The sequence below is a fragment of the Bubalus bubalis genome, chromosome 3, assembly GCF_019923935.1.
Source record: "Bubalus bubalis isolate 160015118507 breed Murrah chromosome 3, NDDB_SH_1, whole genome shotgun sequence".
Taxonomy (NCBI): Eukaryota; Metazoa; Chordata; class Mammalia; order Artiodactyla; family Bovidae; genus Bubalus; species Bubalus bubalis.
In genome coordinates this window covers 138,820,207-138,891,513 of record NC_059159.1, presented here as the reverse complement: position 1 = coordinate 138,891,513, position 71,307 = coordinate 138,820,207, and the positions used below count along the sequence as shown (strand labels likewise).

At 38.7% G+C, this 71,307-nt stretch overlaps 3 protein-coding genes and 1 pseudogene across 16 annotated transcripts; 3 read left to right on the top strand and 1 right to left on the bottom strand.

Annotated features, from left to right (window-relative positions):
- Nucleotides 1-13,118: 13,118 nt before the first annotated feature.
- Nucleotides 13,119-28,540, bottom strand: RMI1 (RecQ mediated genome instability 1). 6 transcript variants are annotated; one of them, XM_044940242.2, is made up of 5 exons: nt 28,399-28,540; nt 27,517-27,685; nt 23,046-23,106; nt 15,861-15,956; nt 13,119-15,208 (listed from the first exon to the last, which is right to left on the bottom strand). In XM_044940242.2, exon 5 carries the CDS (start codon nt 15,170-15,172, stop codon nt 13,298-13,300), a length of 1,875 nt encoding a protein of 624 aa, XP_044796177.1. In that variant the 5' UTR covers nt 15,173-15,208; nt 15,861-15,956; nt 23,046-23,106; nt 27,517-27,685; nt 28,399-28,540; the 3' UTR covers nt 13,119-13,297. The 6 variants fall into 6 exon arrangements, with proteins under 6 accessions (XP_044796177.1, XP_006059167.1, XP_006059165.1 ...); XM_006059105.4 differs by having other exon boundaries at nt 27,517-27,693; nt 28,399-28,533; XM_006059103.4 differs by having other exon boundaries at nt 27,517-27,693; nt 28,291-28,508.
- A 98-nt stretch (nt 28,541-28,638) lies between these two features.
- On the top strand, nt 28,639-40,700 carry HNRNPK (heterogeneous nuclear ribonucleoprotein K). 8 transcript variants are annotated; one of them, XM_025281953.3, is made up of 17 exons: nt 28,642-28,776; nt 30,673-30,751; nt 30,860-30,944; nt 31,348-31,445; nt 32,086-32,142; nt 33,571-33,614; nt 34,490-34,562; nt 35,092-35,163; nt 35,660-35,773; nt 36,105-36,233; nt 36,732-37,039; nt 37,165-37,219; nt 37,522-37,605; nt 37,883-37,898; nt 37,990-38,057; nt 38,461-38,630; nt 39,345-40,700. In XM_025281953.3, the coding sequence occupies exons 3-17, from the start codon at nt 30,887-30,889 to the stop codon at nt 39,376-39,378; spliced, it is 1,380 nt and encodes a 459-aa protein (XP_025137738.1). In that variant the 5' UTR covers nt 28,642-28,776; nt 30,673-30,751; nt 30,860-30,886; the 3' UTR covers nt 39,379-40,700. The 8 variants fall into 8 exon arrangements, with proteins under 8 accessions (XP_006059159.1, XP_025137738.1, XP_025137739.1 ...); XM_006059099.4 differs by having other exon boundaries at nt 28,644-28,776; nt 37,975-38,057; nt 39,405-40,700; XM_006059095.4 differs by having other exon boundaries at nt 28,644-28,776; nt 37,975-38,057.
- A 325-nt stretch (nt 40,701-41,025) lies between these two features.
- LOC102391437 lies at nt 41,026-47,280 on the top strand (annotated as a pseudogene).
- Nucleotides 47,281-56,898: 9,618 nt separating this feature from the next.
- Nucleotides 56,899-69,069, top strand: C3H9orf64 (chromosome 3 C9orf64 homolog). Of its 2 annotated transcripts, none has more exons than XM_044940240.1 (4): nt 56,899-57,431; nt 57,985-58,208; nt 65,879-66,074; nt 68,228-69,069. In XM_044940240.1, the coding sequence occupies exons 1-4, from the start codon at nt 57,095-57,097 to the stop codon at nt 68,458-68,460; spliced, it is 990 nt and encodes a 329-aa protein (XP_044796175.1). In that variant the 5' UTR covers nt 56,899-57,094; the 3' UTR covers nt 68,461-69,069. The 2 variants fall into 2 exon arrangements, with proteins under 2 accessions (XP_044796175.1, XP_006059169.1); XM_006059107.3 differs by having other exon boundaries at nt 57,949-58,208.
- Nucleotides 69,070-71,307: the final 2,238 nt, after the last annotated feature.

Sequence of the window (71,307 nt, the reverse complement as noted above, 5' to 3'; positions counted from 1 at the left end):
TCAAACCCACGTCTCCCGCATTGCAGGCAGATTCTTTACCAGACGAGCCACTGAGCAACAAAAAAGGAATGAAATACTGATATGCCTATATACACACCATGGATAAACCCTAAATTCATTATGCTGAGTAAAAGAAGCCAGACACAAAAGAGCACACATTATATGATGATATTTACATAAAAAGCACAAGAATGCAAACTAGTTTACAGTAACCAAAAAAAAAAAAACAAAAACAGAAACAGATCAGTGATTGCCTGAGGCCAGGAGCAGGAGGGATAGACCTCACAGACACAAGAGGAAGATCTGCAGGGAGGATGATGATGAAAATGTTCTATATTTTGATTATGGTAGTTTTTTTAAAGGTATATATAAAATTCATCAAACTGTGTACCCTTTAAAAGCATGCAGCTTATTGTACATACATTATACTTCAATAAAGTTAAGTTTTTAAAAAGCTTATAGAAGCTTAATTCTTCAAAATATATATATGTAATTTTTTTTCCTATACTCTGTATACAGGAATTTCAGGTCACCAAATTGATTTTAAACTTAATAATAACAACAATAGTTATAGCTAACATTTATAGTATTTCAGAAACTATCCTACCAAAATCCTAATTGTATTTTCACAAAAAGAAAGAAATCTATCCTAAAACTCACATGGAATTTCAAGGGACCCCCAAATAGCCAAAACAACCTTAAAAAAGAATAGCAAAGTCAGAGGTTTCACATTTCCTGATTTCAAAACTTATTGCCAAGTTCAGTCACCTAAATAGAGAAGTACCGGCATAAATATACACATGTAGAACAATGAAATAAAATAGAGACGCTCCCCCAACCCCCACCAAAAAATCCTGTATATATGGGGTTTTGACAGGAATGCCAAATGCTTTTTGACAGGAGTGCAAGATCATTCAATACCATTCCAACAAATGGTGTTGGGAAAACTGAATATCCACATGCAGAAGAATGAAGTTGAACCCTTATACATTATACATATCATACGTAAAAATTAACTCAAAATAGGTCAAAAACTAAATATAACATGAAACTCTTAGAAGAAAACATAGGTGAAAAGCTTAATGATATTGATTTGGAGTTCAAGAATGATTTCTTGGATATGACACCAAAAGCACACACAAGAAAAAATAAATTAGACTACATCAAAGTGTAAAACTTCTGTGCATCAAGGGACACAATAAACAAAGCGAAAAGTCAACCCACATAATGAAAGAACATATATGTATTTTATGAGATTAATGTCCAGAATATGTAAAAAACTCCAGGGACTTTCCTGGTGGACCAGTGGCTAAGACTTCATGCTCCCAATTCAGGGGGCCGGGTTCGACACCTGGTCAGGGAACCAGATCTCATCTGCCGCATCTAAACAGACTGTATGACACAAGGAAGAGCTTTTGTGCTGCAACTGAGACGAAATAAATATTAAAATATTTGTTTAAAAAAGAACTCTGACAATTCAACAACAACAAAGCCAAACTAAAAAATGGACAAAGGACCTGAATAGACATTTCTCCAAATAAGCTATGCAAATGGCCAATACGCACATGAAAACATGTTCAACATCACCAAGCACCATAGGTCAAAAGAAACAGTCAACCATTTCCACTTATTATTAGCTACGTTCAGAACCGAGTAGCAATAATCTGCATGGTATCCAACACACGACACCGGGTCTCTTAAAAATGTAGGTTTCTGTAAGTTCACTGGAATGCCTAGAGCACCTCAGCAAACAGTTTGGGAACCACGGATATAAATAATCATTAAGAATAGGAAAGAAATGTAAAAGTGAGACTAAATACAACAACTCCAACTAAATTACATTCAAGGTTTTAGACTTGTCTGAAAACTGTGAAGTTTTTTAAAAACGTGTAGTCACAGTTTTAATAGTGCTACCATAATATGGGAAATCTTCTCACTATAATATTAAACTGTGTTGCTCAGTCTTTGGCTTTGCCCTCTAAGTCATAAATTATTCTACTTTCTTCTTCAAAATGTGCTTGATTTCAGATTTCTATTCTATAAGATGTAGCCTCAGAAAGGAGCCATTGATTGAGATGGTATTAAAAGCACTCAGATTTTAGTTTACAATTTAAATTTAGTTTATAATTTAGATTTAAAACTCCCTGGGGTACAGTTGCAGTTATGAGCAAAAATGGTATCTGTCACTTCTAGACAAAGTTAACTAAGAAACAGGCATGTCTTCACCACCCTTTCTTACTCTGCTGGCTACAAGCAGAGAACTGTGAACTCTTGAAGGATATGGAAGAAGCCTGGGTCTCTGAATGAGCTCTAGAATAGTCTTCTGCTGATGAGGAACATCCACATTGTACTGTTATATTAGCAAGAAATGTACTTCTATCTTGTTAAGCTACTGAAATTTTGGAGTTGGTTTCTTACAGCTATTAATACACTCCAAACTAAAGTCCATTCCTGATACAATTGAGAGTGCTTTTCAAGTATTACTATTAAGTATGACACATGCTAAATTTCCTTTGATACATCCTTATTACCACCTTGAGTAAATTCATTTTCCTAGGTTGGCTAAGAGATTTTATAAACAAGTGTATATGTTTATTGAATGTCATTTTGTCAAAAACTGATAGGTCTGAGGTTTTACAATATTTGTAATGGAATACTACTCAGCAATAATAAGGAATGAATTACTGATACACACAATAACATGGGGAAAATCTCAAAATCATTACATTGACTAAAAGAAGCCCCACACTAAAGAGTGTATCAGTACTTCTTTCCTTTTTATTAACGAATAGTATCCATTTTACAGATATACTGTATATTGCCAAGCCATTCATCGGTTAATGGAGATTTGCGTGGCTTTCACTATTGGCTATCATGAATAACACTGCTATGAACATTCATGTACTTTGATTATAAATCAAACATAATGTCTGATTCCATTTATATGATGTTCAAGAACAGGTAAAACTAATTTATGGTGTTTTTAAGTCAGAAAAGTGGTTACCTAGGGGCAAGGAACTGATGTTGACTGAGAAAAGGCACAAAAAAAACTTTCAGGACAATGAAAATGTTATATATCTTTATCTGGGTAAGGATCATGAAAGTGTAGATGTATAAAACGTCAGTGAACAATGAGATACCACTTCCCTCATAATAGAAATGGCTATAATAAAAAGAACAATAATAAATGTTAGTAAAGATATAATAAAGTGGTAATCCTCATACATTTCTGGTAAAAATGTAAAATATTACAAACACTTTGGTTTTAATTGTCCTATATACAGTAACCTTGACAAGTACCATGTCCTACTAGTAGTTTATAGATTTTGGACTTTCTACATACACGTCACTGGCAAATAAATAAAGAGGCTTATTTCTTTCTCTCCAACACCTGCTTCATTTTGTTTTTTCTAGCCTTATTATTCTGGCTATGACCTCCAGCACAGAGTTGAAGTAGTAAACAGTAGATATTCTGGTCTTAATCCCAAGTATGATGTCCACTGTAGGTTTTATGTAGTACCTTTTATTAGAATAAGAAACCTACTTCTTATTAGTTTAAGCTTTTATTATGAATACATAAACTTTATGAAATGTTTCTTCCACATCCAAGAATGGCTTTAGTTTTTATCTCTTAATGTGAATTACATTGACTGGTTAAACCATCTTTGCATTCCTGAAATAACCTCACTTTGTCATGATGTATTCTTTTTATATTTTCAGGTTTAATTGCTAGTATTTAGGAAGAAGTTATATTTTGAAATTATATTCATGAGATTAGTCTGCAATTTTTTTTTTCAATCTCCTATGCAGATTCCAAGTTATGTCAGCCTAGTAAAAAGAACTGGGGAATATTCTCTTGTTGTCCAGCTTGCGGAAGAATTTATGTAGGGTGGTATTACTTTAATAGTTGAAAGAATCTGTGGAGATGCCATCTAAGTTTGGATTTGTGAGCTCTTTAACAGTAGATCTCCTTTACAAAGTGTACGATTGACTGTAGTTCTTAGTATACTAATAAAGTTGTGCAACCATCACCAATTTCAGAGCATGTAAATCATCGCCCAAAGAAACTGTATCCATCAGCAGTCATTCACTGATCATCTTCCCTCCTGCTCTGAGCCACCATGAATTACTTTGTCTCTATGGATTTAACTATTATGGATACTTCATGTAAGTGGGATCATAGTCTTTTGTGTCGCTTTTCCCACTTTGAATAATGCTTTTCAAGACTCATCTATGTTGTTCCATTTATGAATATTTCATTCTTTTTTATGGATGAACAGTTTTCCATTGTATGTACCACATTTTGTTTACCCATTCATCAGTTGATGAACATTTGGGTTGTTTCTACTTTTTCGTTATTATGAATAATGCGGCTATGCATATTCATATACAAGTTTTTGTGTGAGCACTTTCAATTTTCTCAGGTAAGAATGTAATTGCTAAGTCATATCATAAATGTTTAGGGAATGACAGGCTGTTTTACAAAAAGGCTGTACGTTATAGTCCCATCAACATGTGAAGGTTCCAATTTCTCCACATTCTTGCCAAAATTATCATTGTCTTGTTATAGCTATCCTAGTGAGTATATCGGAGAAGGCAGTGGCAACCCACTCCAGTACTCTTGCCTCGAAAATCCCATGGACAAAGGAGCCTGGTAGGCTGCAGTCCATGAGGTCGCTAAGAGTCGGACACGACTGAGTGACTTCACTTTCACTTTCATGCATTGGAGAAGGAAACGGCAACCCACTCCAGTGTTCTTGACTGGAGAATCCCAGGGACAGGGGAGCCTGGTGGGCTGCCATCTATGGGGTCGCACAGAGTCGAACACGACTGAAGTGACTTAGCAGCGGCAGTGAAATATAGTATCTTAACTGTGTTTTTCACTTGCATTTCCCTAATGACTAATGATGTTGAGCATTTTATGTACTTACTGGACATTCAGATATTCTTTGATGAAATATCTATTCAAACACTTTGCCCATTTTTAAATTGGGTTGTCTTTTCATTGTTGAGGAATTTAAGATAGTAGTCTTCTATCAGATATATAATTTACAAATATATTTTCTCACTCTTGAGAGTTTATTTTGATAGCCTTTTGAAGCACAATTAAAAAAAAATTTTATGAAGTCCAATTTATCTGCTTCTACTTTGGTTGCCATATGTAAAAAGCCATTGTCCCATTCAAGGTCACAAAAACTTACAACTGTTTTCTTCCCGAGTTTTAAGTTACAGTTCTTACATGTGAGTACTCAGTCAACTTGGAGTTAATTTTGGTATATAATGTGAGGTATAGGTTCAACTTCATTCTTTTGCATGTGGCTATGGAGTTGTCCCAACACCATTAATTGAAGACTATTATTTCCTTGTCAAAAATAACTACTTTAGCAAATATGGAATGGTTCAGATTTGTCTTTTTTCTATCTGTAGTTTTTCAGGTATTTGATCATTTCATCTAAACTGTTCAATGCCTCAGCATTATTATTCATATCCTCTTAGATTTTTAATGTATGTAGATTAAGCAGTGATTATCTCCACTTCATTTCCGATATTTGTGTCTTCATACTTTTTACTTCATTTTAATCTTCTCAAAGAAGCAACTCTTAGCTTTGTTAATTTTATGACGTCTGATTCCTATTTCAGTAAATTAAGCTCTTATTTCTTCCCTCTTTGTGCTTCATTTGCAGTTTATAACATACTGGGATAAATGTTCAACTCACTTAGGACTTCCCTGCTGGCTCAGACAGTAAAAGTCTGCCTACAATGTGGGAGACCCGGGTTCGATCTCTGGGTTGGGAAGATCCCCTGGAGAAGGAAATGGCAATCCACTCCAGTACTCTTGCCTGGAAAATCCCATGGAGAATCCTGGTAGGCTACAGTCCATGGGGTCACAAAGAGTCAGACACAACTGAGCAACTTCACTTTCTTTTTCACTGACTTTTAGCCTTTATTCTAATAAAAATATAAAGTGCTTCTCTAAGCAGTTTTGTCCACACCTCATACATTGATACTTTATTTTTTAAATGAAATATTTTCTTTCATTGTGGATTCTTCCTTAAACCAAGGTTACTTTGGAGTATGTTTTGTATTTTCTAAACATGACATTTTCTACCCTTCCCCCTTTGCTGTTGTTTTTGTTTTTTAATTACAATCAAAGAATTATGCTCTGGTTACAAATTTTTTAATCTTGTTTAGATTTGCTTTCCAGTATAGAGAATTGTCATTTTTGTAAATGCTCCATGTGTCCATGAAAAACTGTATTATTTGTTGAGTACAGTAGCCTATACACGGTTATTAGGTCAATAGTATTTTCTGTAACTCTACCAATTTTGGTTACTATGTGATCTTCCTCTATGATTGCAGATTTCTCTATTTCTCCTTGTAGTTCTCTGATAAACTGAGACACAATATATTGAATTCTTTACATTTAGAATTGCCAAATCTCCCTGTTGAATTAGTCTTATCAACTCTCTTTACTACTAGTAAATCTTTGGCCCAAAGTTGTTTGATGTTAATATAGCCATAGCAGCTTTTTTCCAGTGTTTATATATATTTTTATATCCTTTCATTTTTTTGCATCCTTGCATTTTATGTGTCTCTCTTGTATATACAAGCATACCTCGGAGATATTGTGGGTTCAGTTCTACACCTCCACAATAAAGCAATTATCACAACAGTCAATCATACAAATTTGTTTTCCCAGTGCACATAAAGGTTTTCTTTACACTGTTGTTTAGTTGCTAAGTCATGTTTGACTCTTTTGCAACCCCCATGGACTGTAGCCCACCAGGCTCCTCTGTCCATTCAGCTTCCCAGCCAGTAACACTGAAGTGGGTTTGCCACTTCCTTCTCCAGGGGATCTTCCTGACCCAGGGATTGAACTCACATTTCCTCCATTGTCAGGAAGATTCCTTACCACTGAGCCATCTAGGAAGCCCGTGTTTACACTGTATTGTAGACTGTGTGTAGCATTATGTCTAAAAAGATGTATATACTTTAAAATAAATCAGAAAAATGGTACCAAAGACTTGCTTGACACAGGGTTGCCACAAACCTTCAATTTATAAAAGCTGCAATAAAGCAAAGCACAATAAAACAAAGTATGACTGTAATTGGATTATGTTACTGACAATTTTTGTCTTTTATTGGAAGACTTAGCTTATTTACATTTAATGTAATTTCTGATCCATTTGGATTTAAATTTACCACCTCACCAAATGTTTTCCCTATACACTATTTTGTTCTTTTCTCTTTCTTGCTTTTTGTATTGAGTATACTTTTTGTTGTTATTTTATTCCATTAATATATAGTGATAAAGTTTTATAAACCTTTCAGTGTAGATACTCATTATTATAACATAAAACTCTGAATATTCAAGTCTAATATAAAACTACAACTTTAACCTTTTCTCAGACATAGGACCTTAAAATACTTTTCTTTATTCCTCACCCAATTTAAATGCTGTTGTTTTCATGTAGTTTAGTCCTTTGGGTTTTTCTGTTGTTGTTTTTTTTAAACCCTCAAAACATTATTTCCATTTCAAAATCACTATTCATTTAACCCATATATTTACTCTTTCAGCTGTTCATTCCTTCTTGCATCTCTAAGCTTCCATCTGGTTATCATTTTCCTTCTGCTTAAAGACATTTTTGTGTAGTTAGGGAAAAAATTATTTTTGTGTATGAAATTTTCTTAATTTTACCAGTTGCACCCTTACTGTTGAGGGCATTTTTGCTTTGTATAGAACTCTTTAAGTTGGTACTTATTTTTTGTCACTTTGAAAATGACATCCCATCTTTTGATTCCCAAATTTTTTAACTGAAGTAAAATTGGCATTAAGTTATAGGTGCACATCATGATTCACACTGGGTGTTTTCTGGTGCTTTGAAATATGCCTTCTTTCACTGCTCTGGATTCTGGATTTTTTTTTTTTTTTTTTAGCTTTCAATGGTATTGATATTTGCACAGGTATGATTACTCTGAATATATTTTGCTCAGGTTTTGTGGGACTTCCAGAATTTGCAGCTTGATTTCCCTAAATTTTAAAATTTCTTAAGCATTAACTCTAAGTATCCTCTATTTCCTCTCTTTTGGGGGGACTACAGTTATATTAATGTTAGCCCTTCTTGGTGTTGTATCACTTTTTGGTTCTTTTCCATCCTCTTGTCTCTATATACTCTGAATTTTTTCTTCTGACCAAATTTCACTGTGTCTTCAGCTGTGTTTCATCTGGTGTTAAGCTCATTCATTGACTTTTCAAAATTTCAGCTGTTACAGTCTTTTAGTTTTTTAAAATACCCATTCCCCTGTTGATATTTTCATCTTTTCTCTTTTGTTTCCCTCTTGCACATATTAAGTCCATGGGTGTCTGAGCATTTCTTTTATTGCCTGCTAACTCTAGAATTGAGCAGATATACCCACCAGTCTCAAGCAGTGGTGGCCTAGAGTAATGATCAATACATATAAGATATACAGAATGCAGGAGCAAAGAACATATAATCTCTGAAAGCAGATTCACTCCCAAGAAGTTAAAGATGATCTGATTATACCCATTTTCCACTTTCCATTTGCTTCTGCCAGGTTCCCACAGGGTCATTCCTTTTTATGTTAAATTCTGAGTTGGAGATTATCACACAGGTAACTTAAGTGTCTGCTTAGTCTCATATAAGAACAGACCAGGTTTCCCTGGTAGCACAGTGGTAAAGAATCCGCCTGCCAACCAATTGAACCTCAGGACACATGGTTCAATCCCTGAATCTGGTTAGATTCCATAGGCTGGGAAGCAACTAAGCCTGTGAGCCACAACTACTGAGCCTGTGTTCTCGTGCTGCAAATACTGAGCCCACGTGCTGCAATTACTAAAGGTACCCTAGAGCCCATGCTCTGCAACAAGAGAAGCCACTGCAATGAAAAGCCTGCATACCTCAACTAGAGAATAGACCCTGCCCACCAGAACTGGAGAAAAGCCTACACAGCAGATGCAGCACAGCCAAAAATAAATAATAAATAACAGTCCTTTAGCTACAGATTCTCAGAGAAAACTGTTTTCCCCCCTCTATTAGAATCTAGGTGAAGTCAACCAAGTTTTTTTATAGTCTCCCTTTGGTATTGGGCAGATTTTTCTAATTTATTCTTTCACTGAAGATACCCGAGGAGCCATGCATACAGAGGTTTGGGGGGCTTTAAATACCATGCTATTGAACACATAATGAGAAATCACTAAAAGATATTAAGCAAGGGAACACAGATGACATGATGATTCATTTATAGTAACAGTAAACATTTAGTGGAGTTAAAAAGGTAATGAATTAGCCACACCCTCAAGCAGCTTATATTTCATTACAGTAATGGTTCTCAACCCAGGGCAATTTTGTCTCTCCAGGAATATTTTGCTATTTGCAAATATTTGCTCCAGGAAAGATCTTTGCTTGTCACAACTGAAGGATTTTTTAAATTGGAGGATTATTGTTTTACAATGTTGTGTTGGTTTCTGCCATACAACATAAATCAGCCGTTTTGTTGTTGTTCAGTCACTAAGTCTTGTTCAGCTCTTAAGACCTCATGGGCTGTAGCCTGCCAAGTTCCTTCTGTCCATGGGATTTCCCAGGCAAGAGTACTGGAGTGGGTTGCCATTTCCTTCTCCAGAGGAGAATTTATCCCTACCCAGGGATAAATATACATATTTCCCCTCCCTCTCACCCTCTTCCATCCTACCCTTCTAGGTTGTAGGAGCACCAGGTTGAGCTCCCTTTGTCATACAGCAACTTTCCACTAGCTATTTTACAATGGTAAGGGATGTTTCAATGCTACTCTCCCAATTCATCCCACCCTCTCTTTCCCCCACTGTGTCCACAAGTCTGTTCTCTATGCCTGTGTCTCTATTCCTGCCCTGCAAATAGGTTCATCAATACCATTTTTCTATGTTTTCAGTTCAGTTGCTCAGTCGTGTTCAACTCTTTGCGACCCCATGGACTGCAGCACACCAGGCTTCCCTGTCCATCACCAACTCCTGGAGCCTACTCAAACTCATGTCCATTGCATCGGTGATGCCATCCAACCACCTCATCCTGTCGCCCCCCCTTCTCCTCTCGCCTTCAATCTTTCCCAGCTAAAGGGTCTTTTCCAATGAGTCAGTTCTTTGCATCAGGTGGCCAAAGTATTGGAGTTTCAGCTTCAGCATCAGTCCTTCCAATAAATATTCAGGACTGATTTCCTTTACGATGGACTGGTTGGATCTCCTTGCTGTCCAAGGGACTCTCAAGAGTCTTCTCCAACACCACAGTTCAAAAGCATCAGTTCTTTGGCACTCAGCTTTCTTTATAGTCCAACTCTCACATCTATACATGACTACTGGAAAAAAACATGGCTCTGCCTAGATGGATCTTTGCTGGTAATGTCTCTGCTTTTTAATATGCTGTCTAGGTTGGTCATAGATTTTCTTCCAAGGGGCAAGCATCTTTTAACTTCATGGCTGCAGTCACCATCTGCAGTGACTTTGGAACCCCAAAAAATAAAGTCTCTGTTTCCATTGTTTCCCCATCTAATTGCCATGAAGTGATAGGATCGGATGCCATGATCTTAGTTTTCTAAATGTTGAGTTTTAAGCCAACTTTTTCACTCTCCACTTTCAAGAGGGTCTTAAGTTCCTCCTCGCTTTCTGCCATAAAGGTGATGTCATCTGCATATCTGAGGTTATTGATATTTCTCCCCGCAATCTTGATTCCAGCTTGTACTTCATCCAGCCCAGCACTGTGCATGATGTACTCTGCATATAAGTTAAATAAACAAGGTGACAATATAAAGCCTTGACATACTCCTTTCCCAATTTTGGAACCAGTCTGTTGTTCCATGTGCAGTTCCAATTGTTGCTTCTTGACCTGCATACAATTTCATACCTGAAATCTGGTATTCCCATCTCTTGAAGAATTCTCCAGTTTGTTGCAATCCACATAGTCCAAGGCTTTGGCATAATCAATAAAGCAAAAGTAGATGTTTCTCTGAACTCTCTTGCTTTTTCAGTGATCTAGCAGATGTTGGCAATTTGATCTCTGATCACTCTCTTTTCTATGTATGTTTTAATACATGATATTTTTCTTTCTGACTTACTGTACTCTGTATAACAGGCTCTAGGTTCATCCATCTCAGTTCAGTTGACTCAAATTCATTCCTTTTTATGGCTAAGTAATATTTCATTGTATATACATACCACAACTTCTTTATCCATTCATCTATAACTGGAAGGATTCTACATCACATGTAGAGGCCAGGATGTTGCTAAAGGGTGCCCATGACAGCTCTCTACAAAAGAATTATTCTGCCCAAAATGTAGCAGTAGAATACGGGAAGCAAAAAAGTATAATAAAACATAAATAATAGTCTATACAATATACAAAGGGCATGAAAGTGGATAGGGAAATTCATGAAGCACTTCAATGGGAATCTAAAGCTTAAGTTGAGTGGAAATCTGGGAGGTAGGGTTATTACTATGAGCTTGAGTATAAGTATGAAGTATATCCCACATTTGGGGAACAACTATGACTAAAATTTACTGGCAGACAAGGTAGGTGAAGAATTAGGAGGCAAGGCAAGGCTGAAAAGGAAGGCAAGGAGCAGACTGCAAAAGGTCTTACTAGATGAAGAGTTTGGAAAAGGTTGATATCAGAGGGCAACAAAGAGTAGTAAACAAGTTTATTAATAAACAAGAATGGTCAGAAAGATCATTCAGGCAGAATTATGGTTAAAGGCTTAAGGACAAAATAAGGCACAGGCCAATTAGTAATCCTACTGGAATACTCCAGTCCAGTGAAGATTAGAGTCAGAAACAAAGGTCCAATACAGAAGAAAGGATTGATATGGTAAAGTACCGTGTGTGTGCATGTTACGAAGCTTCAGTTGTGTCTTTGCAACTTTGACTCTTAGCAACCATATGGACTGTAGCCCACCAGGCTCCTCTGTTCATGGGATTCTCCAGCAAGAATACTGGAGTGAGTTGCTAAACCCTCCTCCAGAAGATCTTCATGACCCAGGGATCAAACCCACACCTTTTATGTCTCCTGCATTGGCAGGTGGGCTCTTTAACCACTAGCGTCACCTGGGAAGACCGTTAAGTACTATACCCAGTCTTCAGTAACTGAATATGAAGAGAAAATAAAATTTAATAACAGCTTTCAAGCACTACTCACAGAGACAGAGTAAAGGAGAACAGTTAGAAGAAAGATAATGAAAGATAATGCCATCCATTTAGACCTCTTGTAGTAAATAAGCTCTGCAAGGACATAGAAGTGGTTATTATCAGAGGATATAGCAGCAAAATCTGGATTGTGCCTTGAACTCTGATAATCATCCTTCAACCAATAATGACAAAAGATTTTTAGAATATTTTTCTGCTATATCCATATCATATTTTTATATATGTATTTATCTTACTTCCAGGTATTTCCTTTTACATAACTTTTAAAAATGCCATGTGTTCATTTTATTATTTAATGTTTTAAAATTAAAGATACTTTAATTTACATTTTTAAAAAAGAATAATAAAAATAACTTAACCTTTCAAATGTGACTTTTTAACAGCAAAATGGGAAAGTGGGAAACAGCCTCCCTTGAAAAAGAAATCAGCACTTCCAACAAAACTAAAGGAAGACTTACATGTAAAACTAATTCAGAAAGGATATAACAACTAAAGACATAGATATACATCTTATTTTAATCCCCCCAAAAGTTAACTGGATCTTCTTAATAGATTATCCTTGAAAATCAAGTTTTTAACTATTCAATATAATCTTTGAAATGGTATCTAGTTAAGATAATAATTGCCTTAAATATACCAGACAAAATATTTACAATCAGCAAAATAAAAACCAGCAAAACAATTAACATCTGAAAGTCTAACATTCTATTCCACTGGATTTACATTTTTTCCTAAGAAAAACATTATAAACAAATCTTTTGGGGTACAAATTAGAAGTACTCAACTACCTACTTATAATTGTTCACCTTATTTCAACAGTATGACTCATTGGTAAACACCAATACCATACTTTACCAGTCACCTTATGTGAAATAACAAGTGGAAAACAAAATTCCTCAACAATGGGTCATCAAATTCATTCAGCAAACACTTACTATAAAAAACTTTATTAAAAAAACTTAAACACACAATCATGATCAAGCATTTTAAAATTAAACTGAAATCAGTTATGAAACTTCCTTTTCAAAAAGTTGTGAAAGTAAAAGGACAAATTTAATTCTAAGTATTTCCTTGCTTATTTGAATTGTTTTTTAATACTATTTCAGTAAATTATTTCTTTAATCTCCTCTTTAGGTTCTCAAGGTGGTCTGTATTAACATCTTGTAATGCCAGTACCATTGCCTTAGACAAGGAGGGATTAAATGAAATAGTCATCAGACAGCACAAATCTATTAGCTCTCTCTGACATTTCTGCAAACCTTCCAGGAACTTTTGGTATTTACAAGGATCCTTTTTCAACCGTTTCATTTCTGATACTGAAAACCCTATCAGACTAGTAAGTATTTCATCTACAAAGTCTACATCTAGATATGCAGTACCATCAGAAATTTTTGCTCTTACACTCCAAATGCCACCAGAACTTGAGAGATTTCCAGTTAAAGTTACAATAAATGCTTTGACTTTCACTGTTGTAACCTCCTTTGGTTTGCTGGCCATTAGAACAGACAAATAGATAAAGGGTGGAGAATACAAATCCATGGTGATAGGAAGTCCAATGCTATTCTCTGACAATTGTAAAGAACAAGTCTGTAAATGGCGCTCATTTTCATTAGGAACATCTGAACTCTTTTTTGGTACATTACTGACTAGCTCTCCATTGAACATTTTATTATTTAAGGAATGTCCATCCGAACTGCTAATTTGTTTTATTTTATATGTCTCTGAGCTCTTACCTTTACTTGTAAAATCATGGGGTAGGGGTACATTATGATTAACTGAAAGACTACTACTGTTTTGGTCTCTAGTAGATGGACAACTAAGAGATTTGTCTTCACTAGTCATTTGCTCAGATAAGTTTTTTTCACTCCAATTATTGTTTCCATTTTTGCAAATAAAAGAAAAATTATTTAGAGTATTAGATCTATGTGAAAACTTCTCTATACTTTCATCTGTAGTTCTGTTCAAAGTCAACAGCTGTAATTCTTTGGTCTCCATCTGTTCTTTCTGGACAGCTTCTTCTAAAAGCAAGGCCTCCTCCAATGAAAAGTCATCTAATTCCTCATCAGTAAAAAGCATAGATTGGTTTCGTGGTTTCTCCTTTGGCCTTGGAGAAATAACAAGTTCTGTTTCAAAATCTGACTGTCTGATGGGAACAGTATTTGAGGAATTACCTATGAAACAACTTCTTTCCAAAGAGGTATTATTATTTGCTGCAAGCTCATCATTTTCATCAAGACTTGCCAAGAGTTCTTCATCAGAAGGTCCCAACGCAGGATCTAGAACATCCGTAATTCTGGCAATGCTTTGGTTAGAATTATTTGGTATGACTGAAACTATAGGATCAGGTTCCCCAATTAATCTTGCAAGAACTTTTTCTTGGGCATATTCCTCTAAAAGAGCATCGACTTCTCCTCCCAACACTTTCACATTTTCTGGTTTCAACAAGAGAACACCAAGACGGAAAGAAATATTTCCATAAATCAAAATTTTTGTACCTGGAGGAAGATCACTATGCAGAGCTGGAATAGACTGATACTCCATTCCTTGAATTTGTACAATTCCATCAGTTAGCTGTAGCATCAACATTCGTGAAGGCTTTGCTTCCCAAGGTTTGGGGGTTACTTGTGTTTCAGCTGTAATTAGGTCATTGGTTGTATTCTTTCCTCTCAACTTTTGTATCTGGGCATATGCAGGCTGACTTACATCAACCAATGAATTAATCTGCAGAGCAAAAAATCCATTCAGTTCTCCTTTCGGAGTTTCTAAAATGCCGCTAGGTAAAAGACGAAGCTCCAAATCTCTCAGGTCGGTAAGGAGCCACTGCTCAAACACTTGTTTATTCATTTGTGCCTGACTCAAATTAACATTATCATTTTCTTCTTGGATCCAGTTAATACAAGCTTCTAGCCACGTTACAGGCACTTTAACATGCCATGTAGCTGAAAGCCAGGTTTCAACTCTTAATGCAATTCTAGTTACACTCATTTCTTTCACATAAAGGAAATATTAGGCATCTATTACCTGAAAACAAACAAAAAAATTATTGTAATTCAGTATATCTAAACAGAGTTTCTATAATTCTCTACAATGCACAAACAGGAGTAGCCAAACCTTTAGACTTTCTCTCTAGCATGTAATTCTTTGACTTTCTACATAGCAAAAATTCAAATGCCACAAGTAATCAGATGGTATAATGAGAAAAGCAAAAAATGTGAGACAGATATATAAAGGTTTGAAGGCTAGCTCTGTCAAATTATAAGCTCTACAGCCTAGCATAAATTTCTTAACTTCTTCTAACCTAGTTTTTTCATCTATAAAATGTCAATACCACCTCCTACCTAATGGGGTTGTTGTGAGGATTACATGATTAACATTTGTAAAGCACAATGTCAGACCTACGCAATACATACAATGTTAGTAGTTATTATATTAATATAATAATCAGGTAAAATTATAACAAGTAACAGATTCTTAGCTGATGTAAAGCATCTTATTTTTCTAAATGATTCTCAACAGTCGTATCATGTAAATATACTTCTGATTTTCTCAGTATGATTTAAAAAAGTAGGAAAACACTAAAAGGACTAAGCTTTTCTCACAAATTAAATTTTTTCCTTCAACAGAGGAAGACTCTGAATTTATAAAGTTTTAATATGCCCATAAGAAAACTTACTGTTTGGAACAGGAGCACAGGATTTGATGACAGGATTTAGAACTGGTTGTTCAGTGGAGTACTTGTAACCTCTATTGCTCAGAAATGGCCTGAGAGCTAAGACAAAAAACAGTAAGGGTTATAAGAGGAAGCTGCAGAAACAATCACTGGCCTATTTTTGTAAGTGCAAGAGTTTGATGGTATGGTTTTGAAGGTTCCTATTATCAATCAGGGTAGAGTGGAGGTAGTACACAATAAAAACATGAGGTTTGGAATGAAATAAACAAAAGCGAGGGACCACAAGAAACTTAGACACTCTACCTTAGCTTGCTTCCTTGCCTTCCTTACTTCAGAGGGCTACCGTGAAAATTAAAGGATAGGAGAAGATGTCGGAGGTTCACAAGCAACCTAAGGCGAAAGCAGGCCAAAGCAGCTGAAATTGAAACTGACCGCCTACAGAGGGAGAAGGGCTGAAAGTTAAGGAAGCCAGAGCTCTGGATGCCATGGCAGCTGCAGCAGTGAGGTGGAAAAGGAGACCCAGGGATGACTATCCTTCAGGTTTACTTCTGGCAAAACAGGAATGAAGTCCTAGATAACCTCTCAGCCTTTGTCTGCAACATCTGGCAGATTCATAAAAACTACTGTATAAATGGACCAGGGAAGAAGTCCTGTCCCATGGACTAGTTCAAGATATATTCTTGTGAAAAGGCATTAAATTATTTCTGTATATTATATAGTAGGTCCTCTCATTTTTAGAAAATAGTAAATCTAGCATCCTTGTAAAAACTTAGAGCTTATACAAATATTTCTTTTTTTAACCTTGCATTTCTTAGAAATTTAATAGGCATATATTGTCTGGTTTCCTACATCTTTTAGCTCAAGCGACAAATATGTGTCTATACATATACATATACACACACACTGACTTTTTCTGTAGGTATAGTTTTTTTTTTAATTTTTAACTTAAAAAGGGGGATTAATTTTTTTTCCCCTAAAGCTTTCTGAAGGTCAGGTCTATGAAAAAAATAGTAAGTAGTTATTTGTAACCTGTACTAAGCAGCATCTAGCCTTAAAACAGTCCTTTCTGGCTAAAAAAACAATGAATGCTAGTAAAATTGTTTGGGCTACTTTTAGCATTTTTTAATCAAAATTACTAGATGACAGAATTCAAGAATTTGTTAACATGTTATTATTTGATATACTGATAGTCATTTAAAAGTAAAAACCCTTTATTGTGTTAAAAAAATAAAATAAAAAAAGGAGACTAACATATAATCCAGAGGTTCAGTGTACAAGTCTGGTGCCAAATTTCTTTTACTTACAAGCTCTGTGACCCTAAATAAGTAGTCACATTACTAATTCAACAAATGGTTAAAATTTAAAGGAAGAGTTACAGTTATTATGAGAAATACAAGAATAACATTTTAGGAGGAAGAATTAAGAAGGTCATAACTACCAAACTGATGAATCTTTACTTTGAAGAAAATAATTAAGAGTACAGATACATTTTAAATCATATATGAAAAACAATGTGAAAACAGATAGGAGAGGTAGGAGAGGTCCATGCCCATTCTGATAAAAATAAACCATGTAGAGTCAAATCAGCATGTCTCTTTAACAAAGAAACCAACAATCTCTACATGAGCCCTCTGGTTTATCAAATGAAAATATTCTCTAACTTGTTGCTAAGAAAAACAAAACACAGCATGCTAACTTTTGTGTACAAAAGAAAGGACAATAAGCATATTCTTCTTGACTTTGTACATATAGGACCTCTATCTAGAAGGATATACAAGAAACAAGATAAAACTTTAAATACATAGCTACACTCAATAACAAAGAGTAGAAACTTCTGGGCCAGGAACTCAGGAAGATGCCCTGAAGAAGGGATAGGCTACCTACTCCAGTATTCTTGGGCTTCTCTGGTGGCTCAGCTGGTCAAGAATCCACCTGCAATGTGGGAAACCTGGGTTTGATTCCTGGGTTCAGAAGATCCCCTGGAGAAGGGAAGAGCTACCCACTCCAGTATTCTAGCCTGGAGAATTCAATAGACTGTACAGTCCATGGGGTTACAAAGAGTTGGACACGACTGAGAAACTTTTACTTTAGAGTTTTAAATGGGCACTAAAGCCACCAGGAAAAGGGGACTTGCAGGCTAAAGCTCCAAGGCTCTAAGGGCCCAGTATGCCAATTACAGGGCACAACAGACTACTTGCTAGAATTGTGCCCAAAAATGTTCTATTCAGCACCTACCTATGGCCTATGGAGAGAACAGAGATAATCTAAGAATAGATACATAGAGTATACAACTTGTATAGAATACAACATGGTCCAGAACCAGGCTATTCACTAAAGTAAATACCCAAATCTCTAAGGACACAGCTGATCTAGACCTATGCCAGTCAGAGGGCAGGTTGAAGCAACTCCAAAAACACACCAAAGGGAAAAACCTCTATCCAACATGAGCTCTCAAGCCAAAACTATATTTGAGGAAAATTACCACCATGAGCCACATCAGCACACACAACCAAGAGAAGAATTTATACCTGGAGAAGTTTGTTTTTAAAAGCAGAATCTTAAATGTTTAAAAAATGAGAATAAAGTGACTATGAAAGAATACAAAAAACTTCAAAAAAAACTATTATTAATATCCTCAGGAGGTAGGGATATCTCCACACACAAAAACTTAAACCGCAACCAGTACCTCATACCACATACAAAAATTAACTCTAAGTGAAGCACAGATATAAATGTGAAAACTAAAAAAGCTAGGAGAAAAAAAAAAAAGCTCATATACAACAGAGAACAGATTGACAGCTGCCAGAGGTCAGGGGTGGGCGAAACAGATGAAAGGGGTCACAAGGTACAAACTTCCAGTTATAAAACCAGTAAGTCATAGAAATGTAATGTACAGTATGGTCACTGTAGTTAAAATACTATATTGCATATTTAAAAGAGAGTAGATCTTAAAAGTTCTCATCACAAGAAATATAAAATTTTGTAACCAAGTGTGGTGATGGATGTCAACTGGGCTTAACTGTGGTGAGTTCTGCAATAATAGGGATCCCCTGGTGGCTCAGTTGGTAAAGAGTCTGCCCGCAATGCGGGAGACCCAGGTTTGATTCCTGGGTTGGGAAGATCCCCTGGAGAAGGAAATGGCAACTCACTCCAGTACTCTTGCCTGGAAAAATCCCACGGATGGAGGAGCCTGGTGGGCTACAGTCCATGGGGTTGCAAAGAGTCAGACATGACTGAGTGACTTCACTTTCTGCAATAATACAAATTATTATGTTGTACAACTGAAACTAAAATGTTATATGTCAATTATATTTCATTTTTTTAAGGGGAAGGAAAGTTAGGAGAATAATCTTTGTGATCTTAGTTTCTTAAAAGTTTCCTCAGATACAACACTAGAAGCATACATAATTCATAAAAGAAAGAAACTAATAAATTGAGCTTCACCAAAATTTTAAAATTCTGCTCTATGAAAGACACTGCTAAAACTATAAAGACAAGCCAAACAAACACAAAAGACAAGCCACAGACTGGGAGAAACACGTAACTGACAAAAGACACATTTAGATTACAAAAAAGAATTTTAAAATTCAATAGGAGGACTTCCCTGGCAGTCCAGTGGTTAATACATCATCTTCCAATGCACAGGGTGTGGCTTCAACCCCTGGTGGGGGAGCTAAGATCTCACATTACTCACAGCCGAAAAAACAAAACATAAAACAAAAAGCAATATGCAACATATTCAATAAAAATGAATTAAAAATTGTCCGCACCAAAACAAAGAAAAAAATCTTTTAAAAATTTCAATAGGAAAACAAACTAATTTTAAAAGGAGCAAAAGAGCTGAATAGACATTTCACCAAAAGATATGCAAAACGACAAAACATTAGGGAAATCTAAAATTAAAATTATAGCTAAAATAAAAAAACAACTGATAATTCCAAGTACTGGAATTCTCACACATTGCTGGTTGGAAAGCAAAATAGCACAATCACTTTAAAAAACAGTTTAGCAGTTTTTTAGGAAGAAAAACAGTTTAGCAGTTTATTAGGAAGAAAAACAGTTCAGTATTTTCTTCCAAAGTTAAATATACACTCACCATGCAACCCAGCATTACTAGGTATTTACTCAAGAGAAATGAAAACTTACACTCATTAAAAATCTGTATGTGAACAATTACAGCAGCTTGTTTCATAATCACCAAAAATCAGAAACAACCCACATGTCCTTCATGGACAAATAATAGTACATCATTACAATGAAATATTATTCAGTGTTAAAAAAGAATACACTTCTAATAGATGCAATAACAAAGATGAATACTGCTACAGATATTCTCCCTCAGAAAATTCGTATGTTGAAATCCTAATACCCAATGTGATGGTATCGGGAGGTGGGGCCTCTGTGAAGTGCTTAGATTATGAGAATGAAGCCCTCACGGAAATTCCCTGGTGGCCCAGTGGTTCAGACTCCCCACTTCCACTGCTGCTGCTGCCGCTGCTGCTAAGTCACTTCAGTCATGTCCAACTCTGTGCGACCCACACAGACGGCAGCCCACCAGGCTCCCCGGTCCCTGGGATTCTCCAGGCAAAAACACTGGAATGGGTTGCCATTTCCTTCTCCACTGAAGGGGGCTTAAATCTGTGGTTGGGGTACTAAGATCCTGCATGCTACACAGTGTGACCAAAATAAATAAATAAAGTCAGAATTCTGAAAAGATATTAATAAAAAAAAAAAAGAACTTACAACCCAATAACAAAATAAATAAACAACAGAGATGCTTCCACACAGCTACATGTCCCTTCTGCCACAAGCTGCTGCTGCTGCTAAGTTGCTTCAGTTGTGTCCGACTCTGTGCGACCCCACAGATGGCAGCCCACCAGGCTCCCCTGTCCCTGGGATTCTCCAGGCAAGAACACTGGAGTGGGTTGCCATTTCCTTCTCCAATGATTAAAGTGAAAAGTGAAAGTGAAGTCCCTCAGTCATGTCTGACTCCTCGCAACCCCATGGACTGCAGCCTACCAGGCTCCTCTGTCCATGGGATTTTCTAGGCAAGAGTACTGGAGTGGGGTGCCATCGCCTTCTCCGTCTGCCACAAGAGGTTACTATAAAAAGGCTGTCATCCAAGAACCAGGAAGCATGTCCTTAATAGACACCCACAAAATCTGCCATCACCTTGACCATGGACTTTTCAGTTTTCAAATAAATTTCTGTCATTTATGAACCACTCAGTTTATGCTATTTTGTCATAGTAGCCCGAATAGACTGAAATAGCAAATGCAGCATGCTAGGTAAAAGTTAGATAAAGATTGTATAATTCCAGTTACAGGGCATTATGGAAAGGTATCACCAACTTCACGGACATGAACTTGAGCAAACTCCAGGAGACAGTGGAGGACAGGAAGGCCTTGCATGCTGCAGTCCATGGGGTTGCAAAGAATCAGACACAACTTAGCAACTGAACAACAACAATGGAAAAGGCAGCACCATAGTAACAGGTGACAGCGATGGTCATGCGACTAATGTTTGTCAAAGCTCACAGAACTATACATCAAAAAGAACATAAATTTTACTGAATGTAAATTATATACCTAATAAAAGTACTGAAGACAAACACCAAAATGATAGAAATATAACAACGGATTTTCAAATTTGCTGAGAAAAACACAGAATAAAGAAAACAATCCAAAAGAAGGCACAAAAGGAATGGGGCTGTGAAAGAGCTGCTCTCAATATGCCAGCAAACTTGGAAAACTCAGCAGTGGCCACAGGACTGGAAAAGATCAGTTTTCATTCCAATCCCAAAGAAAGGCAATGACAAAGAATACTCAAACTACCACACAATTGCACTCATCTCAATGATAGCAAAGAAATGCTCAAAATTCTCCAAGCCAGGCTTCATCAGTACGTGAACCGTGAACTTCCAGATGTTCAAGCTGGATTTAGAAAAGGCAGAGGAACCAGAGATCAAATTGCCAACATCCGTTGGATCATCAAAACAGCAAGAGAGTTCCAGAAAAGCATCTACTTCTGCTTTATTGACTACGCCAAAGCCTTTGACTGTGTGGATCACAACAAAACTGTGGAAAATTCTTCAAGAGATGGGAATACCAGACCACCTGATCTGCCTCCTGAGAAGTCTGTATGCAGGTCAAGAAGCAACAGTTAGAACTGCACATGGAAAAACAGACTGGTTACAAATTGGGAAAGGAGTATGTCAAGGCTATATATTGTCACCCTGTTTGTTTAACTTATATACAGAATACATCACGAGAAATGCTGGACTGGATGAAGCACAAGCTGGAATCAAGATTGCCGGGAGAAATATCAATAACCTCAGATATGCAGATGACACCACCCTTATGGCAAAAAGCGAAGAGGAATTAAAGAGCCTCTTGATGAAAGTGAAAGAGGACAGTGAAAGAGCAGGCTTAAAACTCAACATTCAGAAAACTAAGATCATGGAATCTCGTCCCATCACATCATGGCAAATAGATGGGGAAACAACGAAAACAGTGACAGACTTTATTTTGGGGGCTCCAAAACCGCTGCAGATGGTGACTGCAGCCATGAAATTAAAAGCCGCTTGCTCCTTGGAAGAAAAGCTATCACCAACCTAGACAGCATATTAAAAAGCAGAGACATTACTTTGCCAACAAAGGTCTGTCTAGTCAAAGTTATGATTTTTCCAGTAGTCATGTATGGATGTGAGAGTTGGATGATAAAGAAAGCTGAGCACCAAAGAATTGATGCTTTTGAACTGTGGTGTTGGAGAAGACTCTTGAGAGTCCCTTGGACTGTAAGGAGATTCAACCAGTCCATCCTAAAGGAAATCAGTCCTGAATATTCATTGGAAGGACTGATGCTGAAGCTGAAACTCCAATACTTTGGACACCTGATACAAAGAACTGACTCATCTGAAAAGACTCTGATGCTGGAAAGACTGAAGGCAGGAGAAGGGGATGACAGAGGATGAGATGGTTGGATGGCATAATCAACTCAATGGACACGAGTCTGAGTAAGCTCTGGGAGCTGGTGATGGAAACAGAGGCCTGGCGCACTGCAGTCCATGGAGTCGGAAAGAGTTGGACACAACTGAGCGACTGAACTGAACTGATAAACAGAAATTAACAAGATGGTAAAAATAAGTCTAAATATATCAGCAATCATAATGAATATAGATTTACTCACCTCTTAAAAGATACTCTCAAATTGAATAAACCAAGTTCAGCTGTATGCTTAAAAGATGGACCTAGAACAAAATACCATCAACGCATGAAATTAATTAAAATAAGGCATGTTAAAATCTCCAAGCATGATTTTATTATGCCATAGTTGAGTGACATCTTATCTTTAAGACACAGATCTGTACTTTATTAGATCTATTTTTATCTGTTGACATTATTAACGTCAAAAATTAAGCTACATCCAAGGCTCTCAGGTGTACTCATTCAGTAAGTTACTTTATTTTCTTCACTAAAATTTAACCACCACAACACTGGCAAATGGGCCTGGTATAATTGGCAGGGGTGTTGTAATGAGATGATAGTCATTAAGTAAACTGAAATCAAGACAAAGTGTACTTTCGGTAGTTAGAATTATTTAAATGAATTAGCAAGTATAAATGCCGCATCAATTAAATTGTTTGCAGAATGTTTTGTACTATGATTCATTCAAGATGTACAGTATAGTATATACCCATATACACCCCTAAGTTATTACATGCAGACACTTAACACAAATGCCATTTTCTACATGAACCTGTTAAATAATAGGAGTTAATACTGTTAATACTTCTAGGAGGAGGAAGAAACCAAAAAAAAAGGAAGACTGACTGATTGTGAATTGAAAAGGTCAAGGCTGGATAGAAAATGAAATTAAAGAAATGAATTTCAGTGGTGTCAATTCTATATAGCAGCAGTATAGCTGTATAAACAGAGAAGTGAAGAAAAGGGTGAGTAAAAATTAAAACCTCTTAAGATTTTAAACTTTTTCAAAATATATTATTTTACATCTGTAATATTACCTAAACCTCAAAATAGTCATTTATGATAGAAAGGGTAGGTACTGTCTTCTATTTGGGTGAGAATGAAACAGGCATGAAGATTAAAGACATAAAGATCATACATAGTATCAGGCTCTGAACTAGATTCTGCTAATCTCCATTCATATACCATTTTCTAGATGCTGTTTGACTTAAGTGAAAAGAGAAAGTAAAGTCAGTCTCTCATTTACATATACCCACTTGCATACAAAACATATTCATAAATGGCTAGTTTGTAATAGCACTACAGTATTAACAATCAACAGACTTTGCTCTGATCTCATATAAATGACAAGCTCACCTAGTACATTCTAAATTATTTCATTTACAAAGTCAAATGAAAGAAACACATCACCTACTGCATCTATCTTTGTAATAGCTTCAAAGCAGTGTTATCACTATTACTTTTCCTTTTGCTATAACTCTACTAAAGTACCATATAAAGTAGTTTTAAATTTTTTTAAATATCACAAACTGATATTTTAAGACTTATGTATTCATTTATTTTTAAATTTTGTACTTACTTCAAACATGCATTTCCTTGTTTGTGTTGTTGAACACAGAAAGTGACAAAAATCCTTTCAGACAGTAGTCTGGACAAATTCCTAATAAATAATTTTCTTAAAATACTACCCTCAGGATTTGGATCTCCACTTCCAGAGATGTACTATAATTTTATAACAACATTACCATAACTAAATGCACATTTGCATAGAATATGCATAGAATTCTTCATTTAACAGCAAAGAAAGGTAGAGGGCATATTGATATAAAACATAATTTAGTGCCTACAAATGCATGTTAAAACAATTTTATAAAAAGATGTTTCTAACATATAAATTTTTTTCCTACAGGTAAAAAAGCTTATTAAATTATTAAAAGAAAAGCTTATTAAATTGCTAAATGGAAAAAGTATTATCATGTGAAATTATAAAGTTTAGACTGGGTTTCAATAACTGAGCTCCTTAATAATTTAATTGTATTAATTAAATTATTAAGGAGTTTATTTACTAATTGTATTTAATTAGTAAATTGTATTACTTGCATCTATTCCTTCAAGAGAATTTCTAAGGTTTTTGTTCCTCCTTTTCTTGAGAAATTGAGTAACCATGGTCACTGTAGGTAAGCAACTCACAGGGGAGGTGTCAGCTGCTGCTGCTGCTAAGTCACTTCAGTCGTGTCTGACTCTCCGCGACTCCATAGACAGCAGCCCACCAGGCTCCCCTGTCCCTGGGATTCTCCAGGCAAGAACACTAGAGTAGGTTGCCATTTCCTTCTCCAATGTATGAAAGTGAAAAGTGAAAGTGAAGTTGCTCAGTCATGTCCGCCTCTTCACCACCCCATGGACTGCAGCCCACCAGGCTCCTCCATCCATGGGATTTTCCAGGCAAGAGTACTGGAGTGGGTTGCCTTGCCTTCTCCAGGTGTCAGCTAGAGCACCACAACTTCCCAGCCCTTGATCCTCAAGAACATCACTGTCCATGAAAAGAATATAAAAAAAGTATATGTTGTTGAAATTGTACAGTAAGAAATGTTCACACCATATGATCTACTTCTTTTATTTTCAAAACTTAACCTTAAGAAAACACTCAGAAATAAGGACAAAGATTTATGTGCCAGAGTGCTTATCACGAAGCTTTTACAGTGTGGAAAAAAACAAACTAAATGTTCAACAACAGTAAAATAAATACATACATAATCACACTGGATCCAGGAAATAGTTTTTTAAAGAAATATTTTAAGGACTATTTAACGACATAAAAATATGTTATTTTCCAAAAAAAAAAAAAAAAGAAAATATGTTATTTTATTTTGTTAGGAAAAAAGACCATATGTAAAATTACATTAATCTCCATTAATTTTATAATCATGAAAACATTATTTTTTAAAAACCTGAGTTACATCTTGCTCCTGCTTAACCTGGCTGACACAGCAATATACATTCTAGATATTGACTGCAGGAACTGAGCAGAAGAGAACAGAGTAGGAAAATTCTATAATATCAGTCATCACTACTAAGATTTATACAAATTTCATCTATAAGTTAATTTTCAGTCAGCCTCACATATTCCAATTTTTTAACAAATAGAAGAAGAGGCACAAGTACCATCCTTTTAGACATGGTATGTGGCATTCAATCAATAGTTAAGACTTAAAAGCACTAACAAATATTTAAGTTATAACCGTTTCATGTTTCCACTGCCTTTACTTTAAAAAATACACATAAGTCTGTTTTTAACTCTTGGGGATAACATTAAGGTAACCCAAGAATTTTGAGAAGACACTTTCTGAAAATTATGGGGAAAATTTTATATTTAATGGCTGAAATCAGAAAGAAATAATTAGTGGAGCGGCTTGTGGATCCTCCATAACCTAATGCAAAAGAAAGACAGAAAACACGTATAGGAGTCTGATTTCCATCTACCCTTTGTGACCTTAGACTTGTTCCTTAACTTCTCTGTCTTATCCACAATTTACTCACAGGACTGTAATAAGCATTAAACGGCCAGCACAAAGTCTGGCACAAACTCAAAAAATAATAGTTACAAAATTTTAAATAATCATCCAGCTGACTAGAGTACAATCTCAATTATATTAGTTTACCTTACGTAAATTCCACAGCTAAGTAATACCAGACATCAGGAGTCCAAATAATCACACAATTAATTACACAAGAGCCACAATATGTCAATCAAGTTGCTAAGTCCTTGAATAAGCAGATATAACACAGCTTGGCTGAAAATAACAGAGGATGAAAGAAAGGTTGGCGAAAAGACAGACCTTCCTCAAACTGGCAAGTCTCTGAATGAAGCAGGTATAAAATGGTTTGTAAAAAACAGACTTTCTTGTTATTTAAAAAGTAAACCTAAACAGCAAATTTTAAAAGGTAAAGGAAGAAAACAATTAGATAAAGAAAAAAAAAATCTAGAAAAGGGGAATAAGAGTTTTCAGGTTTGAGGGTGCAGTCAGAAGACAGTGAAACTGGGAAGTTCTTAAGAGCTGCTTACTTTGCGTTCCTGCTCACCAGTCATCACTGTTTATCAAAGCAGAAAATTATGGTTTCAACAGAAATACTAGTTTGAAAGAAACCACGCTTAGTGCATTATCCTATATGTGCCTATTTGTATTAATGAAGTGGCCCTGGTTTTGAAAGACAGATTCAATTAAATGTTGCAAATCCTGACTGGCAGATTAAATCTCTATAATCCAAATATCCCCAGCCCCTTCATACATTCAATCAACTTTTCTTGAACATTAAATACGAATTTGAACTATGTATCATAAAACCAAACGCACACTGAGTTTTACTTCCCAACAAGACTATAATATTCTTTACGATGGGGGCCATTAAAAAACTGAGTTTAAAGAGCCTTTTATAAACCCCACAATCCCAGACACTATGCTCCAACAGTACTTAACTACCATTCCCGCCAGTAAATATTTGGTGCTTCATGAAGCCCTCAGTTTCCCCTAAAAAGAGTTTTCTTCCATATTAAGCAAGTAAAATAGATGGTCAAAATCACAGACTTTTTAAGATGCTGGTTACATCTAATTTGCAAAGTATTCAAGAGGGAAATCAAATTACAGTGGAATGAATCAGCACAAATTCATCATTACCCAAAAAAATGTGTATTCTAACGGTAGATTTAGCTTCATGTGTAACGTATAACATTTTCACTTTTCAGCACAAGTTTGGGGTTGTGGGTGAGAGCTGGAGGGTTGAGTCGGGATGCGGAGACTGGGTACTACTTCTGGCAATTTCCGAGGTTTGTCACCGATTCTGGACCTAAGGGCCTTAACAAAAAAAAATCATCAAAGCCTGACACAAAGGCCTTAGAAGTAGCCGAACACAAAGTAAGTATAACCCGAACACTCTAGGACGATAACATATCTATATGAGGGCGAGAGGTTTAGTCTAAGTCACTGCCGACACACCGTAGGTGATTTAAGGTGAGTGAACGGAAAGCGGATGTCTAAAACTCATTTTGCGATTTGCATCCATTGTAGGAGATGAAAGCAGTACTTTCAGAAATATTTCGCACGTAACTACAGCAACGACACTATAAAATACTCTTATCACAGGCCCCATTAATAAAGAAAAGAAAGGGAAAAAAAAGTTTCATCAGAACGCAGAGCCCGGTAAAGACCCTGGGAGCGCAGGCTCCCGGCCGGAAGCAAAGGGGGCGAATAGTACAGGACTCCGAGGCTCGACCGCCACAGCCCGGCGGGACTGCCAGCGTTTCTCGGAATCCCGCCCGATCTTCCAGCCGACCGCGGACCGCAACCTGCCGGCTGCGCCCCCTGCCCGGGCCACGCCTGAAGGGCGCTGCGGCCCGTTACAGACAGCGGTTAGCGCGGCGTGGGCCGGGCCGGCAAGCTGGCTGCACTTACCAACGCGCAGCTCGCCCTGCAGCATGGGCGGGAGGGGAGTACCGGGGAGGGAAGAAGACGCGAATGTGGGCTGTGGAAACGGGGGCATTCATCTGGCCCTACACCGACCTGGGCGTCCCGCCTTCCCCTCGCGCAACAGCAGTTCCCGGGCACGCGACCGTGAGACTAGGAACCGCCACAGCGCGCGCCCTAACCCTTTTTCGCTGCTTCCCGCCCGATTTGCCGCGCGCTCACGCCCCTCCTCCCACCCCTGAACACTCCTTCAGGCCCAGAAGCGCCCCCTACACCCGCCCCTCCCTGTGCGCGAGAACGGGACAGCCTTTAGTTCTCGCGAGAGCCTCCCCCCCTCCCCCCAGCCAGTGAGTGCGCGAACGAGAAAGGAGGAGGGCGCTTCAGGCGAAAGCACTGCAGACGCCATTATCCTCTGTTTCTCTGCTGCACCGACCTCGACGTCTTGCCTACTTCCCGCCTATTTGCGGCCTATAGGTAATTTAGAGTTACTGGGGCTTGGGCACTGCGGGTTCGGGCAGGGGTTTGGCCTCCCTAAAGGCTGCGTTGACTTTTTCGAAGTCTGATTTTTCTCAGGCCCTTAGCGGCCTTACAGTCTGAAGGGAGGCGCCGGCGGGGGGCGGGGTTGTCGTCTCCTCCCGCGCCTTGATTGACGCGGCCTTGGGCCAATCGCTTCGCTCTCGCGCCACCGCTGTAGCCGGTGCAGCCAATCGGGCCCGGCGGCGGCGTAGAAGAGTGCGTGGAGGCGGGGGAGGGCAGTGGGGGCCTACGCTTGTTCTCTGTCTAGCTGTGACCGGCTGAGGAGGCGCGGCGGCATAGGGACGGTACCCTTGCCGGGTGAGGAATGGGGCTGGGCGAACGGCGCGTGGGGGTGAGGGCCGGAGAGTACTTTCTCCACTTGAGGGAAGGCGTTTGGGGGCTTGGTGGTGGTTGGCGGGTTCTGGGAGGGAACGTTGCCGGGTTTCCCCTCCCCCCACCTCCGCCATTTCCCTGAGCGTATATCTGCAGTCTGCGTTGTGGTACTAGAGGCTTCGGAGAGTCGCGAGGCTTGTGCCGGTGGGATGAGTTTTGTTCTGTTGGGAACTAGGCCTTGTGTGGGAAGGAGAGGGAGCCGGAGGGCGGTAGACAACGCCGCCGCTCTCTTTGTGCGGGGCCCGCCGCACTTGGGCGCTGCGGGCCTGGGTCTGGAACGGGCGAGCTGGAAGGGTCGGGGCTGCCTTGGTTGCTTTGTCTCCCGCGGTGGGGGGAGGGCGCGGGGGACGAGGTCTCGGGACCGCGTGGTGGGTGGGGGAGGGGGTCCGCGCTCGGCTCCGCCTAGTAGCACGTAGTCGCCATTACGCGGGCCGCCATTTCCTGTCGGATCGGGCTGAGGAGAGGTGCGGCGCTGGTGCTCTCGCCTCGGGAGCTTTCTCAACCTCTGTTGCTTGGCGGTTGCCGATCCCGGTTTCGGGCGTTGCGGGGAGGAGGGCATGTTTGCCCTTGGCTGGTCGCGCATATACTTAGCGATTTTTTGGGTCTGGCGACTAAAGCACTTGGAGGATATTGGGTTTATCGTTATAAACAGCCTGCTATTTGTCGTCAACCCCCTTTATCTAAATCTTCCGTAGCACCTCAGTATTTGAGTTTGGGGCCAGGTTGGCGTTTCAGTTCCTGGGAAGAGTGGAAGGCGTAAATACTGCCATGACTGTGAGCTGTTGAGCTATTTCTCTCATAACGGGAGCCGCATGTCGCCTCCTGCCAGTCAGGAGAGGGGAGCTAAAAGGCTGTTCACAGTCCTATCGCCAGTCTGGTGGTGCTGAAATTGTCAGGTTATACCGCTTTTAACGTAATTTGAAATATCCCGCTAGTGATGTTATTGGTGTTCAAGGGTTGTTAGTCGAGTACTACAGGCAGTTTGGGTGTACTCCTGTTTGAGGTTTGCCTGTTTATCGCTCCAGTAGATTGGCCAGACGGTTGGGTATGGCTTGAATTTGCCTTTATATTTCAAGTAGACTTTTCAAGTCACCGGTGGAAAGAAACCCAGAAGTTTAGAATCCAGATGTAAAAATAATTTATGCATATATTTATAAATGGGTACTTTGGGGAGCATTATTCGAGACTCATTACTCGGGGGCTTAAATGCCTTATGCGTCTGGTTTCTGTGTATTTATGTAAAACATTGTTGTGGTGGAACTTGATCCAAAATTACGGTATTTTTTTCTTTTACAGAAAAATTAGATAGGTCTTTTGAATTGTGTTTTAGGGCGGTCCTTTGGAAATTTAAGATGCTAAAATAAGTTTTAGAAATGGCTCTTTTTGTTGTGTTCAAATCTGTAGTCATTAGTATTCGGTAATAACCAAAAAAGCAAAACTGATTTGTGTTGGTTTTCGTAGGCTACTACAGCACTAGGGTGTCAGTTGGTCCCGCCCAGAACACTTCAGTTCTGCCCTGGAAGGATATATTTAATAACTGGTACGTTCTGGAAATAGTCATTTCTTTCCCTTGTTTGTAATATTTAGTACGCTGCACAGCCTACTTTCCAAGAAACCAAGTGTACTAGCCTCTTTATTTTTTTAACAGATTGGTGTGTCCCTTGAATACAAGAAAATGGAAACTGAACAGCCAGAGGAAACCTTTCCCAACACTGAAACCAATGGAGAATTTGGTGAGAAAACATTTTGACGTTTTTTTTGTTTTGTTAATTTCATTATTTTCCCTGAGATCCTTGTTAGTTACTTTTTTGAACTAGAAGTTAACTGTCACTTGCCTAGGTGAGGAAACTGATTAAAAGAAAGCCAGTAAATACAAGTTTTTTTCTTGGATTTAGAAATTTCTAATCCTTTGATGTGCTGTCACAATAAATCTCGTGTTTAGAAAATTAAGGGAGTGTATTTTGATTTAAAAGTTGAAGATTGCCCTTTTTTTTTTTTTTTTTAACAAGCTTTAACAATTCCTTCAAAGGGAATGGAGTTAAATGTTAAATCTGTAGGTTAAAACTAAAATGTGATTAAAGGTACCCTTTCTTGAAGATGCTGGTGCTCTCTGAAACCTAAACTGTTAATTTTTAGGTAAACGCCCTGCTGAAGATATGGAAGAGGAACAAGCTTTTAAAAGATCTAGAAACACTGATGAGATGGTTGAATTACGCATTCTGCTTCAGAGCAAGGTATAGATTTTATTCTTGAAATTGTTTCTTACTCAAAGTAGAAATTAAGGAAAATGTTTGAGCCTTCTGGGAAGCCTTCAGAAGGCTGCAGAATGTAAAATAATTGTGTGGCTGTTTCTAAACAGACTTTTTAGGTCATGGTAATTATTTTGCTAATGATTAAAATGAAAGCCCTTAACACGGTGGACTACTACAAGCCTAATTAGGAGATGGGTGTGGATGGTCCTTATAGCATTAATGTCTTAAAGATAGTATTTTTTATTTCATTGTGGGTTCATTAGATAACATCCTGATTGGCAGCTTACTTAACTGATAATATAGCTAAAAAATGTGAAAGTATCTGCTAGAATTTAAGTTAATTGACTTGCAAACGGGTATTGTAAATTTGGTGCCAGTGCTTAAGATTTATACTCAGTATATTTCTGGCATTCTGAATATTTCAAAGCTCTGTCTAGGTATTTAGTCCCCGGAGCATGTAACATAAACTCTTGGTTTTTGTTTAAACCTTGTGGTTTTAATATCCCCAAATAGATTTCCATTGCTATAACCAAACGAGGTTAGATACGCTAGGCTTGTTGTGGTGTTTGTTTTTGACTAAAAGGTTAAGAAGACACACTAAGTTTCTTTTTATCTTCTCCAGAATGCTGGGGCAGTGATTGGAAAAGGAGGCAAGAATATTAAGGCTCTCCGTACAGACGTAAGTATTAAAGAGTTTAAACTACTACACAGGCAGCTTCAGTTTATGTGTTTTTAGAAATTTAAAGATTTGCATCATAGAAATCATTTAATAGCCTAGATACAAGCCTTTTATAATAATTGAATACATAGGTAATTCTAAAGATTTGCCATTCCTAACAAAGCCCAGATTGAGTTGGGGGGGGTCTATTATTAAACCTCCTCACTTTCTAATAACGTTACACCAAATTATTCACTTCAAGCAAGATAACATCTTAATTAGAAATAACAGTATAAAACCCCTTAATTGCACCATTTCCCATGTGTGAATCAAGTACAGTAGTACTGAAAACCGTTGCAGGTGGCTGATTAAACTCCATATTTTTATTCCCTTTTTTCCCCCCCAATTTGCCCATCTGTTCTTGAACAGTTTGCACAAGGAGCACAAAGAAGTTGAGGTTGCATGATTTAGATATGGGTAAAGAATAGAGTAGGCACTTAATTTTATAACTGGGTGACCGTCTGTCAATGCTGATAATTTGTGTCTTCATATTTTATAGTGGGTTGACTCTTGTGATTAGACACATTAAATGTTGGTATCACCAGAAGTGAGCATATTTATAGGACTTGGCTACACCAAATTTCTTAATTTTTTTTCTCATGTTACACACTCTTGATGTTTCCTTGCTGAAGTTGAGGCAAATAAGAACTTTGTGTTGAAAACTTATTTGATAGTATTTCATTTCTCTCTTGGTCGCAGATCTTTGTATGTTCCTCTTGATTACTGTAAACTGAACTTAAAAATTTAAATTTTACAAACTTGCCTGTTAGGATCTAGGAATGCGTTTTAAACCTCCAGGAAACCAAATTAGTCATTTAAGTTAGGATTTTTGGTGGTGTGAGAATTTTTGTCTTTTATAAACCTCTTTCCTCTTAATCCAGATGTTCTGTATAATTATCTGGGTTAATAATTTCCCCATTTCCTCGAGAATTCAAGTCATGACAGGTTTTGTGTCTACCCTCATGAGCCAGCCTGCTACTGAAACATCGTTTGTTTTTTAAAAGTACCATCATTAAAGGTCCTTAAATGTTAAGCCACAGTCAGATATAGAGAAGTCCATTATTGTGTTAGTCTTCAGAACAACTTAAGCTTGTTTCATTAATTGAGAGTATGAGTATAGTTTGTATTAAATTAAAATTTATTGCTTTTCCCCCTTTTCCCTCTCCTTGTTTTTTTGGCCATATATCTCCGTTGCCCATGTACTGGATCGACTTACCCCTGCGTTGCCCACCATGACGTTGGCCCATCCGCCCCTGAACGCCCATGTGAAAACCCTGGTTGGCTATGCCCAAAAATGTGCTCGTTGCCAAACGGGTACCATACTTGACAACTTCTGATTGAATGCCCATGCCCAATGCCAACATCCACGAACGCCAATGACCAATGCAGTACAATGCCAGTGTTTCAGTCCCAGACAGCAGTGGCCCCGAGCGGTATGTCCCAACAGTTTATGCCTCACTGCCTGATTAGAAAGAGAGAAATGTATTTTATTACCTGCCTTTTATATAATTAAATAGTATCCCCTTTAGACGGTGTATTGTTTTTCAAGTTTCTGTCTTATTTTCCCCATTAAGTCTTTTTGTCACTGAACTTTTACCGTGAGTTGCCCACCCAAACGATCCACTAATTTTATTTCAATGGAAGGAGCACAGCTTCAAGTGTTGCATATTTGCTGCATTGTAAATCAAATTGTTACCGAAACAGTCTCTCGCTCTGTCTTTGTGGCCCACCTTGCTTCCCAACATTGCCTGTTCATAATTTTTTCTGATGAAATGCTAACTCTGGTTCACTTTCCTTCACTTCTCATTTGTGTTGTCTTTGTTTTTGTCTCGCATTTGTATTTGTTTTCTTGCAGAGCCCATTAGTGATCTAATTTCTAACTGGTATCCATAACCTTACTCCAAATACAGTGTTTACCACTTGCATATTCCCCTACTTTGCCTGAGAGAAGGTGTGCCAGTTTTTCCAATGTAACAGCGAGGGTATCCTTAATTAACTTAGTGGTGGCGGGGAACATAAATATTCAACTCTGCTTCAGTTCTGGTCAATTTATTGCCCACTTAATCTGAGCCCTTCCAAGAGCCCATTCTCTCTGTCTCTCTGCAAGTCTCCTAATATTGTTACCATGTTTGTATTGGGCATAAAACAAAATGCATGTGAAAAATGTATAAATAGGCTACTTTAAATGGGGACTATTAAATAATTGTATGTTCATCTCTGTAAAAGTTTGACTATTGTTGATGACCACAAAACTCATTTTTCTTTTCCACCTTTTTTTGTACTATCTGGTATTTGTGGTGTTTGACAGCATATTGAGTATCAGTGCTGATATTGAAACGATTGGAGAAATTCTGAAGAAAATCATCCCTACCTTGGAAGAGGTAGGCTCATTTTTTAAATGTATTTCGCAATGGGGGGTGCTTAATATATTTAATGGGGCAAAATGGGGGAGGTGGAAAGACACTGGACATAATAGATTTTTAGCAGCAATGTGTTACACTCTGCTGCTTAAAGTGCAGGATTCTTTTACATCCCACATTACTTGTTTAAAAATGTAGTCTAGCCATTCTGGAGTAGATAGGAACTACCTGTGGTTGTGCACATTCATGGAGTTTAGCATGCATATTATGGGCTTTATTTTTAGAAGAGGTTTTGAGTTAGACTACTGACTGTGAGACTATGTTGGAAAGGACTATGTTTGATCTAGTTTGAGTATTTTTAAATTCTGTGTAATCTTGTTTGCTAGGTGTACAGAGAAAAGCATTGTATGTTGATTGTTAGTGTAGATAAGCAATTTCTTGTTATTTAATGATAGTCGTGAAATATGTTGTAGTAGCTTTACCAATATATGCGACAATAGCCTGATCACACTAGACACTTAACCTATTACTCTTATTTTTCTACTTTCAGGGCCTGCAGTTGCCATCACCCACTGCAACCAGCCAGCTCCCGCTCGAATCTGATGCTGTGGAATGCTTAAATGTATGTCATAGTGCCATTGAACCCCACTGAAGTATGGAGCCTGGCCCATAGGATCGATTTTATTTTCAACATAGTGTACTTTTCCCGTCTCTATAGAAAAAGGCTTAAAAAGATGATAAATGAATGGTCTTACAACTCACTGTTGACCCTGCTCCATGCTGCAGTGGGAATTAACTACATTTGCAAAGTGCTTTGCAGTCATTTTTATTATGGTGTTATTTGAATGTTAATAATAATTTTGTGGTAACAGCGACATGCTAAATGGCTGCAGTGTGGGTATGGTGTTGCAGGACCTGAAAATAAAATAGTTTTTTAAGGTGGTGCAGAATGTCCTTTTTGGGCCTGGCTATTGAGGATAATAGCACATAACTGGTAAAGTTATTGAAATATAAATTCAGGTTGCTCACTGCAACAGTATATTGGTATGCTTATAGCAGATAAGTGTGTATTGGGGAATCCTTGATTTGGAACTGAAATTCTGTAACTCCCTCCACAGTACCAACACTATAAAGGAAGCGACTTTGACTGCGAGTTGAGACTGTTGATTCATCAGAGTCTGGCAGGAGGAATTATTGGAGTCAAAGGTGCTAAAATCAAAGAACTTCGAGAGGTAAAGCCAGTGTTTTGTTTTCTGCTGAATTATTGGAAAATAGTTGTTTTAAGGATTTGGTAGGCTTTTCTCATTCCCTCTTTTGAGTTTCCTCCCCCTAAGATTATGTAGTTTGCTAATTAAGATATAGTAGAATGGCTTGGCCATACTAGACAAGTTATTTGCCAAAAGTGTATTGCAAAGCCCAGCCCTTACTAACAAGGTTTTACATGGGGGGAAATTTTACTAAAATATAAATTAAATCTGTCTAAGCCTAGAACTTTTTTTTTCTTTAGTGCATTTCCTTTTTTTCTGATTGATTAATGCTGCTTATTTTGTAAACCTATTGCAGAATACTCAGACAACAATCAAGCTTTTCCAGGAATGTTGTCCTCAATCTACTGACAGAGTCGTTCTTATCGGAGGAAAACCTGATAGGGTTGTAGAGTGCATAAAGATCATCCTTGATCTTATATCAGAGGTACCTTCAGAACTCTTTTATTTACATTTAATTTCACAAAACAGATTTCTTACTCAAAAGTAATTTCAGAAGGCAAAGACAAATTACTTTTCCCTAACAATTTCTATCACTCTGCTTTCCCATCAATTTAATTTAGAAATACTTTGGGAGAATCTGTACTATTGTCTTTTGATTGTTAGTGAGGTTTTTTTTAAATAACTTTTGATCATTCAAATGAAGTTTGTATGGTTCCTCTATAGTACTAGATGGTGATCCCCAATCCCCATTGTGAAATTGAAAGGAATTTGTGGTCTGTTAACGCTAAGGGTAAAATTAAACTGTTGCCTCACTAGCAGTAAAATTCCCAATTTTTTTAATTTCAAACTCCTGTCCCTATCCTTAACCACAAGTATCTCCCAAGAGAAATACAAAGTGCTTGAAGTTTTCTGTTAAAAGAATTACTAATGTGAACTAAGGTTTTTTTCCTCAATCTATAAAGTTGCTGTGTTTTTCTTTCAGTCTCCCATCAAAGGACGCGCTCAGCCTTATGATCCCAATTTTTATGATGAAACCTATGATTATGGTGGTTTTACAATGATGTTTGATGACCGCCGTGGACGTCCTGTGGGATTTCCCATGCGGGGAAGAGGTGGTTTTGACAGAATGCCGCCTGGTCGGGGTGGGCGTCCCATGCCTCCCTCCAGAAGAGATTATGATGATATGAGCCCTCGTCGAGGACCTCCTCCACCCCCTCCCGGACGAGGTGGCCGGGGAGGTAGTAGAGCTCGGAATCTTCCTCTTCCACCACCACCACCACCTAGAGGAGGGTAAGTTTCTTTCATCCACACATTAACATACAAGAAGCAGCACTTCACAGATAGAAGGGGGTAGGTTTTCATTTCAAATACTTCAAACACATGACCAGCTGAGATTACAATTACTATGCTTGCAGAGATCTAATGGCCTATGACAGAAGAGGAAGACCTGGAGACCGTTATGATGGCATGGTAAGAACTTTGATACTTCATTAATGTATTTATGAGAGCTAAAGGGTTTAAAAGTCAGCTAACATTTTATTGAATGTGTTAACTGAAGAACTTGTCTTACAAATATACTCTGTTAATCACTTAAATCATTGTTTCTGTTTGTCTGCTGGGATATTAGGACTTGTTCCACTCTGTTTGCCCCTAAAATACATGATTACTGAAAACTTTTATGTAGAGTCATGAAGTAGAAATTGATGTATAAAAATGGTGGCTCTGACAAATACCATGCAGTTTGATGTTAATAGTTTTCTCTCTCAACACAGGTTGGTTTCAGTGCTGATGAAACCTGGGACTCTGCAATAGATACATGGAGCCCATCAGAGTGGCAGATGGCTTATGAACCACAGGTTGAGTATCATGGGTGTTTATGTTAATAATCTTAAAGTGCTTGTTTACTCACCAATTAAATATTTTATTTCCCCCATATAACATTTTTGTTTCTTGGAACGCTGTGTACCTGAATGGTTTCTTCCCCTGAAGATTATTTTCTGAAATTGGCTTACTAGGGAATATACGGGAGGGCTTTGGTTACTTAAAATAACTGGGGGTTTTTTAGAAATGTGTTTAATTACCTAAAGTTTGGAAGGCAAAGTAATTTTCTGTTTTTGTCTGTTCTGTTTTTAGGGTGGCTCTGGATATGGTAAGTTTTCTTCTTTCTGAAATCAAATATTATTTCATGCTTTGTATATGAACTTAATACTCATTATTTAAATCAGATTATTCCTATGCAGGGGGTCGTGGCTCATATGGTGATCTTGGTGGACCTATTATTACTACACAAGTAACTATTCCCAAAGATGTAAGTATTTTTAATATTATATGAGTCATTTTTATGAGTTTTCTGACTTAACGAAGGTTTTAACAAAAGTATTCCCTTTAAGGATTAAAATTGTGTTTCAAGAACTTCAGTGAAGTGTTCTCCAGTTTAAGCCTTGTCAAACAGTGTTCAGTGCTATTAAAAGCAATTATCAGGGGTTTGAGCCCCTGGTTCATTTATTAACGGAAATGTCAGTGGGTGGTGTAAATAGGTTGTAATTCAAACTCTGACTGGTTGGAGGGCATTAAATTAACACAGTATAGTCAATAAGTTGTACAAGAATGTTCTTGATGGTCACTGAACATACAGGGTAGGGTGTTTTGTTGTTGTTTTTTGTTTTTTTTTTAAGTATATCATAAACACTTGCTTTTAAAAATCTTTGCAGTTGGCTGGATCTATTATTGGCAAAGGTGGTCAGCGGATTAAACAAATCCGTCATGAGTCAGGAGCTTCGATCAAAATTGATGAGCCTTTAGAAGGATCCGAAGATCGGATCATTACCATTACGGGAACACAGGACCAGATACAGAATGCACAGTATTTGCTGCAGAACAGGTCAGTTTGTTTAGCTTTATGTTATTAGCCTACACATACTAAAACCTTAAAAAGCTTCTCTTTCTCAGCTGATTTTTCTTTTAGAAGCCATGGTGTCTCAACCTTTTGGGGACCTAACTTCTAAACATTCTAATAGCTTTGCTTTAATTTTCTTCTGCCTTCTTGCTAAAACACGAAGACATTCGATACTAATCTTACTGGAAGAAGCCTTAACCAAGCAAACTTCTCATTTTTCTGGTGAAAACTGCTGCCAAAACCACTTGTTACAAATTACACAGAGCCTGTAGAAAATGTAGAAGATTCAGTGGATGTTGGTCTAGTTCTGTGTGGAAGACTAGTGATTTTGTTGTTTTTAGATAACTGAATCGACAACAAATCACAGTCTGCCATATGGCACAGGCCATGCCTCTACAGGACAAATGATTGGTGCTGTAAAATGCAGCAATTCACACCTTAACTGGCATTTCTTTGTCTTTTCTACCATATATTAACAATTCTGCTCTACTAATGTCTGATTTACTATTAATCTTTTTTCTTGGACTTTACATTGCTCTAATTTGTAATTACTAATGTTTTAGTTCTTATCTCTAATTGTGTAATGGACATGTTTATCATTTTAATTTAGCATTGAAATTGTCTTAATGTTGATTAAGATTGATTAAGATGTTACGAACAAAAATTCTAATTCGTACTTTTTTTTCTTTTCTTTTATAGTGTGAAGCAGTATGCAGATGTTGAAGGATTCTAATGCAAGATATTTTTTCTTTTTTATAGTGTGAAGCAGTATTCTGGAAAGTTTTTCTAAGACTAGTGAAGAACTGAAGGAGTCCTGCATCTTTTTTTTTTTATCTGCTTCTGTTTAAAAAGCCAACATTCCTCTGCTTCATAGGTGTTCTGCATTTGAGGTGTAGTGAAATCTTTGCTGTTCACCAGATGTAATGTTTTAGTTCCTTACAAACAGGGTGGGGGTGGGGGAGGGTGTGCGAAAACTAACATTGAAATTTTGAAACAGCAGCAGAGTGAGTGAATTTTAATTTTTGTTCATTGTTGGTGGTTTAAAGAAGTCCCCCCATGTAATTAATGTGAACACTTTGCTTTGTGGTCACTGTAACATTTGGGGTGGTGGGACAGGGAGGAAAAGTAACAGTAGTCCATATGTCCCTGGCATCTATTCAGAGCAGTGTGCAGAATGTAATGCTCTTTTGTAAGAAACGTTTTATGATTTTTAAAATAAATTTAGTGAACCTATTTTTGGTGGTCATTTTTTTTAAGATGGTCATTTTTCAAATGGCTGAATTCCCTCCAACCTACCCCCAAACGGAACACTAAGTTTAATTTTCAGTCCTCTGTTGGATATAAATAAATGGCATCTCTTCTTGGACTTAGGCAAAATATCTTGACAATACTCAGTTCTGGTGATTCTTAATGATTTGAAGTCCATTGCTTGGGAGGAAATTCCACCACACATTCATGCTTATAATAAGCTGGGGATTTTTGTTTGTTTTTGCAAATGCTTGCCCCTACTTTGCAACGATTTTCTGTTCGTAATTCTGAAGAACCAAGGTGGGGAGCAACACAACCGATGGAATAGTGGTATAAGTTTATACCAGAAGCTTAATGACAAGTTTTATCAATCAGAATAATACTTGGTTATGGAAGTGACTGATGCTAAATAAATTCTGATTATTTTTTATTAGATAATTTCTCACATATAGACTTAACTGTCAGCTTGGTAGTGTCTATTAGTTAAACTTTGTAAAATATATATATATTCTTGTTTTTCCATTGTATGCAAACTGAAAGAAAAAGATGTACCATTTCTCTGTTGTATGTTGGATTATGTAGGAAATGTTTGTGAACAATTCAAAAAAAAAGATGAAAAAAATTCCTGTGGATGTTTTGTGTAGTATCTCTTGGCATTTGTATTAATAGTTAAAGTTCACTTCCAAATAAAACTCCCATAATGCTAGATTTGATGTGTGCCCAATTTTGAACAAGAGTTGATTGACACCTGTAAAATTTGTTAAAACGTTCCTCTTGTAAGGAAATACAATAATCTTAAATTATGTATTTTTTTGTGTGAAGTGTTTTTCTAGCATTTATAAATCAGATTTCATGGGGGTGGTAAACTGAAAAAGTCTTCCTGTTCTCATATTACCTGTGATATGCTTGCAGATTCTTAGGTTTCTATCTTTAAAATAGCTCTGGTTTGTTGGGATAATTTTTTTTCCCCCTGGTTCTTGGCTCATAAGTCAGGTGCTACCGGTTAACTTCGAATTTGTCTAGAAAGCCTGAGAACGTGGAGAATAATTCATGGATGCAATTCTAAGTTTCAAGAAAACATACATGATAGGCTGAAGTGAGCAGAATTTTCTGAAATGTGTGAGCAGTACACATGAAGGTGTTTAATGTTTTAGTGATAGCCCTCTTAGTTCAAGGATGCGGGGGCGGGGTGGTGGTGCAGTGAGTGTTCTCTTGATAAGTGACAGTGGTATCACAACATTACTTAATGCTACCTGTGACGAGGTTTTCTCAAAGATGAAATTAGTCTGAATTGCCACCTGGGTGTTGGTTAGCTTTCCGCTTCTGTATTTTAAGCATGAGTAAGCTTGGGTTGCTGAGGGTAGTGTAACCTATTCATGTTGAAATGAGACCTTCCTCTGGAGAAAGATTATCAGTAATGATATTTTAGTCAAATTGTAATTCTATTGGAGGGAAGTATCCCTGGAGAGAATACAGGCTTTCAAAGTTTTCACTTGTCATTCAGGAATTAATTATATAAATAGACTGGTGAAAGTGTACTTTAAGTTTTTTTGAATGAACCAGCAGTTACTCTTGTCCAACCACTGGAATACACAGAATCTTTTAGGAAAATCAAGTTTTTCTCTTAACCCTATCAATGATTGTCTCAAAATGTAAAACACCTTATATTGTTGGTACTCTGAAGGGAATTACTGTTCCACATAAAAGGAAATTCAGTCTTGGTGTGTTGAGTGTAAATTAGCCTTAAATGCTATATTTTATTTATCAAGGTTTGCCCATTGTTAGCAAATTTGAAGTGAAACTGATGACTTGGGGTGGGGGGGGGGGGGCTGTGCCACACACTGCAGGATCGTAGTTCCCAACAAGGGATCTGAACTCCACATCCCCTGCAGTGGAAGCCCAGAATGTTGTTAACCACTGGACTGCCAAGAAAGTCCCAGCCTAACTTGTTACGGAGGCACTGAACCGTTAGGAAGCAATATTGCAATGTCAAACTATTCTAGGACCACCATCAAAATCAACAGTGCTTGATAAACATGAGAATTTTGGGATCACAAAGTATTTAATTCCTGAGGTGTACATTGTAGCTCCTGAAGAGGCAGTGGTTAGCAAAGCTATTTGGAGAGACCAATAATTACACCAGTAAACATGGAGCAGGAAGGTTCATAGTACTCTTACGTGTTTAAGAAGCAGAAACCAACATCCGTTCATGCACATGAATGTTTATAAATTAACAAGCATGTTACTTAAAACGTCAAACTAGGAATTACAATGTGTTGAATAAAATTATGTACTCGAATCCTCTTAGATTAAAAAAATGGGGCATTATATACACAAGTGAACATCATTTACCCAAGCCAGACGTTGGTACTTCAGTCATTTGACTTGTGAGAAATGGATACCTGGAAAATTAAAGCCCAGGCATGTATACGTTTGTCTATATGTAGAATGGGGAGCTAATCTGAATCAAGGTGGTAGGATGTGCAAGTACACATTGGAAAATGTAAAATGCAAACATTTTGTGGGGTTGGGCTTCCCTGTTTGCTAACTGAACAACATGCACTAGCAACAGTGTTGGGGTAAAATGATATACTAGCTACCCTATGACCTCAAAGCTTTCTATTCTCAACCTCACTTTGTCCAAAACGAGTAAGAATTTCCTAACCTCCCTCTATATCTCTCCCCGCTATTTCTCCCTGTAGCTCTCCCCACTATTTCTCCCTGCTTCCCCAAACTCAGGCCTATAACCCAAGAACCTGTAATTAGGGATAAAGGTTTGGTCACCAAAACGTCACGCTTTTCAAAATTTTCCCCATCCACCTCCCCTCCCCCACACACCGTTTTTTTTTCGTAGGCCTTCAGGCGGGCTCTTAGTTTCCTGACAAGGGACTAAACCTGTGTGCTTATGCATTGGAAGCTCAGAGTCCTAACTACTGGGCTACCAGGAAATTCCCCATTTTGCCCTTTGGGATATTTTAGTCCCTTTGCTCCTTTTTACCCTGAAGTCTTGCTACCATTGAAGACAGGCTTCATTGAAAAGGAAGGGCCACCTTGTTTACCTAGAAAGAAGAAAGGGTATATATAGTAGGGAAGGAAAGCATATAATACCCGCTTCTCAGACCAAAGGAGGATAACTGATTTTGATAGTAATGAGGCAGATTTGGCAGAAAGTAGAAAGTGCTAGCTAGGTCCCTCCAAGACCTCCCTAGGGTTCAGCATGGGGCAGGGCAAGTGAGAGCAGAAATTTCAGATAGGTTAAGTAAGAAGCCAAACACAAGACTGATTTCTATCTGGAACCCTGCTAAGTGTTCCTATGACCACATAAACTAGTAAAGCACAGCAGAATGAAGGCATATCATGTTTGGCAGAGAGAACCTGAGATTTCTCTCGTTATCTCAGAATTCCCTTTGCTTCCTATGTGGCATAAGAGGAACACCAGTTAAGTGCTACAGGGCTTTCCATAGGGCCACCATGATGAAAGGGGACAGTTACTGCATAGCGGGAGCAATATGGTAGACAGCTCAGCCAGAGACTGGTTGGAGACAGAGCAGAATCTCAAAGGATTGTCAATACCAGTGAAAGCCAAATGAGATCAAGTTGGTCAAGGAAAACCACTGAGCTGAGTGCTGGAGAAACCAGACCACCAGTTACGCTAGGTTTGGTTATTCAGTGGTAACCATAGGGAGAATAGATGCCAAAATTAAGACACGAGACAAGGCCCTTCACTTTCATTATCAGAAAACCTAAACCTTCTGCAGTCAGACCTCAAAAAGTCTTGGAAAGGTGGAGGTCAAGAGCTTTTAGTGCAAACAGCCTTAAAGGTCAGATCTTGAACTGAATAATTATCTACCTTGAGTTAGATCATTTTAAACTGGAGGAGATCAACCTACTTTTACTTAGCAAGTTTATGTGTTTCTTCTAAAGTCAATGGGAGTTCAAAATTACCAAGGAAGAGGGTATAAGGGAATTTGAGACCTCTAGAAATCTCTTAAAAGCAGAAGAGGTCAAGCTAATACTACCTTACCTACATATGTTCCAGGTGGAGGTGGCCCCAGTTGGGTTAGAGCCTTTATTCGGTAAGATCAGGTGACCTTTTTAATCGAGATCATTTATTCATACCTGTGTTTCAAACTGGCACCAAATCTGTGTACAGTTTGGACTTCAGAACTCTGTGGAATCAGACTGAGACCACATCATGGCTTGACTGATTCCCTGCCTTATCCTGCTGCCCTCACTCCGTTTATCTGAGAGCAATTCCCCAGCACATCCCTGGTGCAAGAATCCCTGGGTTGGGCTCTGCTTCTAGGGGTTTGATCTAAGACAGCTGAGCTGGAGCTAGAGCAAAAATTTATTTCACTTAGACATCCTTGACATAGATTTTGATGCAGTAAGTCATGAGACATTGAATTATCTCCTGAAGAAGGAGTGAGAATTTTTTTTACTTAATGAGGAATAGCTGCATTCTATTAGGCAGGAGTATTTTTGAAGGTATATATATATGGGAACAAAATTTTTTTGATGCTGAACAGCCATAAGGGTGAATTTTATTAAATAATACAGCATCAGTTTTTCTTTTCTAATAGAACCCAGGTTTATTTTTAGACTTTTTCTCTCCCAGTTGTATAGACTTCATGAGATAGAAATCTTGGTCATTTGAGATGCCTTATCACCCAAAAGTGTAGGCATTTGACCCAGGCTTGCACTTTGTCCTGGGAATTTGTACCTTGAACAAAATAATGGAAACAAGGTAAAATTATCATATTTTTTCAGCAGCATCAGTAAAACCTTGGGTGGTTCCTGCTCTCAATATTCTAGAACTGCCTGATTTCTGTTTACATATCTCGTTCCCCAGCCTTCCCTTCCATCCCAAGAGATTTTTCACAACTTTCTCATTTTATTTTTTTTATATTTATTTGTTTATTCAGCTGCACCAGATCTTAGTTCCTGCACATAGGATCTTTAATTGAGTCATGTGAACTCTTAGTTGGGGAATCTAGTTCCCTGACCAGGTATTGAACCCAGGCCCCCTGCCTTGGGAGTGCAGAGTCTTAGCCACTTGATCACCAGGGAAGTCCCATTCGTGACTTTTTTAAAAATTAATTTTCCTTAAATTAATTAGCTGATCACTTGCTATTATAAGCAGCCCATCAAATGAAGAGTCTTTTAAATTTTTTATTGAGACATAGTTGAGGTACAATATTATATAAGTTGCAGGTGTACAATATAGTGAGTTACAATTTTTAGTTATACAATATAGTTATTATAAAATATTTGCTATATTCTCTGTGTATAGTATATATCCCAGTAGCCTATTTATTTTACACATAGTAGTTTGTACCTCTTAATCCACTACCCCAGTCTTGCCTCTCCCTGTTTCCCTCTTCCCACTCCTAGCCACTGATTTGTGCTGTATAAATCTACTTCTGTTTTATTATATTTGCTAGTTTGTTGTATTTTTTATATTCCATGTGTTAGTGATATCACACAGTATTTGTCTTTCTCTGTCTGGCTTATTCCACTAAGCGTAATTTCTCCAAGTCCATCCATGTTGTTGCATTAAGGGGCTTTTCTTGTACAGGCAGCATTGCTAATTTCAGGGAGGAGAGCCACAAAGTATGGGTGACAGCTTCCTGCTCCACCTCAGCTGCCACTACTGCAACCAGTGTCACTTGGGCCTTCACAGTGATGCCATTTTGGGCATAAATCAGTCATTTTCTAGGAGAGTGCCAGGCCTTATCTCAAGGCTGCCACTGAACATACAGAGCAACTATCAATGTGCCCTAAGTTTCTGGCTTTCTCTTTCACTTTCAGACTTTGATGAAATACCACACCTCACAGGCAGTGGATCTGCCTTCCCTAACAGTCACCGAAGCGCTGCATGATGCAATCTGAAATGCTAGTGAAGTTAACTCCCAGCAGGGAAGTTCAGTTCAGTTCAGTTCAGTTGCTCAGTCATGTACTCTTTGCAGCCCCATGAACTGCAGCATGCCAGGCTTCCCTGTCCATCACCAACTCCCGAAGCCTACACAAACTCATGTCCATCACGTCAGGGATGCCATCTGAGCATCTCATCCTCTGTTGTCCCCTTCTCCTGCCTTCAATCTTTCCCAGCATCAGGGTCTTTTCAAATGAGTTGGATCTTCGTATCAGGTGGCCAAAGTATTGGAGTTTCAGCTTCAGCATCAGTCCTTCCAATGCATGTTCAGGACTGATTTCCTTCAGGATTGACTGGTTGGATCTCCTTGCAGTCCAAGGGACTCTCAAGAGTCTTCTCCAACACCAAAGTTCAAAAGCATCAATTTTTCGTTGCTCAGCTTTCTTTATAGTCCAACTCTTAACATGCCCAGCAGGGAAACCTCTGGCCAAAAGGAAATAGAAGAGAGATACTGACTGCCCACTGATAGAGCCTCTCTGGCCAACTCCACCTATGCCACTATCTGAAGACACCTGGAGGTAGGTGGTCAATTTCAGCTCAGGGCAACAAGCTACTGAGCTCTGTGTTGTTAGAGATATAGAAAGAATTATTAGGCCACAAAGAGCTGGCATTCATGTTCTTGAAATGAGCTACAGCCTATCAGCTTTAGCTAAGATTAATAACATATAGAATCTTGTGCAGAAATTGTTAGCCATTCCAGACAATGATTTTTGTGCAAAGAGGAGGGTTGGATGAGCCAGTTCCATGCTATCCCCTTAAGCCTGATTGACCTGAAAGTAGGAAGGTGTGCCAGCCATTTGACGACAAGAGCTTGGTCACCTAAGGCCCCAGAAGCCTTGAAGTTTGGGAACTGTGAATGTTATCCATTCTAAACTTAGAAGTTACAGGAAAATTCTGAATCCAAGACCCTGGAACCTCAATCAGGTCACCTCTGCATGTATTACTGCACAAATGAGACCAGGCCCAGAGCAGAATTTTGCTTTGTTCCTGATGTCAAAGGAGCAGTGGCTGCTTTTTGACATGTCCTCAAATTTCCCATATAAACCAGTTTGATGTTTAAAAGTTTGGTGTGATTTTTGATGGTGCCCAGAAGAATGCTGGCTCTGTAGGGGTCACAGTGGTGATATTTCAAGATATCCTGCTAGGGTTTGCCCTCAGAGAGTGCCCTTCCCTTGTGGAATACAAAGTGCAGGCCGGAAACAACACTTTATTCAACACAACTCCCTACCTTGTTTCTACAGCATCAGCTTGGTCTTGGAGTAGATCAAGAATAACAGTGGCAAAGGACTTCCCTGGTGACCCAGTGCTTAAGACACCATGTTTCCACAGCTGCTGCTACTGCTGCTAAGTCACTTCAGTCGTGTCCGACTCTGTGTGACCCCATAGACGTCAGCCCACCAGGCTCCCCCGTCCCTGGGATTCTCCAGGCAAGAACACTGGAGTGGGTTGCCATTTCCTCCTCCAATGCATGAAAGCGAAAAGTGAAGTCACTCAGTCATGTCCGACTCTTAGCGACCCCATGGACTGCAGCCTACCAGGCTCCTCCATCCATGGGATTTTCCAGGCAAGAGTACTGGAGTGGGGTGCCATTGCCTTCTCCGATGTTTCCACTACAGGGGTGCAGGTTTGATCTCTGGTCAAGGAAGTCACCCCCTCAAAAAAAAAAAAAAAAAGAAAGAATAACAGTGGTGAAGCAGCCATGAAGCTTAGTTCCATCAAATCTCAAATGATGTATCATATTATTGATAATTCTGAAGGATTCTATGTATATCTAGTGAAACCCAGAATAGAAGCAAGATGAATATTTCACTCTGCAATGGAGATGCCGCTTTAGAATAAAAGATTTCTTGATAAAGCTCTTGAATTCAATATAATCTCCTTGAAAGGGCATGGGTCTGTGGGAGGTATCATGGCTTCTTTGAATAATGATGGCAGGATAGAAGATGTTCAGAAGTTGGTAGCCTCCATGAAATATTCTTTGGAGATGTATCAGTGACGAACACATCCTAACCAATATGCACTCTGTCCTTGAATAATGTACAAAGTTTAAAGTAACTTGGGAATTGCTCCAAAAAACCTTAACAAACATGGCATTTTTCTTGAATAGACATGTTTATTATGGCTTCCCATGTGGCTCAGTGGTAAAGAATCCGCTTGACAATGGAGAAGAGAAACGTTCTGTCTCTGGGTCAGAAAGACATAGATTCTTCATTTTCAAGGAACAACAGTAAAACATCCACAGCTGGTGGGACTTGCATGCATGTCATCAGTTGCTTCAATCGTGTCCAGCTCTTTGCAACCTCATGGACCATAGCCCACCAGGCTCCTCTGTCTGAGGGATTTCCCAGGCCAAGAATACTAGAGTGGGTTGGGTTGCCATTTCCTCCTCCAGGGGATCTTGCCGACCCAGGGATCAAACCCACATCTCCTGCATTGCGGGCAGATTCTTTATCACTGAGTCACCAGGGATTCCCCACTTGAACTGAAGTGTTTGAGAAATCTTCCTCTTACTTTTCTAACAAACTAGCTTAGGTTGCCTTTGCTGCTACTTTTTCTAGCTAGATCTCAGTATTCAGACTTGATTGTGGACTTAATTATGCAAATTAAAGTTATTTGTATCTCGAGGCACACAAACACAAAGCGTGGGGGTGGGGTGGATGGTGTCCTCTAGGAGCGTGAATCGTGATCCTTTACAAAATGACAGCAGTGGGGTCTTCTGGGTTCCAAAGCTGGTAGTTCAGGGCAACACCAACGGCACGCCAAGTGTTCAGGAATTCCAGACTAAAGGGCAAACTGGAGATTGTTCTCTGTACTGTTATTCTCATCAAGAGATTAAAGTGACATCCTACATGTTTATATAGCAAAGTCTTTTTACTACCAAATAGTTTATATCCCTATGCATTTGTATTTCCAATAATGTGGTTCTCGGTAATACGTTTAGAGATTTTTAGAATTTGATAGAATCCTTGACTTCTTGCGTTATAGTATTCTTAGCAACAGTTGTGGCCCTCTCCCCTTCCACCCTCCCTCCCTTTTAAAAAAAGATTTAGAAGTTCTCAGGTTCACTTTTGTTTTCCTTTGAAAGAGTAGAAAAGAAGGTTGGTTGGTTGGCTCTTTTTTAGTTAAGCCATTGAACTAAAACTCTCTGTTAAACTCTCTTATCCTTTGTTCACTTGAACATTCTCTTTATAGTATTTGAAGAGAGGGATATGGTGAATTCTGGAAGATCTTTCCTGAAGAGTCTTTCCCCCTATTGTTTAGACACAATCGACACAATCAGAAGTTTATGTTGAAAGGTAAAGAACATTAAAATCTTAAAACATCAAAAAAAGAGAGAAAGAGAGGAGAATTTCCTCCCTTTCTCCCTCCACAAACCTCTCTGAGGGACAGTTTCTTCGAGGAGTTTGTCCAGTGTGGTGTAGACTGTTTCCAAGTTGCGTCTGTTCCAGGCTCCCCACAAAGCAGCAGCCAGCACACATCACTTGCCAACCAAACTTCCTCTTTCCCTCTCCTTCGCTGTCAATGCCCCCAGACTACACCTCATAGATAAAACATTAGCACTTAATCCCTGCCTCAGGTTCTGTCACCATAGTTTTCTTTCGCATCTATTTATTTTTGCACCTTTTAAAAGCAGATTTTTCACATATGTTAGCGTTGTGAATCTCCTCTCTGCCCACACCTTTTTTTTCCCCCACTACTATCTAAGTGATCTACTGCCAACTGGCACCAATTCTCCAAATCAAAGTATGCATTGCATTAAAAAAAAAAAAAAACAAAGTATGCATTGCAAACACAATTGTGTGATCCTTTACTAAAAAATACACCAATCTGTCTACTTCTGTTCCTCAGAGTCTCTCCCGAATATTTCAGTGTGTTTTTTTTATTGTGAAGTGATGATCATAAGTTCAGTTGAACATCCATTACTTCATATAGGTGCAAAATTAAAGAAAGGAAATGTGTTTTTCTTACAATGAGAACTCTTAGGATTTACTCTGTTAACAGCTTTCATATATAACATCCAGCAATGTTAATTATATTTGGCATGTTGTACATTAAAATAGTACTTATAACTGGAAGTTCATAACTTCTGGCTGCCTTCATTCAATTTCTCCCCCCTACTTCATCATATTTGAATATCAGTTCTGGAAACTTCTTTAGCTTGTCTTTGAGCAGTGCAACAACCCCTTTCTTGATGATTTCCAGACTCCATTCCACTGACAGCTCAGCTCCAGCTTGTAGCAACCTTGAGCTAATGGTGATTACCAGACCAATATTTTGTGTTATATCCTGAAATGAAGTGTGGTGCGTTCAAAATTGTTCAAAGCAGTGCATACACCAAGTCTGGATGGTGGTGAAGAGAATTTGGCAGGCAGGCAGGAACTGATGATCTCTAATATTATTCAAATCACTTCTTCAGTGACATTTAAGTCTTGCTTGTAATCTGCTAAAGGAACATCTTTGGAACTCAGCAAACTTCTCAAGGACTGTCTAGCTTATTCCAGAACTTTGTTGTGTAATCTGTACACAGCAAGGAAAGTAATTATAGACTATCAGTTTACTGTAAAAGGATACAACACAGGAACAGCCAGACGCAAGAGATGGATAGGGCTAGGTATGTAGGAAGGGATGTAGAGGGCTCGTGCTCTCCCATCATGTTACTTTCCCTGAATCTCACCAATCTGGAAGCTCTGAACTGAGTTGTTGTTTTGTTTTGTTTATAATACTTACTTCTTCCTCCAAAGTAGGAAATATTAATATTTCACTAGCTAAAAGTAAACTATGGTTCAAAAAAATTCTAATTGGTTTTGAACAATAGTAAGAATGTTAATGCTCTATAATGGAAATGATATAGTTATCCTCAAGAGTTTTCATCAGAAGGAGTCCATTCTGTCCCTAATCCAAGCCTGGAGGTGGGATATTTTACATACAATAAGAATAGAATAGGAAGAGAAGAGTCTTTCCTTTTCTTTTCTAAGAAAACTAGGATAATTCCCTGATAGCTAAGACTCCTCCTGCAATGCAGGAGACCCCGGTTTGACTCCTGGGTCAGGAAGATCTACTGGAGAAGGGATAGGCTACTCACTCCAGTATTCTTGGGCTTCCCTTGTGGCTCAGCTGGTAAAGAATCTGCCTGTAATGCAGGAGACCTGGGTCTGATCCCTGGTTGGGAAGGCCCCTGGAGAAGGGAATGGCTACCCACTCCAGTATACTGGCCTGGAGAATTCCATCAGTCCATGGGGTCACAGAGTCAGACATGACTGAGTGACTTTCACTTTCACAATGCTCTAGAAGTTGAGAGTGAATTTTAAGAAAGTAGTCAATTTTAAGGGGCTTCCCAGATGGCGCCAGTCGTAAAAAAATAAAAACTAAAAAACCCACCTGCCAATGCAGGAGATGTAAGAGATGGGGGTTCTATTCCTGGGTCAGGAAGATCCCCTGGAAGAGAGAATGGCAAGCCATTTCAGTATTCTTGCCTGGAGAATCCTGTGGACAGGGGAACCTGGCAGGCTATACTGCATAGTGTCGAAGAGTTGGACACGACTGAAGCAACTTAGCACTCACGCATGCAGTCAATTTTAAATGCTATATATGGATAAATCAAGGAAAAACTGAACTGGAAAATTACACAGTAGTGAACTACATCTCTTTTCTGTTTGTTGTCTTCTTGGGGCTTTAGTCTATTGATCACTTTGGGAGAGTCATGAAAAATGAAAACAACAGATATCCTACCTTCACAAAATCCATTTTACTTCTTTGTTTTCCTCCTTCTGCATATATCAGAAACTACTCCTATCTAGCCATTGTCCACTACTCTCATCTAGTCTATTGTCCATCCATTGCTCCAGCCAACTTTTGCAACTTATGCTCAAGAATGCATTTTAACTCATTTTCTTTAGGTATCTGTCATAATCAATCATGATAGAAAATAGAAGATGTAGCAATGATTGTTGCCAATGCTTGAAATTTAATTCAGCTATTCAGACTGACGGTTCACTGATAATTGGAATAATCAAACTTGATTACTGGTCAGGAGGGGGAAAAGTGATAGGGACACAACATCATTGATCATGCCTCCCTCTCTGATCTTCTCTTCAAAAGCCTATGCCTAAGGCATAGAGCTTCTGGTAAAGGTTTTCAAAAGAAACATACTCTCTTGGTATGTTTCCTTGGCCCTTTAGAGCCATCTTACAACTATAAAGCCACATACTAATGATAGAAAACGAGGAGCCTAGTTCCTTGCTGACATTCTCAAATAGCTGCACCAGCCTTGGAGTGTCTACTTCTGTAGGTCTTACTGTATGATAATAACAATTTCTTTTTCATTTGGTCACTGGAGTCTGGTTTCTGTTGCTCAAGTATAACTCTACCCAGACATTTGATTGTCCACTTTTCCCACTAAATCATAAGATATCAGATAGGATCTGCTACCTGTGTAAGCTAGGATAATTTCATAGAAAATAATAGAAAACCCAACTCAAAATGTCTTTAACTATAAAGAAGAACTGTACAAAAAAGATCTTCACGATCCAGATAATTACAATGATGTGATCACTGACCTAGAGCCAGACATCCTGGAATGTGAAGTCAAGTGGGCCTTAGAAAGCATCTCTATGAACAAAGCTAGTGGAGGCGATGGAATTCCAGTTGAGCTATTTCAAATCCTGAAAGATGATGCCGTGAAAGTGCTGCACTCAATATGCCAGCAAATTTGGAAAACTCAGCAGTGGCCACAGGACTGGAAAAGGTTAGTTTTCACTCCAATCCCAAAGAAAGGCAATGCCAAAGAATGCTCAAACTACCACACAATTGCACTCATCTCACACGCTAGTAAAGTAATGCTCAAAATTCTCCAAGCCAGGCTTCAGCAATATGTGAACCGTGAACTTCCTGATGTTCAAGCTGGTTTTAGAAAAGGCAGAGGAACCAGAGATCAAATTGCCAACATCTGCTGGATCATGGAAAAAGCAAGAGAGTTCCAGAAAAACATCTATTTCTGCTTTATTGACTATGCCAAAACCTTTGACTGTGTGGACCACAATAAACTGTGGAAAATTCTGAAAGAGATGGGAATCCCAGACCACCTGACCTGCCTCTTGAGAAATCTATATGCAGGTCAGGAAGCAACAGTTAGAACTGGACATGGAACAACAGACTGGTTCCAAATAGGAAAAGGAGTACGTCAAGGCTGTTTATTGTCACCCTGCTTATTTAACTTCTATGCAGAGTACATCATGAGAAACGCTGGACTGGAAGAAACACAAGCTGGAATCAAGATTGCCGGGAGAAATATCAATAACCTCAGATATGCAGATGACACCACCCTTATGGCAGAAAGTGAAGAGGAACTCAAAAGCCTCTTGATGAAAGTGAAAGTGGAGAGTGAAAAAGTTGGCTTAAAGCTCAACATTCAGAAAACGAAGATCATGGCATCCGGCCACATCACTTCATGGGAAATAGATGGGGAAACAGTGGAAACAGTGTCAGACTTTATTTTTTTGGGCTCCAAAATCACTGCAGATGGTGACTGCAGCCATGAAATTAAAAGAGGCTTACTCCTTGGAAGGAAAGTTATGACCACCTAGATAGCATATTCAAAAGCAGAGACATTACTTTGCCAACAAAGGTCCATCTAGTCAAGGCTATGGTTTTTCCTGTGGTCATGTATGGATGTGAGAGTTGGACTGTGAAGAAGGCTGAGCACTGAAGAATTGATGCTTTTGAACTGTGGTGTTGGAGAAGACTCTTGAGAGTCCCTTGGACTGCAAGGAGATCCAACCAGTCCATTCTGAAGGAGATCAGCCCTGGGATTTCTTTGGAAGGAATGATGCTAAAGCTGAAACTCCAGTACTTTGGCCACCTCATGCGAAGAGTTGACTCATTGGAAAAGACTGACGCTGGGAGGGATTGGGGGCAGGAGGAGAAGGGGACGACAGAGGATGAGATGGCTGGATGGCATCACTGACTTGATGGATGTGAGTCTGAGTGAACTCTGGGAGTTGGTGATGGACAGGGAGGCCTGGCGTGCTGCAATTCATGGGGTCGAAAAGAGTTGGACACGACTGAGCGGCTGAACTGAACTGAACTGATAAAGAAGTTTATTAACTCAGATAATTGGAGATCTAGAAGTAAGACAAACTTAAGAGTAGACATAATCCCATGATTCCAGTTCCATTTCTCTCTCTGCCATTCTTTTGACTTCCCCTATATGTAGACTTCTGTTCCAGTTACCATCAAAGGGACTGTAGTGGGGGCTTCCCTGATGGCTCAGTGGTAAAGAATCCACCTGCCAATGCAGGAGACATGGGTTTGATCCCTGATGCAGGAGGATTCCATGTGCTGCGGAGAAACTAAGCCTGCTCACCACAACTATTGACCCTGTGTTCTAGAGCTTGAGATCTGGCAACAAAAGAAGCCACTGCAATGAGAAGCCCATGCATCTCAATTAGAGAGTAGTCCCCTGCTCACCACAACCAGAGAAAGCTTCACAAAGCAACAAAGACCCAGCACAGCCAAAAATTAATTATTTTTAAAAGAACTGTAGCAATTTCAAGCCTCACATCCAATAATAACTATGTCCAGAAGAATTGTGAATCACTTCTCAAAGTTCTCCTGGAAAAGACTTTCTGGAAGCAGCCTTCAAACCTATTCTTGCAACTCACTGAGGTGAACTGGGGAACATGCATGATCCTAATCCAATCTCTGGCAAGAGGGTAATATTACCCTTAGACCAGTCCAGACCTCTGGAGCTGAGAATGCTGTGCTACATCAACTGTGAATGAGAGAGGGATTTCTGAACATCAGAATTCTGTTGGGAAGAAATTCTGACAAAGGAAGGTAAGGATGTTGAGTAGGTAAAGAACTCACTTTTTGTACTCCCAGCATCTTGCAAACATACTTTAAAAAAAAAAAAAAAAAAACACCTCGACCCTACACATGCAAAGTTTATACTTTATCTCAACAAGTTCCTTGAGAGAAAGAAGCATGTTTTACTTCTGTTTATACTACTCCTGTGTCTAACTCAATAGCCTGAACATAGTAGAATTCAAGTTGTTGATTTTTCTGTCAACAAGCCTCAGAAAATAGCCTAAATTATTTAACCTCTTGGATTCTTTTGTAGATTGCTAGAACTTCTCGCTAATCAATCAACTTTTTTTTTCTTTTGGCCACATGGCTTGCAGGATGTTTAGTTCCCCACCAGGGATTGAAGCTGGGACAACGGCAGTGCAAGTGCCACCTCCTAACTACTAGACCACCAGGGAACTCTGTACTAATCAACTTCTTTGACTCCCAAGACTTAGAACTGCTGGGATAGTCAATAGGTCGACATTTATTCAATAACTGTGTTACTGTATTAGTTACTTTTTCAAGGAGAGCAAATCGTCAGAGAAGGCAATGGCAGCCCACTCCCGTACTCTTGCCTGGAAAATCCCATGGACGGAGGAGCCTGGTAGGCTGTAGTCCACTGGGTCACTAAGAGTTGGGCACGACTGAGTGAATTCACTTTCACTGTTCACTTTCATGCATTGAAGAAGGAAATGGCAACCCACTACAGTATTATTGCCTGGAGAATCCCAGGGACGATGGAGCCTAGTGGGCTGACGACTGAAGCGACTTAGCAGCAGCAGCAGCAAATTGTAGTGAAGTTTTTTTTTTTTTTTTTTTTGTAGTGAAGTTCTTAAAGCTCCTTTTTCTCATCCAAATGGAGAAACTAGAGGGATGATGTTCTGCTTTTCTAGGGGCACAGTTGTCAGACGTAAAGTTCCAAATCCTCCCCAAATTCATAACTACAGATGACTACTGATGATTGTTTTTAATAGCTGATTTTCAAAGATGTGAACATGTAATATGATCCATGGAAATATAAGTCTCTAAAGGAGAAAAAATATATTTGCTTTCTTTCTAAAATTTCATCACTAGGCAAATTTGGGTCATTGACTTCTAAAATTCATTCCTCATCCTACTAGAAAGTTTGTGTTTTGTTTTTGTTTTTAAAGTTTGGGGTTGTGAGGGGATATGTATATCTTCTAATAATGTCTCCTCAGTTGATTAGAGCCACTGACATAGTCCCTACCTGACCAGGATAGTTGGCATTGCTAAGGTTGGTTCACAGAAAGTGCCTTTGACTTGGAGATCTCATCTCAGCCTAGACCACTGCTGTGACTAAGGACTAAGCACTGAACCACTCAGTTTCTCTTGCAAAAACGGGGATTACAGTTGCTGCTTTTGACATGGCCCAAGACTAACTGGGATTCAGTATTTCAGTATTTAAGCACAAATCCAGACACACAATATTAATTTAACAATTTAAATGGATGTTTCCTCATGCACTTCTCCAAACATTCCAACTAGTCCTAAATCTCCCAATGGGCCAGGTGTGCTTATTTGCTCAGTCCTGCCCGACTCTGCAACCCCATGGACTGTAGCCTACCAGGCTTCTCCGTCCATGGGGATTCTCCAGGCAAGAATATTGGAGTGGGTTGCCGTTTCCTAATCCAGGGAATCTCAACCCGGAGATCGAACCCAGGTCTCCCGCATTGCTGACGGATCCTTTACCGTCTGAGCCACCAAAGGGGCCAAAATACAGCAAAATGAAGAGGACTGCCTGGGGGATAGGGATTGGGGGGACCGCCAACCCGTGTCGCAGTCTTGGGGTGGCTCGGTCCCCGACACTATGACCCATGGCCATAAAGTTCCTCGAGTCCCAGGAACTTGGCTGCAGCGTGTCGCCAACGGTGTCCTGCCCAGACTTCGCCCTCAGTAGGCAGGAGAGGCGCGGGAGCCGAGTGAGAGCAACACAGTACACCGGTTGGAGTAGCTGAAACTCGGGCCACAGCGCTCTCGCAGGCCCACCTGCCCTGGGGAGGGTGGGTGCACAGGCAAATCAGCTAAGTCCTCAGGTCTTAAGTTGGGCAACTCCCAGTAGGCGCGCGACCGACTCTCGGAGGCGGTTTCCAGACCTTCAGAACCGGAAGCGGGTCTGGGCGCGCGCCCGGGCCCGAGTGGGCGGAGCCCCCCTCCCGGAAGTGCCTGCAGCCTCGGGCTGGTTTTCGCTGTGCCCCAGTGGTGCGCGCGGGGCCGTAGGGGCTTGGGGAACGTCGGTTCTCTTATCCTCTCTGAGAGGGCGGGAGCCTGTTAGGGCAAAGATCCCGCGGTGGGAAGGGAGGGAAAGTCGTAGGGGACCCTGACGTCTGTCCCTGCTAGAGAGGGAAGGGCGTTTGGCCAGCCCGCGGGCAAAAGGTCGGTTCCTGTTCCACAGAAGTGCGGGATGGATGGGCTTCTGACTCCCAGGGAGTCTGCAAAATTCATTGCCGAGAACAGTCGAGATGTGTTCATTGATGACGGAGGCGTGCGGAGGGTGGCCGAGCTGCTGCTGGCCAAGGCCACGGGGCCCGAGCTGCGCATTGGGGGCTGGAAGGCGATTCACGAGCTGAACCCTAGGGGCACTGACGAGGCCGCCGTTAACTGGGTGTTCGTGACAGACACGCTCAACTTCTCCTTCTGGTCAGAGAGTGACGAGCATAAATGTCTGGTGGGGTTCGGGGGAAAGACGTACAGTGGGTACTGGTCCTTGTGCGCCGCGGTCAACAGAGCTCTGGACGAAGGTTGGTACCCCTACTCTCGGTCAGACCCAGTGGCGTTGAGATTTCATTTTACTGGGAGGGTCCCACAGAGTGGGTTGGGACATGGAATAATGTATTGATAAGACGAATTTATTGCCGGTACCTCTGCTTAAAAGTACGAGAAGAAGCTGGCATGAAATCTTTCTTCAGTGTGAAATGATTCTGATTTTAATACTTAGCACTGTCGCAGCTAAGACTGAAAGTCGGTTTTCTTAGGAACGCCACTCTGATGATATCTGAGGAGCAAAGGGACAAATATTATCCCACACTCTACACAGTCAAAATACATTTGGTGTAATATTACAATTGTTAGAAGTGGATGAGTAAGTACAGACAAGCAAATACAGAATGAGGGATCTGTTTCTGATTTTTAATTATTCATCTACTTTTAATTCATTCCTGTAATACTTAAGTGGTTTCAATTGTATGTTGTAAAAGCAAGGACCTAATGAATATAAAAGTATGACATTGTTCCTCTGTATGTGCTTTTCTTCCTAAGGGATCCCAATAACTAGTGCTTCCTACTATGCCACAGTGACCCTTGATGAGGTTCGGCATATACTCCGGTCTGACACAGATGTCCCCATGCCTTTGATAGAAGAGAGGCATCGGATTCTCAATGAAACCGGGAAAATTCTGCTTGAGAAGTTTGGAGGCTCTTTTCTTAATTGTGTCCAAAAAAGTGATAAAAGTGCTCAGAAGTTATTGTACCTGGTAGTTGAAAACTTTCCTTCTTACAGAGATGTGACTCAGTTTGAGGTGAGTTGCTCCCCTTCTAGAGATTTTAGAGTTCTTAATTATCTTCCCATAGATCTCTCTTTTACTTTCAGAACTCCTTTCGAGAATAAAAATTTAAATTCTGGAATTTTTTCCTAATGGAACCGAGGAACAGTAACAAAATTCTTAAGCAGTGTTAAAAAGACATTACTTCTCTTAATGTTTTCTAATCAGTATATTTCCTTTATTCTTTTGTCCTTTACAATGTTTCAAACCTAAGAAAACGCTAGACTTAACATGATGTCACTTAGGGATAGTGAGGTCCTTTTAATACTTCAAAAACTTTACTTCATTGGATAAGAATCAGAATGTATACTAAATTTTCTCTTAAAAAAATTTCTTGTTGAGTTCTAATGTATATATACTATGTATTTTCTTTTTCATGCACAGGGTAGTTTAACAGTATTATTTGCTCTATGGTACAAAGACTACGCTGGTGGCTCAGACGGTAAAGCGTCTTCCTACAATGCAGGAGACCCAGGTTCAGTACCTGAGTCGGGAAGATCTCTTGGAGAAGGAAATGGCAACCCACTCCAGTATTCTTGCCTGGAGAATCCCATGGATGAAGAAGCCTGGTAGGCTACAGTCCATGGGGTCACAAAGAGTCGGACATAACTGAGTGACTTCACTTCACTTCTTCACAAAAAAATTTAAGTAGGCATACTTTTTAAACGGTGAACATTTAGTATACTCTCCTAGTATACACCTGGATTTTATTTTTGTATAATTCTTTTAGAATTCATTATCACTGTGTATTTTAACTGTTGAATAGAATTGAAAGTAACTTAAGAGGGACCATATATATAAATCTCTTGACTAAGTTAATAAGTACTTATGTCAACTTGAAATTTTATAGCTACCCTTTTGTAATCACAACAACTAAAATGACTGGTAATATTGTTCAAATCTCTCTTTATGATTTATAAGGTATTTGCATGCACACACTCTCATTTGATCCACAGAACAATTCTGTAGGGCTAAGGACAAGGAGCATTATAGTCCTATTTGTAGACTTGGAACCAAAGTCTCAAAAATAGAAAGGTTAGCTAATGTACAATATCTTAGGTCATTTAGTCAAGAAATAGCTAGCTTTTCAGTTCTACTGTAAAGTGAAAGATGCCTGATTATGTTAAGATTCTTTTAATTGCAAGTGACAGACACAAAACAAGATTTGGAGATAAATATCCAGGATCAGGGACTCAAAGCCATGGGGATTCAGTCCTCTCTTCTTTGTTTCTGTTGACTCCATTTTTCTCTTACCGCAGACCAACTTTCTCCATGAAGTAGAAAAGCAGATAACTGATAGGACCTACTGTATAGCACAGAGAACTCTGCTCAGGCTCTGTTATAGCCTACTCTGTAACTCTACTCAATACTCTATAGTGGGAAAAGAGTTCCCCATTTTATCACTTTAGCTACCAGGGAGAGAGGGAGGAACTCTCTTGCTTCCAGTTCTAAAACTCCTGGACAAGGACTGATTGACCTGGCATGGATTATGACCAGTTAAGTGTGCCTGTGGAGAGTAGTATGGATGGGACACAGGCGGTTCCTAGGGAAGAGACCCTAGGCCACTGTTGAACTTCATTCTCTTCTGAGGAACCATTTTATTAATGCAGAGGTTCCTATGAGCTTTATCTTAGTCTTCAAAGTATGTCATTTCAACCTTGTTTTTCAGGAAATTTGGATCAAGTTCCTTATTTCATGCTGGCCATTTAAATATATTAAACAGTGTATAAAAGAAATCAAACTGTCATTCATGTTGCTTGGAATCTGTGTATTCCAGAATCAACGTGGTTGTTGTAGAAGAAGGGCTAAGATTAAATTTAACATGACTTTAGGATGCTGGCTCAGTTGGTAAAGAATCTGCCCGCAATGCGGGAGACTTGGGTTCGATCCCTGGGTTGGGAAGATCCCCTGGAGAAGGGAAAGGCTATCCATTCCAGTATTCTGACCTGGAGAATTCCATGGAGTGTGTAGTTCATGGGGTCTCAAAGAGGCGGACACAACTGAGCGACTTTCACTTGCTTACTCCCTTACTAGGATGGAATGAATTCAGGACATCATGTAGTTGTTTACTTTCAAGTTGTCCTGAATTTTTGTTTCTGTGAGAGAAAGGAGTGAATTTTTTTGGTAGATAAGATTGAGTTAGTAAGCATTTGCTGAAATTCTCTTTTATTTACAGCAGACTGCTTTCTTTTCATTTGCTGTATATGCTGAGAAGTTCAATTAGAAACTGTACCAGGATATAGATTAATTTTTAAGGCTGATAACACATTTTTTTTTTTTTTTCCTTTTTGGCCACACCATGCGGCATGTAGGCTTTTAGTCCCTTACTGGATATTGAACCTGTGCCCCCTGTATTTGAAACTCAGAGTCTTAACCACTGGACTGCCAGGGAAGTCCAAGACTGATACATTTTAAAAGGAAAATTAGTACCTGAGCCATTTCCCATCAGTACTCATTTCTAAAATACATTCTTACAGAAAATTCCCCAAAATGTAACAAAAATCAAATTTAAACATTTTAGTACTTTCTTAAAGAAGCTTCCCTGGTGGCTCAGACTGTAAAGCATCTGCCTGCAATGCAGGAGACCGGGCTTCGATTCCTGGGTCAGGAAGATCCCCTGGAGAAGGAAATAGCAATCCATTCCAGCACTCTTGCCTGGAAAATCCCATGGATGGAGGAGCCTGATAGGCTACAGTCCATGGGGTCGCAGAGTCGGACACGACTGAGCGACTGCACTTTCACTTTCACTTAAAGAAGTATTACTACATTTTTTCATTTTTCATTTATATTTTCATAAGATTATGATTATTGTTACTCCAAAGCACTATATTTCTTGAATCCCTGTGATTCCTCACATAACACTGAGTGTATAGTGAGGACTCAGTCCTTTGATTAGTAAATTTTAAGTTACCTTTGCATATTTATTTATTTTTAAAATTTTTTATGGAGTATAGTTGATTTACAATGTTGGGTTAGTTTCTGGTGACATAAATAATTCACCAAAGCGAATCAGTTATACATATGTGTACTCTTTATTATTTTTTTATTTTTTTGTCCACTCTTTTTTAGATTCTTTTCCCATTGCAGAATATTGAGTAGAGTTCTCTGTGCTATACAGTAGGTCTTATTAGTTATCTACTTTATATATAGTAGTGTGTATATGTCAATCCCAATCTTCCAAATGATTTCCCCCCCGCCCAACTTTCCACTCCTGGTAACCATAAGTTTGTTTTCTATTCTGTGATTCTGCATATTCATTTAAAAGATAAACGAATAATTAAAGCACTTTGCTCAATTCCTTGTCTAAAGGAATTCTGATGAACTTTTGGTACTGCTGCTGAATTCAGAAAGTGGTAAAATCAAATGTATTTTAAAAAATTTAGTTGGTTATTTATTGGCTGCACTGGGTCTTTGTTGCTGTGCTCGGGCTTTTCTCTAGTTGTGGCAAGCAGGGGCTACTCTCTAGTTGTAGTGCAGGGCTTCTCATTGTGGTGGCATCTCTTGTTGCAGAGCACAGGTTCTATGTGTGTGGGCTTCAGTAGTTGCCACACTTTGGGCTCAGTAGTTGTGGCTCCTGGGCTGTAGAGCTTGGGCTCCATAGTTGTGGCACATGCGCTCAGTTGCTCTGAGGCATGTGGAATCTTCCTAGGCCAGGGATCGAACCCATGTCCCTTGAGTTGGCAGGTATATTCTTATCCACTGTACCACCAGGGAAGTCCTCAAATGTCTTTCTATACATATTTAAAAAATTTTCTAATTGCAAAAGTAAAACAAATTAATTATAGAATTTGGATAGTACAGAGAAGCAGTCTTTATTCTGCCAAGAGGTAACCATTGTTCACAATTTGGTCTTTTTCTGTGTGTGACTATATATATATATATATATATGTATAGAGACTATAGATATATATATGAGCTGGGAAGAAATATGCTATATAAACTATTTTAGAATTTAATATATTATGAGCATCTATGTCAGTAAAAATTCTTTCACAGCACAGTTTTTTTCCATGCTACTCTTCTTAATGGCTTCATAGTACTCCACTGTATTGATGCACATTACCATAATTATTTGCCCAAACTGTTTTACCACAATAATTGTGATATATAGTTTTATTTTTTAATTAAATTTTATATCTTATTGTTTCCAGTTTTATGTAAAAATAAGCAATATTGCACAGCAGTTTAACACCCGTAATTATTTTCTTAGAATGGATTCCCCATAATGGGATTACTGAGTTAGAGTGTGGCCAGGATTTTCAGACTTATAATACATAAAAATGGTTACTCTTCTCCAGGAAAACAATAACAAAGAGGATCAGCAGTAGCATATTTGAGTGTCCTTTTCCCTACTCCTTCATAATATGATAGTAGTATCAATTGCTGTATTTTTTAATCTTCAGCAAGTTACTAAAAATAGTTATAATTGTTTTTAATGTTACACTTATTTACTGAGATTATCATTCATTTTTAGACATTGTGAACAAGTTAGTGAAGTTAGAGAATTTGTCTAAATGAAACAGTTTAGATGACTGATTTCTCAACCTGGCTGTGCCCCAGAATCAGGAGACTTCAGAATTCAGATACATTTCCAAAGCACCACCATCAAAGATTCTGATTGCTGGGTAAAAGAACTTTATTTTTTAAAACTCTTAAAGTGACTCTGATTTAGAATATTCAGTAACTATTGTTGTTTAGTTGCTAAGTCATGTCTGAGTCTTTTTCAACCCCAGTGACTGTAGCCCGCCAGGCTCCTCTGTCCATGGGATTTTCCAGGCAGGAATACTGGAGTGGGTTGCCATTTCCTTCTCCAGGGCAACTTCCAATCCAGGGATTAATAAACCTGCATCTCCAGTGTTGGCAGGTGGATTCTTTATCACTGAGCCATCAGGGAAGCCCATTCAGTAACTATATAAAAGCCCTAATTAACAAATCAACTTCCTTTATGCTGACATACTGATAAATATACATGAAAAGCTTGAGCTTTTCTCCCCTGGTGGTTAGGAATCCGCCTGCAATTCGGGAAACCTGGCTTTGATCCCTGGGTTGGGAAGATCCCCTGGAGGAGAGCATGGCAACCCACTCCAATATTCTTGCCTGGAGAATCCTCATGGACAGAGGAGCCTGGTGGGCAATAGTCCGTGGGGTTGCAAAGAGTCAGATAGGACTGAGTGACTAAGCATAATTGATAACATGTTACGTTATGATTAAGCATTTGTAATTCTTGACCTTTCTATTTGTTCATGATAAGTTTGTTGCAGAAAATCAACTCATGGTTATAGTGTTTTACATTGATTATTATTTTATAAAGGTACTATTTTGAAAATATTTTATTTGCAAAGCAAAGCTTTAATGCAAAGCATTATGGTACATATGTGTTATGTACTTAGTTGCTCAGTCATGTCTGACTCTTTGCGACCCCATGGGCTGTGGCCCACCAGGCTCCTCTGTCCATGGGATTTTCCAGGCAAGAATAATGAGGTAGGTTGCCATGCCCTCCTCCAGGGGATCTTCCCAACCCAGGGATTGAACCCAGGTCTCCCGCCTTGCAGGAGGATTCTTTACCATCTGAGCCACCAGGGAAGCCCTATGGAACATATAGGGAATTGTTACTAGAGAATTTACTGGTATTTTCAGTGATATCAGTTAATATTTTAGAGATGTAGATTTGGTTACTAAATTATTTGACTACTAAAAACCATATCAGCTTGTTAAAAAATGCTTTATAGGTGATTTGAATTTATTTTTAGATTCTTCACTTGAATTTGTTTTTGTTTTCATTTTAGGGTATTATAATCTAACCTTCATGATATCCTAGTTGGCTACCATGAAAACAGTGCTCATGATGTGACAATTTGTGTTTTGTTAGATGCTGGCACTGATTTTGTTATATAAGTCTGGCTCCTCGATTTTTCCTGTTTGCTCTATGCATGCATGCATGTTAAGGTGTTTCAGTCATGTCCAACTCTTTGCAACCCTATAGACTGTAGCCTGCCAGGCTTCTCTGTCCATGGGAATCTCCAGACATCGTGCTCTCCTCCAGGGGATCTTCCCAAGCCAGGGATTGAACCCATATCTCTTATGTCTCCTGAATTTGCAGGAGGGTTCTTTACCACTAGTGCCACCTGGGACGCCCTTGCTCTATGAATCTTGTTAAAAATAGGAGACAATAGCTTCTATTATAATATATATTATGATTAATACTTCTTTTTGGAACAGTTTTATTTTGTGAATTAAGTTTTATGCTTGCTGTTCAATAAAGTTTACTTGAATTAGAAATCTAGTTACCATCTACAAGTCCAGCATCCATAAAGGAACAATTTCCAGGTTGTCATATTTTGGTAGGTTTGGGAATATAGATTATTCCCAGATGATATAGAAATATTTCTTAGTAGTAATTACTTCCCCCATCACTCAATGTAATTTACAGACTTTACACCGAAAAATGAGTGTATGTATTTGCCCTAAAAAACAAAATATTCTGTTTCTTAGTGGTGGCTTTAGAAAATTTAGTTAAAAAGAATGGAAAACTTAGTTTACTTAGAAAAAGTACATCTGGATTGATTGCAGGGGGTATTCTTTAAGGTTAAACAATATTAAGTTATTTCTCATTAGGATAGTATAGCAATATTTTTAAAAGAAGTAGTTTTAATGGAGTTTTTTTTTTAATAAAGGAATCTATATTATCATCTTAAAGAATTTTTATATGGAGTCTATACTTGAAGAATTTAATTTCATTCTTTATTTACTTCTTTATGTCATTTACTTATTTAAACATTCTCCAAGGTGGTCAGAATGTGTTTTGGGAGCCAGTGATACTTTTTCAGTTAGCAGACTCACAGTTATAAAAGATGATTTGAGGTCATTAGCCTGGGTATTAAGACTAGGAGTAGATTGTAATTATGTTTTTCCACAGTCAGTGCTAATGAGCATTTGTAGTTTTATAGAGAATTTTTGAGTTAAATTATGACCCATTGTCTTATAATGCTTGGTTAACTTTGTTTCTGCCATGTATAAATATAATTGGTAGCTTATTTTGTTATATGGACTTAAATATTGACTTGGACTGTTTCCAAAAATTGTTGACTTGATAAATTCTAGCTGTTGATCAGTTGTGTGTTTATCTCTGAAATAAGTTAATCATTTTATCTGAAAGGAAATGGTTAAAAAAATGGATATTGTAATTCTCTTCAAAAGTAAGTTCAGGGATGATTATTTTTTCTTTCATATGCTTCTATATTTTATATAATTAATGTGAATTATGTTGCAGTCAGAAAAGTATATATATATATTTTAAGAAACTTTCTAAAGAAATGCTATCTAGCCCTTAAACATAGTAAGCAGATAAATTATAGTGGCACAGAAATATGTATATAAAGTAATGTCATTGGAAAAGAACTAAGTAGTACCATGATGACATGAATTGTATTTTATGTGTTTTGAAAAATAAAGGAAATAAACCTGGAGTGATAGAGATAATTTAATATCTATAGACTCCCTTTTTTTCTATAAAAGGTCTATAAATTCTTACCGAAGAGTAAGATTATTTACCCTTGAAAAAATGTTTTCGATGTGTACCTTTTTTTAATAGCATACATAAGGCTTTCAGATACCCAGGTAACATTCATATTCTCTTCATTCATCAGGGGAAAAGAATTTCTTTTTACAAAAGGGCCCAAATCCTGGTGGCAGATACGTGGAGTGTATTAGAGGGGAAAGGAGATGGCTGCTTTAAGGACATCTCCAGTATCACCATGTTTGCCGACTATAGATTACCTCAGGTTCTCGTTTACCTGGGAGCCCTGAAATACTCCAATGAACTACTGGAGAAGCTTCTCAAAGGTTTGCTAGCTTAATTAAGACATTCTTTGTTATACTGTGAATTGTTCAGTCTTTGTCATTTCTTTCACAAAAGGTCTTCCCTTAAAAAAAAACAAAACACTATTATTGTTAAAAGCACATGTAAAGAATGCAAAGGCAATTAAATTATAGAGAAAATTGCTGTTTGTTTTTTACACCATGGAATATGGTTATTGCTGGAAATCACACTATCTGGACATCATCATTTCAGAGTCTTACATTAAAATGACACCTACATTTATGTCACATGAAGGTGTGCAACACTAAGACAGTTCAGGTTTGTATTCAAAGTGTTATTAATTAAGCTTAAGAGCACACTACACTGTGAAATAAAAAGTGGGCTGAGAGATAAATATGTACTGGATTTTGAGTGAGGAGGCTCCAGGGTCTGCTGCTGGTTTATCTTGCACAAGTCACTGACTTTTCTAGGCTTATTTATTTGCCATAAGTATAGATAATTGTGTTTGTATGAAAAGTAACTTTTCGCTTTTTGAATATTCCTTTGCATAAGGAAAATAATTATATTGTACAATTTTCATGTTAATTTCTCTTTTAGGGGCAATATTTTCAGCTACTTTTTTCTTTATTTTTAAAAGAAGTTGTTTTTATGATTGAGTAATTTTCTCCCGTCAAATAGATTTCAATCACCCAAAATAAGAATGACACAGCATATAAAGGTACCATTATTCCTATGGTTGCTTCTACCAGATTTTTATGTAGCCTTGGGCAATCCATTTTGCCCATTTCCTCATTTGAAAAATAGCAAGCTGTTCTATGTCATAATACTCATGTCTGGGATCATTAATTGTTGAATACCTTTAAAGGGACAACCTTTAGCAGTCAGGGCTTCTTCTACATACAGCCATATTCAGTTGATTTTTTTTTTGGGGGGGGCGGTGTATGCAATACACATTCCTATCTTTATAAACACTTTCTTGCCTGGTTTCCCCCACCCAAATTTTCTTTTATTCAGTTCAAATCCTACACATACAAAAAGGCTTAACTCAAATGCTAAGTCAGTGTCTGTTCCTCCACTTGCCCCAAGGATCAGAGATAGAGATAAGGAAGGGACGCAAGTAACAATTTAAGATCCCAAGTGACAGAATGGAACCAGTGGGGGTAGGGCATTTCCTCTAGGTCTCAGTGGATCACAGGGCTTCTCAGCTACTGTGAAGCTCTGTGCAAGCGTACCGATTGGTGGCCTGAGGCCAAATATAGCTTGCAGATGTGTTTTGTTTGGCTTGAACTGTGTTTTAAGCAATTTTTAATTAGTTATCAACCCTTGACAATTAGATTTCACGTGAAATTCAATTTTCTGATTTCCAAGAGAAGAAAAATGCTCAAACTTTGGGGTCTACCTTGACGGGGCAGCATATGCTCTCTAATTGATCACATTTTGCATCCAGCTGCTGCATCCACTTACTCTATCTGCCTCATCTTTAATGACAGTTGAGTTGCTAAGCCCAATTCTAGTCTCCCTGGCAAAGCACTGCCAGTGTCTACCTTGCAGGATCAGATATACTCTGGAGATAAGCACTGAATACCTGTAGGATCTAGCGGCTCTGTATTCAGGCAGAGCTGACAGAAGGATCCTGACTCTGAAGAACAAGAATGGTTTTCCTTGCTCAAACTAAGAACTTTGATCTCCTAGGTTTTTCTTGATGTCCCCAAGACAACATTAAGTTCTCAAGGGTAAGGGAGGTGCTGTTTATTTGGCCCCCTGGGAGTCCTCCAAATTTTGCAGTAATTTTTTTTCTCCAACATCAAACCCAAATTTTAAATCCTCTCTTTTAAATAATTTAATAATCTTGCTGTCATATTTTCAAATGTATGGCTCACCCATATTCAATTAGCAGATATTTATTGGGGAGCTAGTATATGCAAGGGGCCATGCTAGGTCCTATGAATATTGAGACAATCAAATCAGACACGATCCCTGTCCATGTGGAACTTAACTTGCAATTTTGAACTAATGCCAGAGTTTAGACATGGTTTAAATTACCAAAAATAAATAAAGTCTGAGATTTACAATTTTAAAATGAGTACTGTTTACTGCATTTTGTCCTACAGTAAAGTTTTGAATACATTTTATTTCATTGACTATTAGTGCTTATTTTTCTTTTTCTTCCTTGCAGGAGAAATGCTTTTTTATGGGAATAGGCAAGAGGTGGAAATCAGAGGGTGCTCAGTTTGGTGTGTCGAGCTGATCAGGGATTGTCTTCTGGAGCTTATTGAAAAAAAGGGTGAAAAAACTACTGGAGAGATCAATTCCATTCTTCTGGATTATTACTTATGGGACTATGCCCGTGATCACAGGGAAGATATGAAAGGAATTCCATTTCATCGTACACGTTGCATATATTATTGACCCATAGTGTCAACTGATCCTAAGAAATTCCTTGTATCATAATTATTTATACAATTCTTCTTTGATATTAAGAGAAAGTGGTAGAGGTTACAGCAACAAGAAAATTGATTAGCCAGACTCTCTTAAAATCTTTTCCTGACATATCACCCTGTATTCCCAATTTTATCCTTTGTTTGCTTGTTTAATTTTGACTGTATTTTCCCTTTCTATAGATACATGAGAGAAATGAAGAAAATTTAATGCTTTCTTTAAATCTCAGATTTTTTAAAATTAATCATGTCTTATAATGATCTTTAGTGATAATATTTCATCCATTCAATCGGTATCTTTTTTCACGGTATAGTAATTTTCTGTGTACCATAATCATTTGATACGAGAGAGAGTTAGGGTCTTTGCTGTATTGAATTGTATGTATATGAATACAATATGAATACATATACATACAAATATGTAATTGAATGCTGCCACTCTTATAGACATCAATCTTGACAGATATTTTAAAACTTTTTGTTGATTAACATAATGATTTTCAATTTAGGATATCTATTTTTTTTTCAGAGTAACTACATTGGAACTTATTGAATAAAGATTTTTCAAACATTTCTTAAATATGGAATGAATTGTTTCATTAAATAGAATTTACCAGATATATTATTTTAAAGTTTACTTGAATTTGATTATCTATGTTGTAGGACTCTCATTTCTCAGCTTCACCACCACTTTTGTCTAATGTGGTTAGTCATTCAGTCATGTCCAACTCTTTGTGACCCCACATACTATACCCTGCCAGGCTCCTCTTTCCATGGGATTCTCCAGGCAAGAATACTGGAGTGGGTTGCCATGCCCTCCTCCAGGGGATCTTCCCAACTCAGGAATCAAACCCAGGTCTCCCACACTGCAGGGGAATTCTTTACAGTCTGAGCCACCAGGGAAGCCCATCGTCTTAACATAATCTTGATTTTTGTTAATTATTGACCTTGTCACCTCACTGTGTGTAAATTAGGGAAAGCTTGGAGAAGGCGATAGCACCCCACTCCAGTACTCTTGCCGGAAAATCCCTTGGGCGGAGGAGCCTGGTAGGCTGCAGTCCATGGGGTTGCTAAGAGTTGGACATGACTGAGCAACTTCACTTTCACTTTTCACTTTCATGCATTGGAGAAGGAAATGGCAACCCACTGCAGTGTTCTTGCCTGGAGAATCCCAGGGACGGGGGAGCCTGGTGGGCTGCCGTCTATGGGGTCGCACAGAGTCTGGCACGACTGAAGTGACTTGGTGGCAGCAGTCCTTTCTCCAAGCACTTTACTGCCATCTGCTGGAAACTTGTCAGAGTAACTTTACAAATGAGTGGGAATGTGAATGGGGCACCCGAGTCCTATACTGCCCCTTTTTTTTTTTTAATTGGAGTGTAGTTGCTTTACAATGTTGTATTAGTTTATATTGTACAGCAAAGTGAATCATCCATATGTTTACGTATATCCCCTTTTTAAATTTCCTTCCCTTTTAGGTCACCACAGAGCACTGAGTAGAGTTCCCTGTGCTATACAGTAAGTTCTCATTGGTTATCTATTTTATACACAGTAGCATATATACCGGAGAAGGCGATGGCACCCCACTCCAGTACTCTTGCCTGGAAAACCCATGGATGGAGGAGCCTGGTGGGCTGCAGTCCATGGGGTCGCGAAGAGTCGGACACGACTGAGCGACTTCACTTTCACTTTTCACTTTCATGCATTGGAGAAGGAAATGGCAACCCACTCCAGTGTTCTTGCCTGGAGAATCCCAGGGACGGGGGAGCCTGGTGGGCTGCCATCTATGGGGTCACACAGAGTCGGACACGACTGAAGTGACTTGGCAGTAGTGGCAGTGCCAGCATATATACATCAATCCCAATCACCCAATTTATCCCACTCCTTCCCTCCTTGGCGTTCATACATTTGTTCTTTACATCTGTGTCTCTGTTTCCGTTTTTCTGATAGGCTTATCTGTACCACTTTTCCAGACTCCACATATATGTGTTAATATACAATATTTGTTACCTCTTTCTGACTCACTTCACTATGTATAACAGTCTCTAGGTCCGTCCACGTCTCTGCAAATGGGACAATTTTGTTCCTTTTTGTGAGTGAGTTAAAAAGCTCTCACCCCAGAAGTAGTGGTCTTGTATCTATCTCTCCCCTTTGTGACTAAGGGGAAGATGATCTCGTCCCTAGTTCTAGGGGTGGACCCAAGTTAATAAGAATGGTTTCTTATTCATGGTAATCCTATTCTCTGTCTGTTATTGCTCTATGCTATGCTATGCTAAGTCACTTCAGTCGTGTCCGACTCGGTGTGACCCCATAGACGGCAGCCACCAGGCTCCCCCGTCCCTGGGATTCTCCAGGCAAGAACACTGGAGTGGGTTGCCATTTCCTTCTCCAACGCATGAAAGTGAAAAGTGAAAGCCAAGTCGCTCAGTCATGTCCGACTCTTAGCGACCCCATGAACTGCAGCCTACCAGGCTCCTCCATCCATGGGATTTTCCAGGCAAAAGTACTGGAGTAGGGTGCCATCACCTTCTCCGGTTATTGCTCTAATAATGGATATATAATCTAGCTCTGGCTAGTACACTGAAGGGCAACTCTGAAGGGAGGCTCATGGCAAAAGGTTTCTTCACTTTTAAGAAAGGGCCGTGGAAGGAGATCACTATTCTTCCCCTGAGCAACGTTCTGTCTAAATGTGGTGCCTGAAGCTGTAGTAACCACTGTGTGAAGCCAGAGCCCTCCAGTACCTGCCTTGCCTGAGTCAAACTTAGCTCTGGCTTTCATCCCTGACATGATGAACACAGCACCTTATTATTGCCATCATTTT

What these genes read in the sequence shown, in the direction of transcription:
- RMI1 (XM_044940242.2), bottom strand. Translation starts at nt 15,172, where the DNA reads ATGAGTGTAACTAGAATTGCATTAAGAGTTGAAACCTGGCTTTCAGCT.
- HNRNPK (XM_006059097.4), top strand. Translation starts at nt 30,887, where the DNA reads ATGGAAACTGAACAGCCAGAGGAAACCTTTCCCAACACTGAAACCAAT. An exon ending in CCACCACCACCTAGAGGAGG is followed by an intron (nt 37,040 to 37,164) that starts GTAAGTTTCTTT and finishes CTATGCTTGCAG; the next exon opens with AGATCTAATGGCCTATGACA. An exon ending in GAGACCGTTATGATGGCATG is followed by an intron (nt 37,220 to 37,521) that starts GTAAGAACTTTG and finishes CTCTCAACACAG; the next exon opens with GTTGGTTTCAGTGCTGATGA.
- C3H9orf64 (XM_006059107.3), top strand. Translation starts at nt 57,095, where the DNA reads ATGGATGGGCTTCTGACTCCCAGGGAGTCTGCAAAATTCATTGCCGAG. An exon ending in GAGATGTGACTCAGTTTGAG is followed by an intron (nt 58,209 to 65,878) that starts GTGAGTTGCTCC and finishes TTCATTCATCAG; the next exon opens with GGGAAAAGAATTTCTTTTTA. An exon ending in ACTGGAGAAGCTTCTCAAAG is followed by an intron (nt 66,075 to 68,227) that starts GTTTGCTAGCTT and finishes TCTTCCTTGCAG; the next exon opens with GAGAAATGCTTTTTTATGGG.